The sequence below is a fragment of the Dasypus novemcinctus genome, chromosome 22 (genome assembly GCF_030445035.2).
Source record: "Dasypus novemcinctus isolate mDasNov1 chromosome 22, mDasNov1.1.hap2, whole genome shotgun sequence".
Taxonomy (NCBI): Eukaryota; Metazoa; Chordata; class Mammalia; order Cingulata; family Dasypodidae; genus Dasypus; species Dasypus novemcinctus.
The window spans coordinates 67,064,291-67,136,379 of NC_080694.1; the positions used below are offsets into that span (position 1 = coordinate 67,064,291).

A 72,089-nucleotide genomic window follows, 5' to 3' on the forward strand; every position below is an offset into this window, starting at 1 on the left:
TGGATGGGCGGCGGGGCCGGCGATTGGATTCTCCGGAACCCGGCCCGCAAAGGAGGCAGCCTGGGCCCACCTCACGAGGGTTGGGGCCGAAGGACCTGACTCGGGTTGGGAGACAAGAGAATGAAACTGCGGGGACCCGGGGACTCCTCAGCTCGGCCTCCCCGCCCCCCACGCCAGCCTCAGGGCCAGACCGAGAGCCGAGACCGGGTCCTGGACTGGCCTGACCCCTCCCCTGCACCGAGCACTCTCTCCCCCATCAGTGAGGCCTGGTCCTGACTCTTCACAGCTTCAGGACCCCAAGGAGATTTATGTGACCTCTGTTGGTACTGACCATACTAGAAATTAAAATGGATTTTAAACTACAGATTCCTATACATTAATACTTACACCAAAAACTCATTACACGTTGATAACTATTTCCAAAAGCAAACAATGTAATAAGAAGAGTGGATCAATTTAGATTTTTGCAAATCTTTCTCAGCAGTCTCAATAGAGCACCCCTGGACTTTCATATCACATTCATTCTGTTATTTGGTTTGAATAAAAATTCAGCCTTGGATATACATGTTGGAAAAGAGAGGAGTACTTTAGCCTTTTCAGGTGAGCATTGACATTCACCTTTGTTACTACACGAAAAGCATATGAGTATAGTTTGTAAAAGTGAGTTGCAGTCTGAAATTTTATTGTAGAATATTGTATCTTGTGACATGGAAATCTTCAGTCTGTCTTTGCATAAATAAGCATGAAGATTTTAAAGTAGCACATTGGCCCACTGAGTTATGTAGATCTTCCAGTATGGACACATTTCTTTACATATTTCCCAAAGGTGATGCTTGCTACAATTATCACAGATTCCACCAGAAAATGTGTAATTATTGGAAATCTGTCAAGCTTAGGGTGAAGGATACCAGTTTTTGATCATTGTAATTTTCTCTTGAGATCTTATGTTTTCTCATTGGCTCAAGCCAGAGATAAAATACTTCAAGTCACATTTCTGAAAAGGATTCCTGCCTAGAATATGTAAAGAACTCTTAAAACTCAGCAGTAAGAAGACAATTCAATTTTTAAAATAGACTAACATCTAAACAGATAACTCAGAAAAGAAGATACACAGGTGGCAAATAAGCACCTAAAAATATGCTCAGCGTCATTGTCATTACGGAAGTGCAGATAAAACCACTATGAGATGCCCCTGCACATACCAGTTAGAAGGATAAAATAAACTAAAATAAAATAAACTGATGGGTTGTTTTCTGTTGCCAATGGAACACATTTTCACACCTCTGTTGGCTTTATTTTATTTATTTAGTTCTCCCTCTGTTTGTTGTTTCTGCTTGCTGTCTGTTATGTCTGTTCATTTTGTGCTCATTGTTTTGTTTTGTTTTGTTCTGTTTTTTAGGAGGCTATGGAAACTGAACCCAGGACTTTCCATGTGAGAGGGAAGTGCCCAATGGTTTGAGCCACCTCCACTCCCCATTTGGTGGCTTTAAACAATAGAAACTTATGTTCTCACAATTCTGAAGGCCAAAAACCCAAAGTCAACGTCCCTGGTTGGAATCAAGGTATCAGCCAGGCCTGGCTCCCTCTGGAGGCTTAAGCAGAGAGAACCTGTGTCTTGCCTCTTCCATTTCTGGGGGCAGCTAGCTCTCCTTGTCTTCTGGTTGCATCACTCTAGCCTTCAAGGCCAACATCGTCAAATCTCTGCTCCATCTTCTCGTCACCTTCTCCTGTGGATGTAGTAAAATCTCCCCCTACTTCCCTGTTATGAGATCCATGTGATCACACCTAGGGCCCATGGGGATAATCCTGGCTAATCCCCCATCTCTAGATCAATTACATATACAAATGCTCCTTTTTGCCATATAAGGTAATATTCACAGGTTCCAGGGATTAGAATGCAGAGGTCATTTGTGGGTTGGGAGGGGATTTTCAGTCTGTCACGAGTGGTGACACCTGCACTGGCAAGGACGTGGAGCCCAAGAACCCACACTCCCTGCTGGTAGGAAGGCAAAGGGTGCAGCCACCATGGAAGGCATTTGGCAGGTTCTGAGAAGCTAAGCATGGACTTAACTTCCAACCCAGATATGCCACTTCCAGGTAATTGGTCATCTCATTTAAAGACATATTTAGGTAAAAACCTGCACAGAAATGCTCATAGCAGCTTATGAATTTCCCCAAACCAGAAGCAACTGCATTGTCCTTCTATATGTGAGTGGATAAAGCTATCAATTATAGTCCATTGATGGTCTCTTCTTATTCTGTTGGGATATGGCATCTCCATGGCCTTTTCCCTAAAAACCCACAGCCCTGGTCTAACCATGTGAAAAACATCAACCAAACTCAAATTGAGAGGCAGTCTACACATCCTGACCTAGACTCCTCAAAATTTTCAAGGACACAAAAAACAAGGAAAGTCTGAGAAACTGTCACAGCCAGAGGAGCTGAAGGAGACCCGATGGGACTAAAGGTAATCAGGTGCGATGGATGGGATCCTTAGACAGGGAGAGGACATGGGGTAAAGTTAATGAAATCCACACGAACTTCACATTAGTTATTAATAATGCATCAACATTCCTTCATTAGCAGGTTCAAAGTGCCAGGAATGTGAGATGCTAACAATGTGGGAAGTGGGGATTGTCTGTGAGCTCTCTGAACATCTTCACCATTTTGGTGTAAGTGTAAAACTGTCCTAACACTAAAAGTTTACTTTTAAAAAAAACAGGCCCTTGAAATGGCGTAGGGATTATGTGAAAAAAAATCTACTCTCCAGTGCTCCCAGGTGCTGCCTTCAAGCGGGCTGGGTGGGGGTTCTGGGGAAGAGATGGAAACCTCAAGGACTGCACAAGGGCTGCTGAGCGCCCATCCTCTCCCACTCCGTGTGCCACCCGGAGTCTGACTCCAGTGGACTCCAGGGATGCTCAGAAGGCAAGTTCACCCCCTTTCCCATCAGTGCTGAACCACCAGGTTCCCCAGCTCTGCCCCACTCAAGTCCGACCTCTCCTCACGTCAGAATCCTAGAGAGCGCGGCGGCGCCCCCGCGTGGCCACCGGGCGGAGGACAGAAGACCCGCGCTCCCATTTGCCCTCAGTGGAGCCCTCCCCGGGGTCTCCCTGCGCCCCCAGCATCCGGGCAAGTATCTGCACATCAGGGGGCGCCCGTGATCCAGGGCAGGGTCTGTGCGACCACGCTGACATAGACGTTTCCTCCCTGGGGGTGACCGTGGACTCTGGCCTCAGGGCAGAGCACGATCTCCAGACCATTCCATCTGGTTCCCGGGCCCAAGGTGGATCACAAGCGAGGGTTTCCCCAGCACCAGTCCCCCTGTCTCCTAGGAGAGGTCCTTGGACGCCCATGGCCCTGACGCTTGTTCCTGCTGCTGCTTCCAGGCATGAGGGCGCCTCCTCCAGGAATCCATCCGTGATTCCCCAACTCTAGGATCTGGGGGAGAGGGAGGGTGAGCGCCCCTGGCATTGGCCTAGGAACAAGGGTGGGCTCCTGAGAAGAGAAGAGAGGGGGGAAGTGGGGACGACTGGGAGACAGAGATGGAAACAGTGGCTGGGAAGGAGCCAGAGGGGAGGGGCAGCCTCGTGGACACAGTGAGGGGAGGGATGGGGTCTTCTCAGTGAGAGTCAGAGGGGGCTTCTGGCCAGGGCGGGGTGGAGGTCTCTATTCTCACCTGGATGGTAATTACTCAGGTGTTACCCTGTACTTGGTTATAAGTGTTAAGTGTTGACCATTTTTCTGTTTTGCAGGAATGGTATAATCCAAACACACCCAGGAACAGAAGGAGAAGTCAGGGAGAAGGACGGGAAGTGGTTGAGGGGTCCCCTCACCAGAGCCTTCCTAAGACTGGGTGGGGAAATCAAGGACCCGAGGGAGGGGCGAGCGCGGCTGTGTGGCTCCTGGAGGCCGCGGCCCCTGGTTCCAGGACCCTCAGGGTCTCCCCTCTCATCGCTTTCCCCCCAGCCCTGGGCAGCCTGTGGTCAGAGCCCTTGGCCACCTGCAGGCGCTTCTTCAGCTCCTGATCAGCTGAGCTGGTGCGGCCCGGGCTGGGTGCGGGGAGGCGGCCTCGCAGCTGGAGGCCCCTGAGATGCGGGTCCTGGAGGGCGGAGGGCAGGACGCGGCCTGGGGGCTGGAGACCCTCGTGGACGGCGGGGAGGTGGGCGATAAGACCCGCCCAGCCTCTGCCCACGCGCTCCACGAACCCGAGGGCTGACCCTCCCGCCTCCCCAGACCCCGGACCAGGACCTGCCCACATCCCCCACACCAAGGTGGACCTTCCCCAGGTTGCGCGCAGGAGCCCGGCGTCCCGGGTCGTTTCTCTTTCGGGGGTCTTAGCTGTCCAGGTCCCCTCGGCCTCGGTCCCGCCGCTCCTTGTGTCAAAACCGTTTTTGAAACTTTCAACCATTTCCTGAATACTCTATCCTTTCCCCACTGGATGAGGGGAAGCCGTTTTTAGAGCATATGCACCTGTGGTTCTATTTGTACTCTTATGTTCATTGACCTACCACTGCCCTCACGCTGTTACTGGAGCTCCTAGTAAGTTTTCAGATCTGCTCGGTGGATCCTCCACATTTACTCTTTTCAAAAACGTTTTAAGGCATTTAATCTGTTTCAGCCATGTATCTTTCTGAACACCAGAGGAACACTTGAGTTAGTAGTTGGAATCCAATGAGATAAAAGTGCTTGAACAAAACATTTTAGAAATAATGCTTCCATAACTTGTTGAGCTGCCATTTTTTTGGTATTTTATTTTATTTTTGGAATTTGAAATAGGTATTTAAAAAGTTTTAGCTATTCAAAATCCTTCCTGCTCCCTTACAAATTGTACTATCAGCTTGTCAATTTGTTTTTAAAAGCCTACCATATGTTTGATTGGAATTGTATTTAAACAACCCACTTTGGGGAGAAGTTATAACTTAATAATGAATATTCCAATCCTTGACATGGGCGGGATAGTTCTCCACATTTATTTAGGTTTTTGTTACTTTCCCTCAGCAGTATACTTATAGATTTCAGTGTAGAGATCTTACAAACATTCTTTACATTGATACCTAGTTATTTCATTATCATAGGTGCCCATTCTCACTTTGCAGAAGTTGCCTTCTCTTCCTAGTTTACTGACAAATTTTTATTAGCAAAGGATGTTGCGCTTTTAAATGCTTTTTCTACATGAAGCTGATCTTATTGTTATTCTTCTTTATTTTTTTTTAATTTTTATATTTTATTTTTTGTTCATTTTTAAGTAATGTTTAAATTATAAAAGTAATACATTATCATTGTATAAATGCAAATACAAAAGAGTGAAAGTTCCTCCATTCCCACTTGTTATTATTTATGCTCTGAGATCTTAATATATACATACAAACATACTGTTAGTTTTTCAAAAATATACATATAGTATAATACTGTTTTACAACTTACTTTTTTTCATGCAGTAGTACATTATGGACCTCTTCTGGTACAGTATATATAGATCTGACTCAATATTTTAAAACAGCTGCATGTTCAGTAACAAGGATATACTGTAATTCATTTAATATATAAAATGCAAATTTATTTACAATATACATATTTACTTGTACTTGTACAAATATTCCTGTAGGCCTAATTGCTGAGTGAAAAAGAATGTCCCCACCTGTCTACCTTTTACATTATGACAAATTTCAAACAAATTTCCAGTAGATCAAGGAATGACTTCAGTTTAAAAATATGCTAAATGCATTCCACTTTCAGTAACTCTCAGGACACATTGTATATTAGGACTTGGTGAACTTGAGGACTGAAAGAATTTCTTGGCCTGCTTGCCTAGAAAGTACAGTGGTGCCTTGTAGACCTTTTTTCTTCATTGTTTTGAAAATTTCTTCTGGATTGTTTTCTTTAATTGTAACTAAATAGAATAATCCTCTTGGTGAAAGCAGATCTGAAACTAGCGGAAAGAATCTGTCCATGACTTCTCGACCACTTCTGCCACCAGCCCAAGCTGCTTCTATTCCGTGACTTCCTACCTCTTCAGGTGGAGTCACTACATAGGGGGGATTAAACACTAGAAGGTCAACTTTTTCCTTCAACCTTGGTAGCAAGCCTTTGACCAAATCTGTAATTACTGGCTGTATGTGGACTTTGTTACAGTGTGCTGTCTCCAGGGTACAAGCTGCTGCGTTAGGATTAATATCAGTGCACATGTACAATGCCTGAGGACCTATCATTGAGGCTAGGAATACAGACACCACACCAGACCCTGATCCTACTTCAAGACATATTTCCACTCTAATGTTTGTTTCATCCTGAGAAAACGCAGGTCAAATATCACGGCGCGGTAAGGGGGAATTAAGCTCCTGAGACCAAGGCAACACCTTGGCAAAAGCGTTATTCTTCTTTATTATGTGAAATGATGAATTAGATTAAATTTCTTATATTCATCCCAGCTTGCATTAGGGATAACTCTTTCTTGGTCATGATGTGATATATTTTTAAATTATGTTGGATTCAATTTGCTGTTATTTTGAAAATGATTCCTGAGAGACATTGTTTTAAAGTGTTTGTATTAGTCAGGGTTCTCTAAGGACACAGATTTTTTTAAGAGTTTTCACATGTGACTGTAGGGATGGGCAAATCCAAATTCTGAATTCCAAAGGGCAGGCTGCAAGCTGGGAACTCCAGAGAAGGTTTTCCATGAATTCCCTGGGGAAGCTGGCTGAAGTAGAGACGGAAATTCCCTCTTCTGACTGCTGAAACCATCTCTCCTCCTTTTAAGTCTTCAACTGATTTGGTGAGACGTTTCTCATTATTGAAGGCAAAATCTTCAGTTGATAGTAGATGTCATAGCCATAGATGCCATCAATGTACTGATGATTTAAATCCACGAAATGTCCTCACAGCAACAATCAGGCCAGTGCTTGCTTGACCAAACACATGGACACCACACCACTGCCTGGCCCAGTGGACCCATGAACTTACCCACCACAGTTTCATTTTATTACCTTTCTTGGCTTTGGTAAGGCCTCACAAAATGATTTGAAAGTGTGTTTTCCTCCTCCTTTATTTTCTTTAAGAGTTTCCACAGTAGTGATATAAATTCTTACTTAAATGTATGGTAGAATTCACCAGTGCAGCCACTGAACTTGGAGTTTCCTTTGTGGGATGGTTGCTCATTATGAATTTAATTTCTCTAATTGATACAGGGCTGTTCATATTTCCTATTTCTTCTTGATTCAGTTTTGACAGTTTGTCTCTTTAAAGAAAACTGTCCATTTTGTCTCAGTTATCAAATATATTCGCATAAGTTGTTTCTATTTTTCCTTTACTATACATTTCATGCTATAAATTTACATTTTAATACGTTTTGCCAAATTTAAGTTTATTGCAAAAAATACAAAATGTGTCATTTCAGAGGTCCAAGTGTTTTGGAAACAGTTCCCAGCTCTGCATAATTGCCTGCCCCCACCCCCTCTAAGGCCTGTCACCCCACTCTCACTCCAGCCTCTCCCTGTCCCTGGCCTGATTACACCCCAAGACAATACTGGCTAAGTGAGGGGGTTATTATTTATTGTTACTAGATGGACTCTAAGTAGCAAGAACAACAAAAACAACATGGAGCAAGATTTTCAAAATTAAGTTAAATAATAGCATAAGTTGGGCTGAAGTGAAAATAAGGGCAGGAAAACACAAAGTGAATCCAGGAATACCTACATATGGCTGTAAGCTTTCACCCTCTTACTCCAGGGGGTCCCTGAACTGGGTTCTGAGTTTCCTGGGAGCCAACTCAAAGAGGAAAGTTATTCACAGGACCCAAAACATACACATTAGACAGTTATTCACACGAAACCCGGTAAAGCCTCACTGACACTGGAGAGAGGTTCTTTCATGGAGGTTGCCAAGATCACACTATGGTTGTAGAGAAGTCTCCTCAACATTATCCCTTCCACAGGTACAACAGTCCAGGCCTACCTCAGAGATGATGTGGATTCAATTCCAGACTACAGCAATAAAACAAATATTGCAATAAAATGAATCACCCGAATTTTTGGTTTTGAGTGCATATAAAACTTATGCTTACACTATAGTCTATTAAGTGCAATAAATACTTTTATGCCTCAAAAACAAGATACATACCTTAATTTAAAATACTTTATTGCTAAAATATGCTAACCCTCCCCTGAGCCTTCAGCGAGTCGTAATCTTTTGCTAGTGGAGGGTCCTGCCTCGATGTCGATGGCTGCTGACTGATCAGGTGGAGGTTGCTGAATGGTGGGGGGCTGTGGGGATTTCTTAAAATAAGACAACAAGGAAGTTGGCCATGTCAATTGACTCTTCCTTTCACTAAAGGTATCTCTGTAGCATGTGATGCTGTTTGATAGAACTTTACACAGATTAGAACTTCCTTCAAAATTGGACTAGATTTTCTCAGACCCTGACACTGCTTTATCAACTAAGTCTGTGTAATATTCTAAATCCTTTGTTATCTTTTCAACAATGTTCTCATCATCCTTTTTGAAATTTGTTTATTAACAACTTTAGGGAAGCAGATATGGCTCAACTGATAGAGCATCCACCTACCATATGGGAGGTCCAGGGTTGAAACCCACGGCTTCCTGACCTGTGTGGTGAGCTGGCCCACGTGCAGCACTGCCATGCATAAGGAGTGCCATGCCATGCAGGGGTGTCCCCCATGTAGGGGAGTCCCATGAGCAAGGAATGCACCCCACATTGAGCCGCCCCATGCAAAAAAAGCATAGCCTGCCCAGGAGTGGCACTACACACACAGAGAGCTGACACAGCTAGATGACACAACAAAAAGACACAGATTCCCAGTGCCACCGGGAAAGCAAGAGGAAGTGGACACAGAAGAGCACACAGTGAATGGACACAGCAGACAATGGGGGTACGGGGTAAGGGGAGAGAAATAAATAAAATAAATCTTTAAAAAAATTTAAAAACTTTATTTCAAATTCACAAAAATGAAAGAACAGAAAAAGGCAGCTCAATAAATTATGGAAAAATTACTCCTGAAAAGTTTTTTTTCAGGCACTTTTATCTCATGTAATTGGAACTGTTAATTCAATTGCTCCTCTAGTGTTCAGAAAGACACACAGATGAACACAGATTTGTTAAATGATATAGTCAATTTCTCCTTATTAATGCCAAAAACTGAAGAGAAAAAACACTTTATCATATTAATATCTCACAAACCCAAACCCATATTCTTTTTTACCTTTAAAAAATTAGTATAGTACCAACTCTGCTTTTTTTACAAAACATTGCAATGTTAACTATAGTCCATTTATTACATTAATTACATTTTCCATGTATCCTGTACATACTTAACACCCTGTAATAGAAGAACATTCCTTTACTTATATTATTAACCACAATCTTCATCTATTTCCAAAATCATTGTCATATATTCCCAATATCATCTTCCAGCTGTTTTCCCACTAACATGAATCTTCCTAGACTACTAGTATCAGGCACAATCTGATTTATGGATAAATCAACAGTGTAACATTCACAATAATATCTTACCATCTGGTCCTTCCATTACCAAATACATATATTGGACATTGTTAAACATTCTACATATTTCCAGCATCTTCACCCCCTTCTCATCCCACATTCCATCTCCCACTAATTTACATTTCAAAATCCAAATCCATAATTCTAATCATTATATTTAGTTATTAGTGAGACCATACAATATTTGTCCTTTTGTGTCTGGCTTCTTCACTCAACATAATATCCTCAAGGTTCCTCCCAGATGTCATGTGATTCTCCAGTTGATTCCTTCTTACAGTTGAGAAATATCCATTATATGAATATACAACTTGTTTATCCATTCATTGGTTGATGGACACATAGATTGTATCCATCTTTTAGCAATTGTGAATAAAGTTGCTATGAACATTGGTGTGCAAATAGCTGTTCACGTCCTTGCTTTCAGTCCCTCTAAATATATTCCTAGTAGTGAGATTGCTGGACCATATGGAATTCTATATTTAATTTCCTGAGGAACCGCTAGATCATCTTCCACAGATGTTGCACCTTTTTATGTTCCAACCAACAGTGAAGGAATGTTCCTATCTCTCCACATCCTTTCCAGCACTTGAAATTTTCTGTTCTTTTAAGAGTGGCCACGCAGTATGATGAGAGATGATATCTCATGATGGTTTTGATTTGCATTTCCCTAATAGCTAGTTATGTGATGTATCCTTTGGCCATTTGTATTTCTACTTTGGAAAGACGTCTGTTCCAATCATTTGCCTATTTTTTTAATAGGGTGGCTTTGTCATGTTGTTAAGGTGCATAATCTCTTTATGCAACATGGAGAGCAATCTCTTATCAGATATATGGTCTCCAAAGGTTTTACTCCCATTCATTTAGCTGCCTCTTTACTTTCTTTACGACGTCTTTTGAAGAACAAAAGTATTTAATTTTCAGACAGTTCCATTTATCTATTTTTTCTTTTGTTGCTTGTGTTTGGGGAGCAAGGTGCAAGAAAATACCACCAAGCACAAGATCTTGAAGATGTTTCCCTACATTTTCTTCCAAGAGTTTTATGGTTCTAGTTTTTACATTTAAGTTGTTGATCCATTTTAAACTAATTTTTTAATAAGCTGTGAGATAAGGGTCCTCTTTCTTTCGTTCTTTGAGATATGGATATCTAGTTCTCCCAGCACTGTGTTTGAACAGGCTATTCTGACCCATCTTTGACAGTCTTGTCAAAGATCACTGGACCATAGATGGGAGGGTCTGTTCTGAACTCTAGATTTGGTTCCATTGGTCAATCTCTCTGTGTTTATGCCACTACCATGCTGGTTTATTTATTTATTTATTTTACCTCTGTAGCTAGATAATATGCTGTAAAACCTGGAAGTGAGTGTCCTCCAAATTTGTTCTTCTTTTAAAAAATAGTTTTGGCTATTTGGAGACCCTGATATCATCTGTCACCATACCACATGGCCACTCTTAAAAGAACAGAAAATTTCAAGTGCCACCTGGCCTGAGATGGGCAACCCTCCTGGACGTCCTTGGCTGTGTCTTTCTGGGCAAAGGCTTTTCTTTTTTGCCTCGGGAAGGAAGGTTCCTGGTACCTGAAAGGCTGGGGTGCAGCAGGCCTTGGCACTGGCCCTGGGGTTCGGGGGAGTGGGCGGCCACGCAGGTAGGGCAACCAGTGGTTTTGATTTTATTTTATCCTCCCGTGTGCTCTGTCTGCTCCTCCAGTGGAGAAGCAGAGGCAGGCTTGGCTGGCCTAAGGCAGAACAAAGTTGGGTGCCAGCCAGTTTTGGGGGAAACATCTAAAATAAATACTCTTCAAATAATTGTCATGGGGAAATCAGGTCTCTTGGGCTGGCACTAAGTTTACAGCCTCCCCTGCTGGGGACCCAGGTGCCTTCTGATCTGATTCCTCCAGGTCACTTCTCTAGAGCCACAGAGAGTGTCCTAATAAAGTGAGTGACCAGGATTTGTGCATGTCACGTGTGGAGTGAAAGGCTTGGACTCGTGGCTCTGTGGGACAACTGGGGGGCTGCTGGGGGGGGCATCATTGTGACCAGGACTTCCCTGGTGACAGTGGAGCAAGCACCAGAGCCCGTCATCTTGTGAAGTGAGACTTTTCCTCAGCTCTGGCTAACTCCTAAAATTTATTATTCCTGTTATTATCTGGACACAGGAGCAAGCTGCTGCTAAAACCCTTGACAAAGCACGTTATAATCACTGTTGGGGTGACAGCTCTCTCCCCTGCCCTTATGGTTCTAGGTCTCTCTCCTTTCAAGGTAGATCCTCACACACTCACCCTCCCACCCAGTCCCTAAAGAAACCTGCCTTCACCTGCAGCCCAGGTCCCCACAGAGAAGCCTCTACTCGTCTTGGCTGTGGAGCTCCACTCCTAAAGCCCGGGGTCAAGGCAGCCAAGCCCTCGTCCACGTGAGCTTCCTTACAAAACTGTACTGCGAATGGCTGTGACCTGAGCAATCACCCGAGTGACCTGCTGGCAAGAGGGGGCCTTGCTGTAAAGAAGCCAGAGGCTCTTCTGTCCTCCAGTGAGGTGGGCGGAACCACCGTGTCTGCGCCAGAGGGAAGCCAAGGGGTCTGGTGGTCCCACCAGCAGGAGGAGCAGGAGGGCTGCCTTGTGTTTGTCATAAAGTAGCTTGTGCTCAGGGTTAAAAGTACCAGCATTTTCAGAGGTGAGAAACCCCTCTCCACCCCACTTCCCTTGTCATGCCACATAGTCAACTACGGGTTTCAATTTTTTTGTGAATCCTGCCAGTTTTGTATGCAAGTGTGCAGCTTTATTACTTTTACACAAGTAGAGTTTACAGTTTCGCACATCACATGGTTAAATGGACTTGTCTGTCCAGTTGTCCAGCTGGTCTGTGGCTGCTGGACGTGGTGTCCACAGGTCCCACCTCCGGCCTCAGTCCTGGGCCCTCCCACCATGCTCAGACCTTCCGCACTCGCATCCCCACGGGCTCTGCTTCACTTGCTGCATGTTGAACTAGGGTGTAGACAGACAGGGCTTTCCTGGGTGGGTGTGGAGCAGAACAAACGAACAACTGCACATGCTGCATCTGCACTGTACTCTGTCCAGTTCCCTGAGGGATGTGGATGGCACGTTCGGAAGTACTGAGTCAAAGGGATTGCCCTGCATGAGCAAGGGTAGAGGAAGAGGCTCTGGGCCACAACCCCCAGGGCCAGTTTCACCTCACTGTTGTTTACTTTTGACTTTCTCTGACTACCTGTGAGGTTGAGCATCTCTTCTGGAAGTTTGCGTTTATGCCCTTTGCCCATTTTCAATTTCTGTTCTTTCTTTTGTTGGTTTGCAGGAATTGACTATATGTTCTGGATTTTCATTTCTTTAGACTTGAAAACATCATTCATTGATTTTATGGTGCTGTTCAGGAGACAAAAATCTTGAATTTTTTAAATTAAATTTTATCAAATTTTTACCTGATAGTTTGCGTTTTTAGGGTCCATTTTAAGGATTTTTTTTAACCACTATAAGATCATAAATATACTCATATATTGGTTTGTGTTTTTCATTCATTTTATAATTTTACCATTCACAAAGTCTTTAACTCACCTAGTGTGAAGAAGAGAACCAACTCTAGTTTTCTTTTTACCATGAGCCCATTTTCCCACCTCCATCTAATTACTAGCTCATCATATTTCCACGGATGGGAATCAGTGTTGTCACTTCTGGTAGACCAACTTTCCATGAACTCAGAAGTTGTTTCTGAGGGTCACAATGTGGCAGGAGAGGATCACTGCTGTGGGTGTCAATGGTGGGGGGATATGAGAGGAGGGGAGTACCTGGGGCATGTCTCTACAGCATATGAATATGTTCAAGTGGTCATGGGACATTGTCTCAGTGAGTGGAGACCCACACAATAACTGAAGAATATTGAATTCCCATCCTAGAGATTCATATTACCTTCTCCAATAGAGGATAAGAAATTCCCAAGTACATGGGTAGTGCTTAGTGAAGGAAGACAGATCATTATACCTGGCCCTTAATATTGGCACTTGTACTTATGAAAATTGTTCTTTTGAAATTGAAACTAAGCATTGGATTATATATTGCCCAAGAGTTACCTCCTGAAAGCCTTCTCATTGCTCAAATGTGCTCCCCTCTCTAAGCCAAATTCAACATATAAATGCACTACCTTCCCTCCAATGTGGAACATGACTCCCAGGCACAATCCTCCCTGGCACCATGGGATTATTACCAACTGCTGACTAGCAAGCATCTGGGAAAAGACCTTGACCAAAAGGGGGACTAGTAAAAACAAATGAGTTTTTATGGCTGAGAGATTTCAAAATGAGTCAGGATTGTCGTGGGAAACTGGCTTACCTGTTCCCTATTTGTTGCACTTATCCCCAGTTATAGCAAATGTTGCCATGCTGATGAGGAACAGTTGTTTTGGAGCTCCTAATAAATATGATGTGAAAACTAGGGTTGAGGCTGTCAGTTCCCAAAGCTGTGAACCCCCTGGTTCCATCCTTCATTCCTATCTTGTTTTCTCTATGTCCTTTATTTCTGTAAGTTCTGTGTTGCCTTACCTTTGAACAAACCTGTTGCTGAGCTTGTCTCAGCACAGGATGTCATTCCAGAGGTTATGCTTAAACACATCTCAGCAGGATCTCATTGACTGCCACAGCAAACAGTACTTCAAACAGCAGGGCTCCTGAAGGCCCTAGCGATATCTAGACACTATAGGCAGGGCAGACAATCTTAGGAATTCAGCCCCCATCAGTGGGAATTACTTTGGGATATATGTTCCCCAATGTAACAGACTCACTTATAATTTCTCTACATATGGTCCTTTGCCCCATTTATTTGAACCTATAATTAGCACTACACATAAATTTTCAGTTTATTCATATGCCAGTTGAACCCTGAATTTCAGCAGAGCTGTAACACCTCTTCTTCAGTTCATTGGACTCATCCAGGACAACTAACAAAAGGATGATGATGGACAAATCCCATCCCAAAAACAGAGTATCTACAACTGCAAGCAAGACCAATTCATTCATCTGCCCCATGGGATCTAAGGCCCCTCTCAATCAGAAACAGAGTTGGCATTACCATCCCCAAATCCTCAAGATTGAGGAATCAACAAGCATAAGGGACTAAAGTAGACTTGTTATTATTTTAGCAATGGGAGAACTTGCATCATTGATATAAGGGTGGTGGTCACCAGAGGTTCTGAGGGAAGGGAGAGGGAAGATTAGGTGTAACATGGGAGTATTATCAAGACACTGGGATTGTTCTGCATGACATTGCAATGACAGATACAAGCCATTATAAATTTTATCAAAACCTATAAAATTATGCAGGACAAGTGTAAACTATAATGTAAACTATAAACCATGGCTAATTGCAATGCTTCAGTATGTGCTCATCAAATGTAACAAATGTATCACACTAATAAAAAATGTTAATGTGGAAAAGTGTGGAAGGGGTGGGGTATATAGGAATCCCACATATTTATATATTAGTGTGTGAAAGGTATGGATATATTTTATTTATTACCCTAATCTACAATTGAATTTGAGGGAAAATATGAACAATACACAAAAATGCCTATTTCTGCTATCATGTAATGTAATTCTCCATTGTGGATATTGTGATGAGCTAATGAAAACTCTATGCCACACATACTCTAGGCTTTTCATACAGTGATATTTTAAGATTCTTGTTGCTTGTGAAATCTCAATACACATAAGATTCTCCTACAACTGGTGAAGATCTCAGAGGGTGTATAATTGCCTTAATGGCCCCTTACTCTCCACCCGGGAGCCTCAATGTTACAAGTAGTATATTTAAATTATGGCAGTGGGATCCCCTTGAGCCTGATCCAAGTAGGCAATGTGTTTCCAAGAATTCCATGCCACAATAGGTTACACAATATGAGGCTCTTGTGTCATTTAGCTTGCCCAAATGCCCATACCTGATCTTAAACTTCTGATAAATCACGCATTCTATTTGAATAAAATAAAAGTGGAAGAGGTTCTCTGTAATTCATCTAGGGTCCTCATGCTCACATACTGACCTCTTATTGACTGTTAGGTGATCCAGATTTTTTTTAAAAAATTATGATTAAGAAACATATAACCATGGTAGGTAAGCTTAAAAAATTGTTTAGTTAAATATACAGATACTAATTGTTCACTCAGTCATTAAGGAGAGGTGTGAACAAGGAATCATTTAAATGACTTTTCAAATAGAAAAAACTAAAGAACTAAACTATCATGGGAGTTTTCTTCACTGCAGGAGCTGAGATGTTCTAGTAGGAGATGTCTTTACTTGACAGGAATCTAAACACTATAGCTGAAGGCTCTGCTGAATAAGTAAAAATCTGATGGATTCATCCCTGTCATTTTTTTCTGTTGATTTCTGGCACTGCCATAAAATCCTTATAACACACTCTAAAGTAAACCAGCCATTCCAAACCTACAGTCTCTCTACTCATTAATTTAATTCATAGAACTGCTGAGAAAAAGATGATGTTTCTATCTAATAGTAGAAAAAAAGCCTTGTATAGACGGTATTTCTCTTATGCTAGTATACTACCCAGCTTGGGGAAGTAAAGGTCTGAAAAGCTCCTCTCAGTCACTGATATGTTAAGCCCAGCAGGGCTGAGGGCAACCACATTGGGGCTGGTTCTTGCTTGGTCTGGGGGCTTCCATCAACCTCTGTCATTACTTGTTGCTGGAACCTCCAGCTGGTTTGGCTCCCCTGATTTCCTGCACCACTGCTGGGCCTACTGTCTCCCTCGGGCCACCAGCTGGTGATTAACCCCAAGGCCTGGAAAGTGTCTAATGACTGTGAACTTGATAAACCTGCAGAATCTGAGATTCTTCTTGTGGAGCTGATTCCAAATATCTGGGGACTTTGAATGACACTCTTGGGCCATGCCATGGACCACCACATAGTCAGGGTTAACTGAATTTCCTGTAGGGAACTTTCAGAGGAAACTCACACCAATTGCTTCCCAAACTTTTGACTACAAGGTCATTCTCCTGTTCCCTTGACTGCCTAGATTTTTCATCTTTTGACAGATCCCATCATCATCATCTGGAATGGTCACCTGAGGGATGTTAAGATCTTCAACTCTTGACACAGTGGTATTGACAATGGGTGAAGAATTAATTTTTCCTGGGGGGCTCTTAGAGGAGGTGCTCTCCTTAACAGCTGACTCAAACATTTCAGGCTTTTTAACAATGAATGTAATCTTGACTTTGTTTCTGAGTGTGTTCTCCAGCCTTGGAATTTCAAAAGTAGATGGTGGCGTGTCATTCACTCTGCAGCATGCCAGTGGCCATACCTCAGACCATGTACTTTTACATCTACTTGTTTCTTAATAAGCTCTTTACTCTCGTGCCTAAAAAAAAAAAAAAAAAAAAAAAGTAGGCCTTTGGAATGGCACACTCAGATAAGCCTTCACCATGAAAGCCTTCTAGGAAAGATTCAAATAATGCAAATGGCACTTTTACAGCTTGTTAAAGGCCAAGAGCTTTACTCTATTTTCATTGAAAAGACTTTCAACTTTCTGTTTTAGGTCCATGATTTTGGCATTCCAGGCCTCAGTGTAAAACTCCCCTCCTTAAGGCTTGAGGGGCACATTAAAACCATTAGTCTGGGTGAGGGTCTGAACAGCTGACCTTTGAGGATTGCTGCTAATAGGGTCTGTCAAGGGACCTCATTTTCGGGAACCTTTGAATTGCTCCCAGGGCTTTGTGATCTTTTCAGGGACTGTAATGCTTTAGTGTTTATTTTACTATCCATGGAAGGAGGCAAGTAGGCCACAACTAGTTCAGGTGTTTTAACAGCAATGATTTTATTACTCCCACACACAATTCTTTCAAGTCCTGCAATTCCAAACCCTGTAGGGCTTCAAAAGGGAATTCCTTCTGGCATGCCTTCTGCACAAAGGAACTCAGGGTTTGATTCAAACACAGGGGGGTGGTACTTTAATGCCTCTGTGAGTCCTAGAGCTTGAACACATTTCAAATTAAAAATCTCTTCCACTTTTTTGCATAGCTGGTAATTCTGACACTCTAATATTCTTTGATTAGTATGTTTGTTTTTGGTTGAATCACTGTAATTGCATTGTGAGTCAGAAGTTCTGATCTCTTAATGACAAATTTAATTCAATTGCCCACTTGAATGATTTTTTTCACTCTTAGAATTGCATACCATTAGGGACTTCTAAAAGGAATGTTTTCTGGTAGATCTTCCACATAGAAATCATTAGGATGTGCCTCAAATTTCTGGTAAGGGACAGCCTTGGCTTCAGTACTACCCAAGTCTTCAATAATTTATTATTATTATTTTTTGCAGAAAGCTGATGTACCATCTTTCTTAGTTTAGTGATCCTGGCATACCCTTCTTACTCTACTCCTGAAGCTCATTTATAAGGCTGTAAATCTTTACTTGTTGAATTCAGAAGTTCATGCTTCTTAATATCAAATCAAAGTCTTTCCTTCGCAAGTAATATCCTCTCAAGGTGAGGAATTCTGTAAGCAGATGGCCATCTAAAATGAATACCTTCAAGAAGTCCTTCCACAAAAAGATCTTCAGTGTTTGACTGGAGAAGGACATATGGGACTGTCACAGGAACTTTGTCTTGTATGGCTTGAGCATATTTTCTTTCAAACAAGTCTCCAGTTTGCTTGTGCGGATCAGTAATTTGAGCATTCCATTTCTCAAATTTGAATTCCCTCACTTCCCAATTTCCAGGATTGGCAGGCTCAGTAACTGGGGACTGTGGTGGTTCATTGGTCTTTGTCTCTTGGTAGGTGGAGAATGAGCATCACCTTCAATAGTCACGTCAAGTGCAGGGTCCTCACTTGTTTCTGAAGGGAAGTACTGGGTAGAACCTTTGGCTGCTGCTTCCATTTCTGCTCCATCATTGTCTTCTGAAAAGCGAAGGCTTCCTTGAAAGTTGGAGTGAGAGCAATCAGGGTCTTCAGATTCTTCTTTATGGTCACAGCTGTGATTTTTAGGGGAATTCCAGAATCTTCCATGTGTTCAGTCTTCACTTTGATGGGACCACGACTTCCACGTGGAGACTGTACTGACCTTTCACCAGCTGTTACCACCACATGACCACCTAGGTGTCTCTATGGCTCTAGGAAAGGTCTCTTAAAATCCCTGACTTGCTCTCCAGAATCCATTTCAGGGTTGCAAGATTATAAATCTCAGGGTGTTTAAAGGCAGCTCCTTCAGGAAGACCTGAACTACCATGGCCTACTAGTCTCCTAACATCTTTTTTATGGAACAGGCACCTCTGCTGATTTACCTGAAGCTTTTCCACACCAAAAGCAGAAACAGTCATCAACCGCTGTTCTGAGAGTCTCGATTTCTAAGCATCCACACTCATCTAATTGTCTGTTGTATTTTCATTTTATGCATCTCTGCAGCCCTTCAACAGGTATTTTACAGAATGTTTCTGAAAATCCGTCCTGGTATTGACAGAAGAACGTCCTCTCTCAGTTCCAACCACAAACATGTCTGTGTCAAACTCCACAAGGCTGGCACATGGACTCCAGAGCAGATGTGAGGAAGGCACCACATCCTGCTCTCCCCTGACTCCTCATCATCAACAGTCAGGGGAGACCCTGCTGCTTAGGCCAAGATCCCTGAGAGCAGCTGCCTCCAGGGGAGCCGAAGGGAAGGGAGGGAGAGTAGACAGGAGGTGAGGGGGAGGGCCCGTGCACCTGGGCAGCTCCTGTCACTGCCACATGGCCATGGCACAGCCTCTCAGCACCTTGATCTGGCCACAGGGATGGAGACAGTGGCTGGGCAGGGTAAGCAATAGCCCCTGCTGAAGAGTGCCTATGGGGAGGGGGCGACCAGCAGACCCTTTCCTCTGCTCTCTCCTCCTGGATATTTTTAAAAATTTTTTACTGTATTTTTTTAAAGATCCATAGACTGCACAAAATCCCCCATAATTTTGATGTAACATTTATGTAATCTAAAGCTTCCATTTTTTAAAAAAAGTTGCTTCTGAGCTTTCTATTCTGTTGCATCCATCTTTCTCTCCCTGACCAGGGCATCCTGTTTTGTGGCTGAACATCCAGCAGGCTACGTGTCTCTCTTGGCTTTTCTTTTTCAAATTTATCGTAGCTATTTGTAAACCTTTATGCTTCCACATAAACTTTAGAATTAGTTTGTCAAATTCTTTTTTTTAAAGTCCTGCTGCAGATAACCGAAATTATATTTAGCACTGATTCAAATTTTATTGGATTTGGAGAAAATTGATATTATTATTTTATCCAGTAAGCATATTGTCTCTCTCCATATATTAGATCTAGTTTTATATCTTTAGTAGGATTTTGAAATATTCTCTATAGAAAAAGTTGGCAATATATAGCAACACATATATTGCACAGTAATTCTCCTACTAGAGAAATATTTATGCATTTGTTCAGGGAGATAAATTCAAAATAGTTCAGTACTACAGCATAGTTTAAATTATGGAATGGTTAATAAACTATGTATTCCCATAATATGCCAACCTACAGCAGTTTAAATGAATGAACCACAGGAACATACCACTGTATGGATACATTTCAAAAACACATTGAACATCCAAAAGAGCAAGTTATGAATATGGACAGGTCTTACTGTATAAGTTTGAAAATATGCAGAACAATGCTACATATTGTTTATGGTAAAATAATTAGGTGGTAATAGCATAAAAACAAGCCATAGCAGTTACCTTGGGTGGGGAAGGAAGGAGGGAAATGGGATTGGAAAGACGTAACTACAATGCTCTATCTCCTAGGGAAAGACTAAATCCCATTTGTCAAAAGATACAGATTGGATGTGCTTGGATGTTGGGTACATGATTATTCATTAGGTCCCTTAGCACTTGTTGTAGGTCTGAAATATTTTATAAGGAAAACACTAAAATGGGTTCTTCATAAGGTTTGTGCATTTTTCATAGTCTATAAGATATCTGTATGGTTTTTATTACTATTTCTTTTTTTTTTCATAATTAGTTTTTCTAAGTCAATCTTGGTTTAAGCAATTTTGTCACACTGTCTTATTAATTCTAATAGTGTATTGATACTGTAGGGCTGCAAATTATTTAATTTTTTATTGTTGTAGTTTTAGCATTTGCTTTGAATTTTTTACTTTGATACCTTTTCAAATTGGCATGTCTTTAAATTTTTTTTTGGTTAAAAATGTGTGTATGTGTATAATTTTTTTCCTTAAATCCATTTAATTTTACTAAGTGAAACCAAGACATACAGTCACTGAGCCAATTAAGAAAGCTGCAGTTTTTAAAATGAAGCATTTTGGGGTAGTAAATACACATGAAATGTCTTAGTATATTCCAGAGTACTGAAAGAAAACCACCTTAAGAATTTTGTTTAAAGTTTTAACATCTGAAAAGCAAGAGGGAAGGCAAATTGATGGGCAATGAGCTAAAAAAAAAAAAAAAAAAAAAAAAAAAGGAAAGAAATGGGAGTAACTTTGTCCCAAGGTAAAAATGTCTGGTTTTGCCAGAAGGTGAAAGAAGATAGTAAAAGCTAAACTTGAGAGTATATAGTCAGTTCTAGAAGGCTTCAGGAGAAATGAACTTCATTTGCCTTGGTTTATAATACTTGCAAATGATAAGCTTTAAAGGAAGCAATGGGCAGCGGGCTTGGCCCAGTGGTTAGGGTGTCCATCTTCCACATGGGAGGTCCACGGTTCAAACCCCGGGCCTGCTTGACCCATGTGGAGCTGGCCCATGAGCAGTGCTGATGTGCGCAAGGAGTGCCATGCCATGTAGGGGTGTCCCCGCATAGGGGAGCCCCACGTGCAAGGAGTGTATCCCGTAAGGAGAGCTGCCCAGTACGAAAGAAAATGCAGCCTGCCTAGGAATGGCGCTGCACACAGGGAGAGCTGACACAAGAAGATGACGCAGCAAAAAAAAAAAACACAGATTACTATGCCGCTGACAACAACAGAAGCGAACAAAAAAAGAAGACGAAGCAAATAGACACAAAGAACAGACAACGGGGGGGGGGAGGGGAAGGAGAGAGAAATAAATAAATAAATAGATAGATAAACCTTTAAAAAAAAGAAACAATGAAATGTGTTGAAAATTTCACAATATTAATCCAATTTTGGTGGATGAATTGATTAGATATGAAAAAGACTGGCGAATATTTTACTGTAAAATTTCACATGGGCAATTATAGAAAGTGAATTAGAATTTAATTTCTCTGTTAAACATAACAGCGAGGCCATCCCCCCATCCTGCCCCCAGCACTGCTGCTCTCCAGGCCTCCTGGAGGAGAACTCCCGGGGCTAGTGATTCTCTGCAGGAGGCAGGGTCCCCTGGGCTGGGGAACATGGAGAAACCCCTGGCTTTGCACGATGGGTTGGGCTTTCAGGGGTCTGTGGCTCCAGAGGGGCATGAAGGGCAGGAAAGGGGGTGGCAGGGCCCGTTGCCCACAGGGAGGGGGTGGCCTGGGACCGGTGCCTCGACCTGGAGGCCAGCGTGTTGGTGATCTCTGAAAATGGTTTGCTATTCCCTTAACCCAGAAAAACCCACAATATCATGCAAATCAAGAGGTTCGAATCTTCATGTCACTTTAAGAACACCCAAGAAACTGCCCAGGCCATCAGGGGTGTGCATATTGGAAAAGCCACCAAGTATCTGAAAGATGTCACCTCAGAGAAGCAGGTGCACCATTCCGTCCTCACAAGGGTGGCTTTGGGAGGGGCGCCAGGCCAAACCGTGGGCTGGACACAGCGTCGGTGGCCCCAAAAGAGCACTGAATATTTGCTGCACATGCTTTAAAATGCAGAGAGTAATGCTGAACTTAAGGCCTTGGATGTAGATTCTCTGGTCATTGAGCACTTCCAGATGAACGAGGCCCCCAAGATGTGTCAGCTACAGAGCTCATGGTGGGATTAACCCACACCTGAACTCCCCCCACAGCACAGAGATGATCCTTATTGGAAAAGAACAAATTGTTCTAAACGAGAAGACGAGGTTGCACAGGAGAAAAAGATATCCCAGAAGAAACTGAAGAAACAAAAACTTATGGTTTGGGAATAACTTCAGCATGCAATAAATGCCAATAAGGTTTAAAAAAAAAAAAAGACAGCAAGTTCATGTCTTTAAAAGGCCTGGACAATAAAGTCCTAAGTTCTGGCATGTTTATAATGATGTCAGTTCAAGTGAATGCTGACTGTTATATGAAATACATTCAGCCAGTGGAAATGAAAGCCACAAAGTGGGAAGCTGAGGGCAAGGAAGCCTGGAGGAGCGAGAGCCCAGGAGCCGCCTGTGCCCTGATCGCTGGTAGCTGGTCTTCAGGGAGAAAAGCCTCGCCTGCCAAAGTCTTGGTTTTCATGACCTTGAACTGTAAGCTCTAAGTTAACAGGTGCCCACTGTAAAGTCAACCCATTTCTGCCCTATTGCTTTCAGCAGCTTGTAGAAGACCAAGACAGTCATCATTTCATCACTCAACATTGTTTGTCAGCTGCTCCTGAGCCCTGTAAGATTCTTCCGGAACTTCCAATCCCTGACTTGGGCTGAGCAGCTCCCATCACTTCCACGCCACACATTCAGCAACTCTCCACTCCCATTTTCTCTGCTCTTCATCCTTCCCCCAAGACTGCATGAACTATCACCTTGTTATCTCATCGTAGTTAATGCTGAGGGCTCTGAATTTAATACAAGCCAGGCTTGAAGGACCATCCCTCTTCCTCCTCCTAAAAATGTGTCACGGTGCAGCCCCCTATTTCCACCAACAGCTTCACCTCAGAAGTGTCCCATTTCCCCCTTCCCTCCATCATCTGCCCACAAAAGCTGGTTTGCTGTTTCCATGACTACTCAAAAGGGATCATTTAATGGAGGGACTATGTACAAAGATCTGTGTGGGGTGAAGGCAAAACAAGGGGTGATGAAGCATTCTTGAGTTAGCAAGAGCAATTTCCACCCCCATCCATGAAGGGGTAATGGAGGAAGCAGTACTGGAACCTGGAGAAGTGGTAGCTCTAGAGCAGGGGTTCTTAACCTTTTTTGTTCCACAGACCTCTTTACCAGTCATGTGAAAACCATGTACCCCTTCTGGGAATGTAGCAGCAGATAATTTATGACACTCAACATTGTCATGCCTTTAAATCCAATTTTTGAATTATTCAAACTTAACTCAAGCTCACAGACTCCTGGCTAAGAATCCCTGCCTTACACCATTCAGATATCAGCTTTAATGCCACCTTCTTAGAGAACCGTTCTGATCATCCTCTATAAAGGTGGCACTTAACCACTTTCTGTCATAACCCTATTTTAAATTTCTGCATATTATTCTTCACTTTTTATTTATTGCCTGGCACCCTTTACCAGAATGTAAACACACATGCAGGGACAAAGTTTTTCTTATTACTTGTGTAAAACGAAACATCCTGGTATACCACAGGTATTCAATTAAAGAATTCAGGAGACATATGAAGGCTGGGAATCCTCAGTTTGAGAGGACAGAGAAATGGAGCAAAAAATCAAGATAGAATTCAATAAAATTTCCAGAACCGAAGGTTGTGAATTTCTAGAATGCAAGGGCCTACTGAGTGATCAGCACAGACACATCATTAAGAAATCTCATAGTACAGAACACAGATAAGATCCATAAGTTTCCAGAAAGGAGAAACAGGCCACAAAGGATCAGAACAAGGGCGCCACAATTCTTAACAACGTTGGAAGCCAGAAGGCAGTTGGAGGAATACCTTTGAAATTCTGGAGGAAACTGTTTCCAACCAAGAATTGTACCAAGCGTGAGGGCAGGACAAAGCCATTTCCAGAGAATGTGTCCTCCCAAATGACAGAGAAGAGCAATGAGAAACCTGTGTAGCACTTTGATATTGTTTATATATTCCAAAAAGACACCAGATTATGTTTGTAAAGTAGTCTGTTCCTTTGGGCATGTTACCCTTTGTATTAAATTCAGAGGTTTCACTTTTACTTGATTAAATTATGATGAAGGCTTTGATTCTGCCACATCAGTAGGACATTGAGTCCCTGCCCACCAATGGAGTAGGGACTCAGAGAGAAAACGACATAGCAGAAGAGAGTTTGAGTTTTGATGCTGGAGCCATGGGGAGAGAGCCAAGCCATTCCCCTGATAGTTTGTAGCTGAACAGACCAGAACCCTGAACAGCTGGGAAAGCTCGGAAAGAAACAAGCCCAGGGAGAGATGGGCCTTCTACCAACCTACAGCTGAGGGCAGGAGCTGGGACCACTGAGCCTTAAGAAGAAAGAGGGGAAAGTGGATTTGGCCCAATGGATAGAGCATCCACCTACCACAAGTCTCCTGACCCATGTGATGAGCTGGCCCAGGTGCAGTGCTGATGTGTGCAAGGAGTGTCATGCCACACAGCAGTGTCCCCTGCAGAGAGGAGCCCTATGTGCAAGGAGCACACCCTGTAAGGAGCCACCCAGCACAAAAAAAGTGCAGCCCCTCCAGGAGTGGCGCCGCACACATGGAGAGCTGATGTAGCAAGATGATGCAACAAAGAGAGACACAGATTCCTGGTCCTGCTGACAAGAATACAAGTGGACACAGAACACACAGTAAATGGACACAGACAGCAGACAACTGAGGGGGAGGGAAGAGAAATAAAGACAAAATAAATCTTTAAAAAATAACAAAACAGTCCAATTAAAGAAGAAAAAAGAGGAAGGCTGAACCTTCGTAGACCTTGCCCACCATCTTGAATCAACACTTGGGTGAGACTTTGGGTGAGAAAGTACCTCTCATGGTACCTTCAGTTGGACTCGTTAGGGCCTGGCAACTATAAGCTTCTACCCCAAATAGATACTCATTATAAAAGCCAACAGATTTCTGGTACTTTGCATCAGCACCCCTTTGGCTGACTAATACACCTTTAGTTAGTGCTATCAATGGAAACTGTAGCCCAAACTTTGGAAGGGTTGGTGATATGAGTTATTTTATTATTTTCTACTTTCTTATAATAAAAACATGCAGTGCATTGGTCAACAAGTTTTTATTGAGCACCTCCCCTGCCCGGCACTGCAGTTGGTGCTGTGGAGGATACAGGAGAAATGTAAGATAGGACATCCACCAGCGAGCTGTGGAAAAGGATGTCTGTGTGACCCGGGCAGCAGGTGACATACACAGAGTGGGTGACTCCAGGCTGGAGACTCAGACCACCAAGACCATGGCAGTGTGAAGCCTTAGAGCAGGGGTGGAGGAATTAAAATGTAGGCAATAGGGAACCGGCAAAGCAAAGGGGGCTATCACAGACAGCGGGTGAGGTTGGAGACTTGAGATCTCTGGTGCATGGAGATGAGGACACTGAGCCGCAGGAGTGGGTACCTGGCCTGGGGGCTCGCTGCAGACCTCTCTGCCCTCCTTTCCTCCTCCCACAAGGCCCTGCCTTTCCTCCCCCTTAGGAAGGTGGAACCTGGATGTTGAAATAGCAGCTGAGAGCGGTGGGAAATAGCAACTGAGTGCACTGGAGCCCACCAGAGTTGCTCCGCTCCCTGGGCATTCCCCCTGGGGCTCATGGGCTGGTCCTGGCAGGATGCTCTATTCTCTTAGACTCCCCCTCTAGGAACCACCATGGGATGATGGGTCCATCAGGGCCATGACGCCTTCCCAACATCAGGGGGGCCTAACCCCACCCTCGAGGGCCATAGGCAGCTCAAGAACAGCCTCAGTTACAGAAGCAGCACATGCTCGGTCCTGGCCACGCGGCACAGGCCGCACTGAACATCACGACACCCATGAGCAATGACCCCAGGTGGCCTCTACCTGGACTGGGAAGTCTCAGCGTGTTCTGCTCTGGCTCATTTTAGCATTTCCTGCCTGCTGAGCTGAGCTGAGTGGGGGGGTCTGTAACCGCAATGGAGGTAGAGAGCAAGGCTCACCTGGGCAAGGGGGACCTGCCGGATTTGAAGAGAGCAAAACGGCCTTGGGCGGAGCCAACTAGCCCCCCCAAAGGCAGGCTGGGCAGGACAGAGCAGCCTGGGGTGTTCACTCAACAGGAGACTCAGAGCTCGGTCAGTGGGGTCGGGAGGAGGACGGCACCTTTGTGGACGTCACGTCACAAGGTCCCCCAGAGGCCCGGAGGAGGCAGGGGTGGCAGGACCTGGAGCTACGGCTCAGAGCGACGCCTCCGAGGGGCCATGGTGAGGGGCGCAGTGGACTGGGCCTCTCCTGCCCCTGCTTGGGAGTGGGTGGCAGTGGGCGCAGCATCTCCTCTCCGCTGCCCCTGTTGCCCTGGATAGATGCGCCCTCCCCTCCCCGCCCCCCCTTCCCCAAGTTGCAGGGCCGGGGCGTCCTGGAGGACCGAGGCTTGGGTGCGGTGTCACGGCCGCAGCAGCAGTTGCGTTCCCGGCCACCTGAGCCACAGGAAGGGGACCAGGCGCTGCGTAAAGGTGGCTGAGAAGGGGTAGAGCAGCTCCTGCGACTCCGCGTTGGTGAACGTCACGTGCTGCCCTCGTGGTCCAGCGCCACGCCCACCCACCGCGGCCGCTTTGCGGGGAAGAGCTCGGCCTGGGGCAGGTGTGGGCCCAGACGCCCGCGCGGGACAGGCGCAGCGCCCACACCAGCCACAGGGGGAGCGCCCCTTCCTCTCCACGGAGTCCCTGGCCACGCCCACCAGGCAGCGACCCACCGCCCCCTTCCCTCCCCCTTCCCCTCGTCTTCCTCCCCCAGCGAGTCCTCATCCGTTTCCCACCCGTCATACCCATCATCGTAGCCCACCTCCTTGTCCTCCTCCTCCCCCTCCCCTCTTCTTCCCCCTTTTCCCCCCTCCTCCTCGCCGTCCCCCTCCCCGTCCCAAGAGCAGCCCCCTCTGCACCTCCTCCTCCAGTAGACCCTGCCCAGGTGACGCCCTTGCTGCCCAGCGCCCCGGGCTCGCAGGTGAACTGCTGGGGGTGGGACCCCACGGCGCAGGCTGCGGTACGACACGCACTTCCAGTCCTGCGACAGCAGCAGGTGGCCGCTGGCCGACTGCGGGTCCAGGGTGACGCTCACTGCGGGACAGGGAGGGGCGTGTCAGTGGGGCGGGCGGGGTCCCCAGCCCTGGGAGGTGCCACACAGGCCTGGGGGCCGGGGGCGGAGCGGGGCTGCGGCAGGGCTGTCCGGGCCCTCTAGTGTAATTTAACATGTCCTATATCCATCCTTGCATAACCTTGTGGAACACTTGAATTGCTCACACAGTTACATTGATGCCGTCTATTCAACACCTCTTTCCCCCTCCCCTCAGGGCCCACAGTCACAGTCAATCTTCATTGCTTGAAGGGCCATGTTCAGAGATACTTGCAACAGTGTTGAGGGCTTGTCATGCTCTACTGCCCTAAGGCATTGGGAGCCACCACTTCTCTCGAGAGATACAATTCCCTCTATTTGAGAACATCAGTCCTCCCAAGGATGTGGGTATACCTTCACTCACTTTTTATGGGTCTCTATCCAATGATATAACCCATTAAGACAAAATGAGCACTCACACACTGCCTAGAAGCCTGTCCTGTGTCAGATGATCCCCTTTAAGCACCTTAAACAGGTAACCTTCCTTATTATATTTTTGAAAACATTTTCTCAGCATTATACTCTCAACCAAATACCTGACAATCTCCTATGTTCGTATGTTGCTCCACCCTCCCTCCAATTTCTTGGACAAAATTACCCATCCTCCCATCCCTAACCCCCCTCAAGCCCAAAAAGCCCCACCCAAATGTAACTCTATGCCCCTCTTTTATCCATTCTTTGTACAAATACTTACCTCTAGCTTATAGATTTCACCCACGTAGATGTCATCTTACATCCTTCCTCTGCCTCCCAATTTTCTTTAAGCCTATCATCCAATCTCTAGCTCTCTGAGGCACCTTGGTTTCCTTTCTCATATCATTGAGATCATGTAGTATTTGTCCTTCAATGCCTGGGTTGCTTCACTCAACATAAGGTTCTCAAGATTCATCCATGTTTTCACATGTGTTTGTACTCTTTTCCTTCTTATAGCTGAGTAGTATTCCATTGTATGTATATACCACATTTTATTTATCCATTCATCTGTTGATGGGCATTTGGGTTGATTCCAACTTTTGGCAATAGTCAGCAATGCTGCTATGAACATTGGTGTGCATATATCAATTTGTGTCCTTGTTTTCTGTTCTACTGGGTATATACCCAGCAGTGGAATTGCTGGGTCATATGGCAAATCTATAGCCAGTTTTTTGAGAAACCGCCAAACTGTCCTCCAGAATGGCTGGATCCTTCTGCATTCCCACCAGCAGTGGATGAATGTTCCCATTCCTCCACATCCTCTCCAGCATTTGTAGTCTTCTGTTTTTTTCATAGCTGCCAATCTTATGGGAGTAAAATGGTATCTCATTGTAGTTTTGATTTGCATTTCCCTGATAGCTAGAGATTTGGAGCATTTTTTCACATGCTTTTTAGCCATTTGTATTTCTTCTTTGGAGTAGTGTCTGTTTAAATCTTTTCCCCATTTTTTAAATGGGTTGTTTGTCTTTTAATTTTCAAGATATAGGAGTTTTTATATATGCAAGTTATAAGTCTCCTATCAGATATATGGTTACCAAATATTTTCTCCCATTGTGTAGGTTCTCTTTTCACTTTCTTGACAAACTCCTTTGAGGTGCAGAAGGCTTTAATTTTGAGGAGGTCCCATTTATCTATTTGTTCTTTTGCTGCTCGTGCTTTTGGTGTGAAGTTCATGAAGCCATTTCCTATTACAAGGTCTTGCATATGCTTCCCTACACTGCTTTCCAAAGTTTTTATGGTCTTGGCTCTTATATTAGGTCTTTGATCCATCTTGAGTTGAATTTTGTATAAGGTATGAGATGGTAATCCTCTTTCATTCTTTTCCTATGGACATCCAGTTCTCCAGGGACCATTTGTTGAAGAGGCCATTCTTCCCCAGGTGAAAGGGTTTGGTGGCCCTGTTGAATATTATATGACTGTGTATATGAGGATCTATATCAGAACTCTCAATTCGGTTCCATTGGTCAATGTGTCTATCCTTGTGTGAATATCATGCTTTTTTCACTATTGCACTTTGTAGTATGTTTTGAAGTCTGGTAGTGTGATTCCTCCAATTTCATTTTTCTTTTTCAATATGTCTTTGGCTATTTGGGGCCTCTTTCCTTTCCAAATAAATTTCATAGTTAGTTTTTCTAGGTCCTTAAAGAATGCTGTGTTGATTTTTATTGGGATTGCATTGAAAGTGTAGATCAGTTTTGGTGGGATAGACATCTTAATAAGGCTTAGTCTTCCTATCCATAAACAGGGAATATTCTTCCATTTATTTGGGTCTTCTTTGATTTCCTTTAACAGTCTTGTGTAGTTCTCTGTGTATAAATTTTTTACATCTTTAGTTAAATTTATTCCTAGGTATTTGATTTTTTTATTGACTATTGTAAATGGTATTTCTTTCTTGGTTTCCTCCTGAGCTTGCTCATTATTGGTGTACAGAAATGCTACTGATTTTTGCACATTGATCTTACAACCTGAGACTTTACTGAACTCATTTATGAGTTCTATAAGCTTTCTTGTAAACTTCTCCGGGTTTTCTATGTATAGGATCATGTCATCTGCAAATAATGAAATTTTGATGTCTTCCTTTCCAATTTGAACTCCTTTTATATCTGGTTCTTGTCTCAGGGCTCGAGCAAGTACTTCTAAGACAATATTAAATAGAAGAGGTGATAGTGGGCATCCTTGTCTTGTTCCTGATCTTAGACAGAAAGATTTTAGGATTTCACCATTGTAAACAACGTTGGCTGTGTGTTTTTTAAATATACTCTTTATCATGTTCAGAAAATTTCCTTGTATTCTGATCTTTTGCATTGTTTTTATCAAGAAAGGGTGCTGCATTTTGTCAAATGTTTTTTTTTTTGCATCTATTGATAATCATGTGATTTTTTTCCTTCAATCTGTTTGTATGCTATATTACATTGATTTTCTTATGTTGAACCATCCTTGCATACCAGGAGTGAATCCCACTTGGTCATGGGGTATAATTCAATTAATGTGTTGTTGAAAATGTTTAGCAAGTATTTTATTGAGGATTTTTGCGTCTAGGTTCATGAGAGAAAGTGGTCTGTAATTTTCCTTTCTTGTGGTGTCTTTGTTTGGCTTTGATAATAGGGTAATGATGGCATCATAGAATGAGTTACACAATGTTTCTTCTGTTTCAATTTTTTGGAAGAGTTTCAGCAAGATTGGCATTAGTTCTTTCCAGAACGTTTTGTAGAATTCACCTGTGAAGCTGTCTGACCCAGGGCTCTTCTTAGTTGGGAGGTTTTTAATGACTGATTCTATCTCTTTATTTGTGATTGGTTTGTTGAGATCACCAATTTCTTCTTTCATCAATGTATGCTGCTTCTGTGTTTGTAGGAATTTGTCCATTTCAACATATCCTCTTATGATAGTCTTTATTTCTGTGGGGTCAGTGGTGATATCTCCTTTCTCCTTTCTTATTTTGTGTGTATTTGCATCTTCTCTCTCTTTTTCTTTGTTTGTCTAGTTAAGGGTTTGTCAGTTTTATTGATCTTCTCAGGGAACTAGCTCTTGGTTTTGTTTATCTTTTCAAGTGCTTTCTTATTTTCTCTTTCATTTAGTTCTGATCTTATCTTTTTTCTTCCTTTCTTCTTCCTTTGGGGTTACTTTGTTGTTTTTTTAATAATTCCTCCAAATATGCAGTTAGTTCTTTAATTTTTGCTCTTTCTTCTTTCTTGATGTATGAATTTATGACTGTTAATTTCCCTCTCAGTACTGCTTTTGATGCATCCCATAACTTTTGTATGTTGTGTTATCATTTTCATTAGTTTCGAGATAGTTATTAATTTCTTTTTAGATTTCCTCTTTGACCCAATGTTTTTCTAAGCATGTCCTGTTTATTTCCATATCTTCATTTGAAATCTGGGCCTCTGAACCTTACAGATTTTCAGCTTCACTCCACGGTGGTCAGAGATATTATTTTGTATGAGTTTGATCTTTCTAAATTCATTGAGCCTTTCTTTGTGGCCTAGCATATGGTCTATCTTGGAGAATGATCCACGTGCACTTGAGAAAAATGTATATCCTGCTATATTTTGTGGTATGTTCTGTATATGTCTATTAAGTTCAGCTCCTCTAATATACTGTACAAAGTATTTGTTTCTTTATTGATTCTTTTTTGAGATGTTCTGTCCAAAGTTGATAGTGGTGTATTAAAGTCCCCCACTATAATTGTAGAGGCATCTATTCTTTCAGTTAGTTTTTCCAGTGTTTGCCTCACATATTTGGAGGCATCCTTGTTAGGACCACAAATATTTATGATTGTACATTCTTCTAGAATGATTATCCCTTTCACTAATATATAGTGTCCATCTTTTTCTCTCACAATTGTTTCACATTTAAAGTCTATTTTGTCTGATATTAATATAGCTACTCTTGCCTTTTTTTTGGCTATTGTTTGCTTGTAAAATTGTTTTCCAGCCATTCACTTTCAACCACCTTGAATCCCTGGGTCTAAGATGTGTTTCTTGTAGACAGCATGTAGATGGGTCATATTTGCTTAACCAATATTTGAGTCTGAATCTTTTGACAGGTGAGTTTAATCCATTAACATTCAGTGTTATTACTTTCAAGGAATTATTTATGTTAGCCATATTTTCATTGGACTTGTGTTTCTTATATTTTGTTTGTTTTTTCTTCTCTTTTTGTCTTTTTGTTGCTCTTACACTCTCCTCCAACTCTGCCTCTCTTGTTTTATTTCTTTCTTCCTGCAGAACTACCTTTAGTATTTCTTGAAGGGCAGGGTTCTTGTTGGCATACTCTTTTAATTTATGTTTTTCTGTGAATATTTTGAACTCTCCATCATTTTTGAATGCTAGCTTAGCTGGGTAGAGTATTCTTGGTTGGAAATTTTTTTTCTTTTAGTACCTTGACTATATCATACCACTGCCTTCTTGCCTCCATGGTTTCAGATGAGAAATCAGCACTTAATCTTATGGAACCTCCTTTGTATGTGATGGTTCTCTTTTCTCTTGCTGCTTTTAGAATTTTCTCTTTGTCTTGAGCATTGAATAATTTGACAATGATATGTCTTGTGGTAGGCCTCTTGGGATTTGTGGAGTTTGGGGTGCATTGCACTTCCTGGACCTGTACCTCCATGTCCCTCAGTAGATTTGGGACGTTTTCAGCCATTATTTCCTCCAACACCCCTTCTGTCCTCTTTCTCTTCTCTTCTTCTGGGATGCATATACTACCTATGTTTGTGCATTTTGCATTATCATTCAGGTTCCTAAGTCCCAGCTGGATTTTTTCCATCTTTTTATCGATCAGTTCTACTATCTGTTTGATTTCAGATGTACTGTCTTCCATGTCATTAATTCTCTCCTCTGCCTCTTCGAATCTGCTGCTATTTGCTGAGAGTGTATTTCTGATTTCTTGAACTGTGGTGTTCATCACCATCATTTCTGTTATCTTTTTGTGTATGACTGCAATTTCTTCTGTATTCTCTCTAGGTGTTTTCTTCATATTGTTAATCTCTTCTTTTACTTCATTATGTTGGTCTCTAATATATGTTTTGAGATCGTTAATTACTTGTCTGATGTTCTGCTCCTCTTCCTGGTTTTTGGTTTGTTCATTGGATTTGGCTATGTTTTCCTGATATTAGTGTGGTTTGTAGTTTGTTGTTGCTGTCTGGTCATCATTTTATCTTGACGGGTTTTATCAGTTCCTTAGCTTCTTTGTCTAGTCTTAGGGATTAATTACTTGTTCTTCGTGCATAAGTGTTATGTCTTCTCTTTGTCACTTTGTTCTTCTTACTCCATTTTCTTGTTGCTGGCTAAGTTCACTTTGAAGGAAATTATTAGGGCCAGGGAAAGGAAAATGAGTAAGAAAAGAAAATGTATAAAGTAGTATTGGTAATAAATGTTAACAGAGCAACATTGTGAGATCTAGGAGAATGGATATTAATTTGTGTAGTGTTATAGCAGTAAGTGGAGTATCTATAATGAGACGGTCAACTGAATATGGGGGGTAGTATAGTATGAATTAACAGGCAAGTGTTTTCATGAGAGAGGGAAAGAGAAAAGAAAGACAATAATATTAAGAATGGATAAAAGACAGAAAACAGAACAAAGGTATTAAAAAGGAAAAGTCAGACAATTTGGGGGCCAAAGAAAGGGAGGTGGAATGTAAGAGAAACAGTAGATGATGGAGGATAGCAAGATGTAGAGGAAAGGGGATAGTGTTGGTGGCCAAAATCAATACACACAGAAAAGAGGAAATGCAGGATGAGGAAACACAGCAAATGTGAAGTGCTCCCTGCAGCATCTATTATATAAAGAAAATAAAATAAAAAAGAAGAAAGAGAAAAAAATAGAAAAAAGGGGGGCAATGAAAATTGGGGGAACAAGCAAGAAAAAGAAAAAGAGAAAGAAACTAAATAAATGAAAAGGACCTTGGGGGCTAAAATGGGAGAATAGATCAGGAGATAATGCAACAGTAGCAAACGCAACAAAAACAAAAACAAAAAGTAAAACAAACTTTCAACCTTGGAATTCTTTTTGCAGTTAAATAAAATGCTTAGGGATCTGACATTCCCCATTTCTCCCTTCCTCACTTCTCTCTCTCCCAGGGCAGCAGGAACGTTGCCTGAGAGGTCCAGTAGGAGATTCAAGTGGGTCCTTGCTGAACCAACTCAACACAGAAGACTATGACTCTTTATTTCCAGTGTGAGAGAAGCTACACCTCACCAGAAACCCCAAATATGCTACTGGAAGCTTGGATAGCATGTCCTACAGTCCATCCCCCTAAGGTGTGTTACGGGAGGTCTAATTGATTTTCTGACTCCACCTTATCCCAGACCAAGTTTCCTATCCCAGGATGTTTAGGTAAATTGGGCTTTTTCAGCAGATTCACTGCTCCTTTCTTTCCAGATTCTCCCCAAGTCAGCCAGTACACTCCTCCAAGCTCAAGGAGAATGAAAAAATGAAATATGCAGAGGGCTAGGGTAATCACGGACCTCAGACAGACCTCAGGGCATGGTGGATTTGGGAATGGGAATTCTGTGATATTGAAGACTCAAGGTATGTGATTCTTTGGAGCATGGGCTACCAGGGTTTAGGGGATACAGACCTGGGAACCACGCATTGGGTAAACATGGGTTTTGGGAACACTGCAGCACAGCAAAGTTTTCAGGGATTGCTACAGCCAGGCTGCCAGCCCTAGGGGGAAGGATCCCACCCACAACTTCTGACCTCCATGTCAGAAACCTAAAATTCCACCTCTTGTAAGAAATTCTTCTGTCACTGTCTCAACAAATCAACGTCCAGACACCTCCTGACCTGTAAGCCCCCAAACAGCCCAGTCCAGCAGGACTCTGACCCTACTCAGCTGCTACTTTGCAGGAGAGATTATGAGATGCACTCACTCAGATGCCATCTTGCCCTGCCTCCTGGATGGATACATTTTAAAGACCCAACTTTGAAAGCAATTTCTTGAATAGAAAATAACTTGCTCAGTAGTATCAAAATGTTGACTCATTGATCTTTGTTTTATGATAAAGGAAATAAGTGATTGCTTTCTCTCCTAGAAATAGACTGCTGTTACCATTCACTGTTTTTCCCTTGCTTCTATAGAGTAAGTTTGTCAGAAGGACTGAGTGTTTTTAATATTCATTTTGCTTCAAAGTTGTCATTTTGTTATATGTGGAATCTTTGAAGCTTCAGCAAAAAATGCATATAAATGTGAACATTCTGAAGTTTCTCCTAATTCTGATTTGTGCTTAAGTTTTTTGCTTTAAAGAAGTGATAACAGTGGTAGTTGCTCCTTCATTATTTGTTAGATGTGTGAAGTAGTGATAAATGTAAGAATGGTGGTTTTATTTTTAGACTATTATTGTAGGTAGGTTAGTCTTTACCACAATTGAGTTATTTTTTTTAAATGTGCATTTAAAATTTTATTTTGCTATTATCTTTTTCTTAAAAGATACATAGATCACAAAAACTGTTACATTAAAAAAAGGAAGGTTCCCATATACCCTACTCCCCACACCACTCCTCCCACATCAACAACTTCTTTCATTAGTGTGGCACATTCATTGCATTTGGTGAACACATTTTGGAGCACTGCTACACAGCATGAATTATAGTTTACATTGTAGTTTACACTCTCTCCCAGTTCACTCAGTGGGTTATGGCAGGATATATAATGTCCTGCATCTGTCCCTGCAATATCACTCAGGACAACTCCAAGTTCCAAAAACGCCCCCTCTTCACACCTCTTATTCCCTCTCACTGCCCTCAGCAACTCCCAGGGCCACTGTCACCACATCAATGATATAATTTCCTCCATTGCTAGAGTCACAATAGTTCTATAGTGAATACTAGTAAGTCCACTCTAATCCATATTTTATTCCTTCATCTTGAGAACCCTGGGATGGTGATGCCCATTCCACATATAAATTGAGAGGGGGCTTAGATGCCACATGGCTGATGGATGGGATTCTCCTGTTTGCAGCTGTAGACCCTCTTGGTTCCTTAGAATGATGGTTGACCATCCTTGCCTCCTTGTTTGGTGACCTGGGTAAGTCCAACAAACTGGAGAGGAGGTGCAACTCTGCTGAAGCTGAGGGCTGAGCTGGCACATTAACAATGCAGAGATTCAAGTCTCCTGAGCATACACCAACACAGCACCAACTACAAGTTTAGTAAAAGTGACTGAAGAGGCATGTGTAGAAAAGTCACATCTGAGTCCAACTACATCATACTCAGAAGCACAAATTCCAATGTCAGAAACACTGGCAAGGCACTGAACTCCAGAGTCATCTGCCATGATCTTATGTCCTGGGGATCTCTTTAGCCCTCAGGAGTACCACTACCTGGGGCTGTATCTACTTAGGCTGTCTCTGAGATCCTGCTTAGATGTGCATAACCCTGCTGATAACCTCCCAACTCATTTTGAAGGATCTTAGGCATACATACTCATTTGTCTTTACTATTTCCCCCTTTTATTCAAGGTTTTTTTCTAGTTGCAACACCAGCTGGTGCTTGGTAGTAATCCCTTGAGGCCAGGAAGGCTCATCCCTGGGAGTCATGTCCCACAATGGGGGGAAGGTAATGCACTCACATGCTGAGATTGGCTTCAAGAGTGGCCACATTTGAACAACATGGAGGCTCTCAGAAGGTAACTCTTAGGCACCCTGCAGCTCTAGGCCTAGTTGAAATTTCATGCACACAGTCCCACAAGCATAGTCACCAGTATCAAGGGGCCATCATTGGACAAAGGTGCATTTTATTATTGAGTGGATTTTATGGTCACATCATAATGAATTGTACTGCTACACTTAAAAAAAAATGGGATGATGTGGGAGAGGTAGGAGGGTACACAGGAATCCCTAATAATTTCAATGTAACTTTTCTGTAATCTGAAACATCTTTAAAAATAAAGTTTATTATATAAAAAAAAGCCTGTCACCAGCAACCACTCTGCACTTAGGCAGATGTCCACAACCAAGGTTCCACTTCAAACGACCTTTAAAACCTGCCACCAGCAGTCACCTCCACAATAGAGCAGTTGTCCACATCCCTGGCTCCATGTTAAAGAATCTTTAAAACCTGCCATCAGCAGCCACCTCTGCACTTATAAAAGACGCCCACATCCCAGGCTCCATGCTGGGCTTCAAATGATCTTTAAAATCCCTGAAACTGGATAAAAATGAGTGGATATGGACTAAATAAGTAAAATTGGGGATTAAAGAATGCCAGTTAAGTTTAGAAGGGACAACAGAATTAGCATCACCATTATATTAAGACAAGGACCACAGCAGATGCTAAACCAGTAGGGAAAAGTGCTGGAATGGCCAGGCCCATGATACCAGAGTACCCCACTCCCCCAAGACTACCTCTTGAGCTTTGCAGAGGGAAAGAGCTGGTGGTCTCCAGTTTACAAGGGGCCAAATCCAGCCCCATGAGCAGAGGGGCAAACCAGCACACGCTTCCAGTGTGACACTGCATGAATCACATGCCCTCACCTTTTAAATATTCTTGTCAAAAATGTTTGACCTGATGAATCTATTCAAACCTCTAGACCTGACTTTCAGTTTACAGAAAATACGAATGATAAAGAATGACCTAAACCACACTCTGAAGAAAAGTCAGATAAATTCAGAGTATGGGACATTCCACAAAACAACTTTTGAAAAGTCAGTGTCATGAAAAATAAAAAATGGCTGTTCTTGATTTAAAGACTAAACAGAAATAATAACCAGCTATGATGTGTGAACTTTGGATCCTGGTTTTAAAAAATAAAATCAATAAACATAGTTTTCATCCCAGAGACAGCCAAAGCAGATACAACCCCAGGTACTGGTACTCCTGAGGGCTATGGAAACACACATGTTCTATGGTCATGGCAGTTGGCTCTAGAGTTCAGTGCCTTGTCAATGGGCCCTACTTTAGAATTTGTGTTCCTGAGTGTGATGGAGTTTGACTCAGATGTGACCTTTTTACTCATTTCTTTTGTCACTTTTACTGAATCTGTGTTGGCACTGGGGTTGATGTATACTCAAGAAACTTCAATCTCTGGACTGGCCATGTGCCAGCTGGGTCCTGAGCCTCAGCAGAGTGCAACTCCTACTTTCCAGTTTGTTGAACGTACATAGGTCAGCTAACAGGGAGGTGAAGATGGTCAACCACTACATCAGGGAATCAAGAGTGCCTACAACTCCAAGCAGGAGAATCACAGCCGTCAACCATGTGGGATCTAAGCCACTTCTTGATATAGAGGTGGAGTGGACATCACCAAACCAGAATCCATAGGATGGAGGAATAAAATATGGATTAGAACTAGTGTGACTAGTAATGGAAGAAACTGTAGCATTGATCTGGAGAAAGTTGCCACAGTGGTTGCTGAGGGCAGAGAGATGGAAGAGAAGATGAGATATGGGAGCATTTTGGGGACTTGGAGTTGTCCTAAATGATATTACAGGGACAGATGGTAGACATTATATATCTTGCCATAACCCACTGAATGTACTGGAGGTGAGTTTAAACTACAATGTAAACTGTAATCCACGCGGTGCAGCAATGCTCCAAAATGTATTCACTAAATGCAATGAATGTGCCACAATGATGAAAGACGTTGTTGATGTGGGAGGAGTGGGCGGGTGGGGTGTGGGGTTGTGAAAACCTCTTATATATATTTGTTTTATTTTGTTTTTTTTGGGGGGGAAGTGTGGCGTGGGAGATTACGTATAACATAACCACAGTTATTTAAGAATACACGCGAATATCAAACAGCAAATTTCAACATGCAAAACTGCAATTACTTTTGCACCAACCTAACTGGCTCCTGCCTACCTTTGTTTGTCTTTATTTTTTTTTAATGTTACATTTTAAAAAATGAGGTCCCCATTTACCCCCCATCCCCCTCACCCCACTCCTCCCATATTAGCATCCTCCTCCATCATCATGGGACATTCATTGCACTTGGTGAGTACATCTCTGAGCACTGCTGCTCCATCTGGACAATGGTCCATATTACAGTTTACACTCACCCACAGTCCACACAGTGAGCCATGGAAGAACATACAATTTCCAGTAAATGGCCTTGCAGTACCACCCAGGACATCTCCAAGTCCTGAAAATGCCCCATCACAACTCTTCTTCCCTCTCCCTACACTCAGCATCTACTGTGGCCAATTTCTCCACATCAATGCTATATTTTCTTCCATTACTAATCACAATAGTTCCAGAATAGAATATCAATAAGTCCACTCTAATCCATACTCTATTCCTCCATTCTATGGACCCTGGGATGGTAATGTCCATTCCACCTCTATATAAAGTGGGGGTTCAGGTTCCACTTGGATGATGGAAACAATTCTCCTACTTGCAATTGTCAGCACTCTTGGCTCCCTGGTATGGTGGTTGACCTTCTTCCACTTCCCTGTTAGCTGGCTGGGGTAAGTCTGATAAACCAGAGGGTAGGAGTTGCAAGTCTATTGAAGCTCTGGGCCTGGCTATCACATGGACAGTCCAGAGATTCAGGTCCCCTGAGCATGTACCAAACCCCAGTGCCAACCACAGGTCTGGTAAAAGTAACAAGAGGCTTGTGAACAAAGATCACATCTGAGTGCAACTCCATCACACTCAGGAACACAAACTCCAAAGTAGGGCCAACTGGCATGGCACTGAACTCCATCTGCTATAACATAGAACCTGTGGGCCTCTGTAGTCCTCAGAAGAACCAATACCTGGGCTTGTATTTACTTTAGCTGTCTCTGGGACCCTGCTGAGGTGTGAGCAAGGGCAACCCCTCTGATGACTGCCAGCTCTTTTTTGGAGACCCATAGCCATATAAACACATTTGTCCTTTCCATTTCCCCCTTTTATTCAAGGTCAAAAAGCATTTTTAACACCTGATATTACATGTAAGCTGAGATAGTCTGCTTTTCTGAGTTGACCCTTTTAGTCAAGGTCATTTTCTAGTTACATACAGCTGGTATTAGGTAGTAATCCCTCGGTGCCAGAGAGGCTCATCCCCGGGAGTCATGTCCCATTCTGAGGGGAAGGCAATGCATTTACATGCTGAGATTGGCTGCAAGAGTGGCCACATTTGAGCAACATGGAGGCTCTCAGGAGGTAACTCTTAGGCATCCTGCAGCTCTAGGCCTAGCTATTTTTTCAGGCACACAGGCTCACAAGCATAGTCATTAGTATCAAGGACTCATTGTTGGACCATCCTTCTTTATTGATCTTAGCCATTGCGTCTAGGGGATTGTTGCTGTTCCATTGGGGAATGTGATAGAGTTCCCCTGACTAGGAACTCAGCACTCCCTCAGTTGTCATTTTTAACTGTAACCACTATGAAAATATCCAAACATTTTTATGTTCCCTGTATATATGCCCTGGAGAACTCCCACCCAACCATATGCCCCCTATCAATAACACCCACACCAGTATTCCTCCCCTGCCATTGTTGAACCTATCTGTGGTCCAAAACTTCTTCAAAAATGAAGCCTAATATATAACCAGGTTCCATTAATAGTAAAATAGAATATAGTGATGGATTTAAGTTTAGATATAGAATACATACTAATTTAGAAAAATTAAAGTAAAAATAAATTGGGGTATCAAAAAATGAAAAAATGAAAAAAAATTGTTTCTGATGTTTTGCCTTCCATCACTTCAGTAGTGTTGCCTTATATGCACATTGGCAAGGCAACTTCTACCATCTCTTCCTCAGCATCTATATCCTTTCTTTTCTAATTATTAAGCTTGTCTTCACAAAATCCACATTAATCCATATATACAATATAGGGTACTCCCCAATATCCAACATCAAAAACGTTGTCCCTTCCCCAGCAATGATCTTTTTACATGTTCATACTATAGTTACTGCAACTGATGCACAGATATTGAGACAATAGCTTTGAAACATGGTTACATTTGGGTTTACATTATGGTTTATATATTAGACTACACAATTTTCTAAGTTTTTAGTTATCTTATGTTTTACATTATGATTTACATTTTAGCCTATAGTCCCCTATACATTTTTGGTGTAATTTAACATGTCCTATATCCATCCTTGCATAATCTTGTGGAACACTTCCATTGCCCCACAGTTATACTGATTCCATCTTTCAATATTTCTTTCTCCCTCCCCTCAGGGCCCACAGTGAAAATCAGTCATTACTTGAAGGGTCATATTCAGAGACACTTGCAACAGTGTTAAGGGCTTGACATGCTCCACTACCTTAACCCATTGGGAGCCACCACTTCTCTCAAGAGATACAATTCCCTCTATTTGAGAACATCAGTCCTCCCCAAGATGTGGTTTACATTCACTCTCATTGTATGGATCTCCATCCAATGGTATAATCTACTATGACAAAATGACACTCCCTAGAAGCCTGTTCTGTGTCAGATTCTCCCCTTTAAGCATCTAAAAAATGTAACCTTCTTTATTACATTTTTGAAAAAGTTTTCTCAACATTATTCTTTCAACCACATACCTGAAAATCTCCTATGTTTAAATGACCCCCCATTCTCCCCCCAATTTCTTGGGCCACCTGACCTATTCTCCCATCCCTAGCCCCCCTCAAGCCCACAAAGCCCCACCCAAAGTTATCCCTATGCTCCCATTTTATCCCTTCCCTGTACAAATACTTACCTCCAGCTTATCATAGATTTCACCCAGGTAGGTGTCAGCTTGCATTCTTTCTCTACCCCCAAATTCATTTAAGCCTATCATACAGTCTCTAGCTCTCTGAGATAGCTTGGTTTACTTATTTCATATCATTGGGGCCATGTGGTATTTGTCCTTCAATGCCTAGGCTGCTTCACTCAACATAAGGTTCTCAAGATTCATCCATGTTATCACATGTGTTTGTAGTGTATTCGTTCTTATAGCTGAGTATTACATTGTATGTATATACCACATTTTATTTATCCTTTCATCTGTTGATGGACATTTGGATTGATTCCAACTTTTGGCAATAGTAAATAATGCTATGAACATTGGTGTGCATATATCAGCTTGAGTCATTTTCAGTTCTACTGGATATATACCCAGCAGTGGAATTGCTGGGTCATATGGCAAATCTAAGCTAGTTTTTTGAGAAACTGCCCAACTCTCCTCCAGAATGGCTGGATCCTTCTGCACTCCCACTAGCAGTGGATGAGTGTTCCCATTTCTCCACATTCTCTCCAGCACTTCTAGTCTTCTGTTTTTTTTTTTTCATACTGCCAATCTTATGGGAGTAAGATGGTATCTCATTGTAGTTTTGATTTGCATTTCCCTAATAGCTAGAGATTTGGAGCATTTTTTCATGTGCTTTTAGCCATTTGTATTTCTTCTTTGGAGAAGTGTCTGTTTAAATCTTTTTCCCATTTTTTAAATGGGTTGTTTGTCTTTTTATTTTCAAGATATAGAATTTCTTTATATATGCAGGTTATAAGTCTCCTATCAGATATATGGTTACCAAATATTTTCTCCCATTGTGTAGGTTCTCTTTTCACTTTCTTGACAAACTCCTCTGAGGTGCAGAAGGCTTTAATGTTGAGGAAGTCCGATTTATCTATTTGTTCTTTTGCTGCTCGTGCTTTAGTGTGAAGTTCATGAAGTCATTTCCTATTGCAGGGTCCTGTAGATGCTTCCCTACACTGCTTTCCAAAGTCTTTATGGTCTTGGCTCTTATATTTAGGTCTTTGATCCATCTTGAGTTGAATTTTGTATAAGGTATGAGATGGTAATCCTCTTTCATTCTTTTCCTATGGACATCCAGTTCTCCAGGGACCATTTGTTGAAGAGGCCATTCTCTCCCAGATGAGAGGGTTTGGTGGCCCTGTTGAATATTATATGACTGTGTATATGAGGATCTATATCAGAACTCTCAACTCGGTTCTATTGGTCAGTGTGTCTATCCTTGTGTGAATACCATGCTTTTTTCACTACTGTACTTTGTAGTATGTTTTGAAGTCAGGTAGTGTGATTCCTCCAATTTAGTTTTTCTTTTTCAATATGTCTTTGGCTATTCAGGGCCTCTTTCCTTTCCAAATAAATTTCATAGTTAGTTTTTCTAGTTCATTAAAGCATGCTGTGCTGATATTTATTGGGATTGCTTTGAACGTGTAGATCAGTTTTGGTAGGATAAACATCGTAATAATATTTACTCTTCCTATCCATGAACAGGGAATATTCTTCCATTTATTTAGGTCTTCTTTGATTTACTTGAACAGTATTGTGTAGTTTTCTGTGCATAAGTTTTTTACATCTTTAGTTAAATTTATTCCTATTTATTTCATTTTTAATTTACTATTGTAAATGGTATTTGTTTCTTGATTTCCTCCTGAGATTGCTCATTATTGGTGTACAGAAATGCTACTGATTTTTGCACATTGATCTTATAACCTGCAATTTTACTGAACTCGTTTATGAGTTCTAGAAGCTTTCTTGTAGACTTCTCAGGGTTTTCTATGTATAGGATCATGTCATCTGCAAATAATGAAATTCTGACATCTTCCTTTCCAATTTGGATGCCTTTTATATCTGGTTCTTGCATCAGTGCTCGAGAAAGTACTTCTAAGGCAATGTTAAACAGAAGGTGTGATAGTGGATATCCTTGACTTGTTCCTGATCTTAGAGGGAAAGATTTTAGGATTGCGCCATTGAAAATGATGTTGGCTGTGGGTTTTTGATATATACTCTTTATTATGATCAGAAAACTTCCTTGTATTCCAATCTTTTGCAGTGTTTTTTATCAAGAAAGGGTGCTAAATTTTGTCAAATGCTTTTTCTGCATCTATAGATATAATCATATGATTTTTTTCCTTCAATCTTTTCATATGGTGTATTACATTGATTGATTTTCTTATGTTGAACCATCCTTGCATACACGGAATGAATTTCACTTGATCATGGTGTATAATTCCTTTAATGTGTTGTTGAATATGGTTAGCAAGTATTTTGTTGAGGATTTTTGCATCTAGGTTCATTAGACAGATTGGTCTGTAATTTTCCTTTTTTGAGGTGTATTTGTTTGGCTTTGATAATAGGGCAATGTTGGCATCATAGAATGAGTTAGGCAATGTTCCTTTATTTTGATTTTTTGGAAGCATTTCAGTAAGATTGGTGTTCGTTCTCTGTGGAATGTTTTGTGGAATTCACCTTTGAAGCCATACGGCCCAAGGCTCTACTTAGTTGGGAAGTTTTTAGTGACTGATTCTATCTCTTTTCTTGTGATTGGTTTGTTGAGATCATCAATTTCTTCTTTCATCAATGTAAGATGCTTATGTGTTTCTAGAAATTTGTCATTTCCTCTGAATTGTCCTTCTTATTGGAATATAGCTTTTCAAAGTATCCTCTTATGATATTCTTTATTTCTATGGAGTCAGTGGTGATATCTCCTTTCTCCTTATTTGAAATTGCATCTTCTCTCTTTTTTTCTTTGTTATAATTAAGGGTTTGTCAATTTTATTGATCTTCTCAAAGAACCAGCTCTTGGTTTTGTTTATTTTTTCAAGTGATTTCTAATTTTCTATTTCATTAGTTCTGATCTTATCTTCTTTATTTCTTTCTTCTTCCTTTGGGGTTACTTTGTTGTTTTATTACTAATCCCTCCAAGTGAGCAGTTAGTTCTTCAATTTTAGCTCTTTCTTCTTTTTGATGTATGAATTTATAGCTATAAATTTCACTCAGTACTGCTTTTGCTGCATCCCATAAGTTGCTATGTTGTGTTATCATTTTCATTATTTCAATGTAGTTATTAATTTCTCTTGAGATTTCCTCCTTGACCCACTGTTTTTCTAAATATGTGTTGTTTAATTTCCATATTTTGGTGTGAAATCTGGGCCTCTGGCCTTTATAGATTTTCAGCTTCACTCCACTGTGGTCAGAGAATTTATTTTGTATGATTTCAATCTTTCTGAATTCATTGAGTCTTTCTTTGTGGCCAAGAATATGGTCTATCTTGGTGAATGATCCATGTGCACTTGAGAAAAATGTATATCCTGCTATATTTTTGTGTTATGTTCTGTATATGTCTATTAGGTCTCTCCTCTAATATATTGTTCAAAGTTTTTGTTTCTATATTGATTCTCTTTTGAGATGTTCTGTCCAAAGTTAAAAGTGGGGTATTAAAGTCCCCACTATAATTGTAGAGGCATCTATCCTTTCACTTAGTTTTTCAGTGTTTGCCTCATGTATTTGGAGGCACCCTTGTTAGGAGCATAAATGTTTATGATTGTTCACTCTTCTTGAAAGATCATCCCTTTCACTCATATGTAGTATCCATCTATGTCTCTCACAACAGTTTCGCACTTAAAGTCTATTTTGTCTGATATTAATATAGATACTCCTGCGCTTTTTGGTTATTGTTTGCTTGTAAGGTTGTTTTCCAGCCATTCACTTGCAAAAACCTCCTTGAATCCCTGTCTTGTAGACAACGTATAGATGGGTCATATTTCCTTATCCAATCTTCCAGTCTGAGTCTTTCGACAGGTGAGTTTATTCCTTTGACATTCATTGTTATTACTTTCAAGGAATTATTTATATTAGTCATATTTTCTTTAGATTTGTGTTTGTCATATTTTGTTTGACTTTTTTTTCTCTTTTTTCTTTTTATTTGCTCTTACACTCTCCTTCTTTGCCTCTCTTGTGTTTTTTTTTTTTTCTTCCTACACAAATCCCTTTAGTATTTCTTGAAGGGCAGGATTCTTGTTGGCATACTCTCTTAATTTCTGTTTATCTGTGAATATTTTTGACTCTCCATCATTTTTGAATCCTAGTTTAGCTGGATAGAGTATTCTTGGTTGGAAATATTTTTTCTTTTAGTACTTTGACTATGTCATGCCACTGCCTTCTTGCCTCCATGGTTTCAGATGAGAAATCAGCACTTAATCTTATGGAACCTCCTTTGTATGTGATGGTCCTCTTTTCTCTTACTGTTTTTAGAATTTTCTCTTTGTCTTGAGCATTGTATAATTTGACAAGTATATGTCTTGGGGGAGGCCTGTTGGGATTTATGGTGTTTGGGGTGTGTTGCACTTCTTGGACCTGTACATCCCTCTCCTTTGGTAGATTTTGGACATTTTCAGCCATTATTTCCTCCAACATCCCTTCTATCCCCTTTCCCTTCTCTTCTCCTTCTGGGATGCCTATAATATGTATGTTTGTGTGCTTTGCATTGTCATTCAGGTCCCTAATTTCCAGCTGGATTTTTTATATCTTTTTATAGATCAGTCCTACTATCTGATTTCAGATGTACTGTCTTCCACAATGCTAATTCTCTCCTCTGTATCTTCTCATCTGCTGTATTTGTTAAGAGTGTATTTTTTATTTCTTGAATTGTGCTGTTCATTGCCATCATATCCATTATCTTTTTGTGTATGATTGCAATTTCTACTGTATTCTCTCTATTTTCTTCATATTCTTAATCTCTTCCTTCACTTCATCAAATTGGTCACTAATATATGTTTTCAGAGCTTTAATTACTTGTTCAATGTTCTGCTCCTCTTCCTGGTTTTTAGTTTGTCCATTGGATTGGACCATGCTTTCCTGATTATGGCTTTGGCTTGTAGTTTTTTGTTGCTGTCTGGTCATCATTTTATCTTGATGGGTTTAATCAGTTCCTTAGCTTCTTTGTCTAGTCTTGCTATTTAATTAGTTGTTGTTTTTGTGTATGTGTTATGTCTTCTCTTTGTCACTTTGTTCTTCTTATTCTATTTTCTTCTTGCTGGCTATGTTCACTTGAAAGAAAATATTAGGGCCAGGGAAAGTAAAATGAGTAAGAATAGAACATGTATAATAGTAGTATTGATAGTAAATTTTAGCAGAGGAACCATGTGAGATCTAGAAGAATGGATATTAGACTCACTTAAACTGTGTAGAATTATAACAGTAAGTAATGTAAAGTACCTATAATGAGACAGTCAACTGAATATGGTGAGGAATATAGTATAAATTAAAAGGCCAGTGTTTTCAGGAGAGAGGGAAAGAGAAAAGGAAGACAATAATATAAAGAGTGAATAAAAGAAAACAGAACAAAGGTATTATAAATAAAATCAGAAACAATAAATGATGGAGGACAGAAAGATGTAGAGGAAAGAGGATAGTGTTGGTGGCCAAAATCAATACACACAGAAAAGAGGAAATGGAGGATGAGGAAACATAGCAAATGTGAAGCACTCCCTGCAGCACCTAATATAAATAAATAAATAAATAAATAAATAAATAAATAAGAGAAAGAAGAAAAAGAAAAAATGGGAGGGGACAAAAAGGGGAGGGGAAGCAATCAAGAAAAAGAGGGAAAAAAAGAAAAAGAGAAAGGCCCTTGGGGGGGATAAAGAGGAAGGAAAAACGAGAAGACAATGCAACAACAAAAACAACAAAACAAAGTTTCAAGCTAGGAATACTTTTTGCAGTTAAATAAAATGCTTAGGTATCTGACATTCCCTTTTCTTCCTTCTTCATTTCCCTCTCTCCTGGGGCAGCAGGAAAGCTGCATAAGGGGTCCAGTAGGAGATTCTGGATTCTTTGGTGAACCAACTCAACACAGAAGACAATGATTCTTTATTTCCAGCGAGAGAACCCCTACACCTCACCAGGATTCCCAAATATGCTATTGGAAGCTTGGAGAGCATGCCCTATATCCCTCCCCCTTAGGTGTGCTAGAGGAGGGCTAATTGATTTTCTGACTCCACCTTCTCCCAGACCAAGTTTCCTATCCCAGGATGTTTAGGTTAATTGGGCTTTCTCAGGAGATTCACCTCTCCTTTCTTCCCAGGCTCTCCCCAAGCCAGCTGGTATGCTCCACCAAGCTCAAAAAAATAAAAAATAAAAGGGAGGGGCATACAATTGAACCTGCACTCTCCTGGCCTGTCTGTGTCTCCCACCAAATCTCTCACACTCACAGAGTCACTCCAAAACTGGAGGACTAGGGTAATCACGGACCTCATGGAATGCTGGATTCGGGAATGGGAAATCTGCGGATATTGCGGACTCAAGGTATGTGGGTCTGTGGAGCACGGGCTACAGGGACTTAGGGGACATGGAACTGGGAACCATGGGAAATGGTGTTTGTGAATGCCACCACGCAACCAACTGTTTTCAGAGATTGCCTGGCCGCCAGCCCTAGGGGAAAGTGTCCCACCCACAACTTCCGACCTTCATGTCAGAAACCCAAAATTCTACCTCTTGCAAGCACCACTTTTGTCACTGTCTCTCCAAATCGATGTCCAGACACCTCCTGCCCTGCAAGCCCCTGAAACAGCCTGCTCCAGCAGGACTCCGACCCTACTCAGCCGCTTCTTTGCAGGAAAGATTATGAGGTGCACTTACTTACATCTTGCTCCCAGATCACTCTTATATTTTTTAATGTAACATTTTTGTCATCTATCTTTTTAAAAAAGACAAATAAAAAATAAAAATATTTTTATAATAATTAAGTGAAATTTGGAAATAGACTGGATATTGTGCATATGAAGAAATGATTGATTTCCTCAGGTGTGATAATGGCATTAGGGTTATGTATGAGAGTGCTATAGACTTTAGGGATGTAATACAATGACTATAACTTACTTTCAAGTGGTTCAGCAAAACTTAAACAAAAAGTTAAAATTTTTTTCTGGGGAAAGGAGTTCTACTTTTTGATGATGAGCTTGAAGTTTGTAACCACCCAAGATGGTTAAAAATCACAAAATGGAGGCTCTCATGCTTGATGCCTTGTAGAAGCTCAATACATATGTGTCAAATGATGAAGAGATTACATGGAGTTTAAGACAAGTTTACCTGTCCAGCACAGTTCGCTTTTGACTGGACAAAGAACCATTTTCAAGTCCAACCCCAAGTCCTGGCTGTACAGATCCCATCTGGACTGTATTTCAGCTTGTGTCATTGTGGTATTGCTGCAAACATCCATGGTCCACCATACACGTCCACAGGTGGAACATCTGGCTTCAAGTGTGGTTTTTGTGACTGGCAGCAGGTGATTCTGGGTGATCAAGTGCTGCTCAGGGAGAGGCAGAGGCATACTTGGTGGTGCCCACACCTACCAGTGTCCATACCTGCCAAGTGCCCACACCTGTGCCCACACCTGCCAGTACCCATGCCTGCCAGTGGTCATACCTGTCATGGCCCATACCTGCTAGGTGCCCACACCTGCCATTGCCCACACCTCTGCCCACAGCTATGCCAACACCTGCTGACGCCCACACCTTCCCTCACCTGCTGGGTGCCAACACCTGCTAGGTGCCTCCACGCACACTCAAGACACCCACTGCTCAAGGGCACCTGCTGAGCAATGTGAGTCTGAGGCTGCACCTGAGCCCCTCCACCACACCTCCTCTACCAGGCGGACTGTAAAACAGCACAAGCCCAGGCGATGCATGGCATGGCAGGGCTGGTAAATGAGTGAACACTGCTCACAGGAAAAGGGAACCCGTCTCAGGTGAGGCTGACTGACAGTGCTGCCCTCTGACAGCAAAAGCGGCCATCTGGATAGTTTTTCTTTTCTGTGATGGAGGATCTCAAGGTCTCAGAATCAGAACAAACAGGTGAGCACTGTGCCTCCCCATGGATGGCTTTTGGCCCATCGTCAAATTCACCTGCGCCAGAATCCCCTCCAGCTCCCCAGGCTCTCCCATCACTGCTGACCTTTACGTCTCTAGCACGTTGGATTATCAACAGTTTGCACAATCACTCTTCTTGATTATTCCTGCGTTTTCAGGTCGTTCCTCCCTCTTCCTCACCCGAATGAGAATCCTGAATTCTCCTGAGGACGGGAGTTTCCTGGGTGAGGGGTCACTTCTCAGTCCAGCACAAGGGTCTTCTGCCCCTTGGTAACCCTGAGCCACCTGCGATACTGAAGACTAGGGTGCTCTCCAGGGTCCTGGCGCCTCCACCAGCAGAACCAGGGACACCCCTGAACTTGGTGTTTCCCTGCACCCCCATCCACCCCTGCCTCTACAGGTCAATACAGCAACGTGGGCCACACAAACCCCCAGCCAAGTGGCGATGCTGGCAATGCCCCAATAGCCACAAGTCCCAGGAGGTTCAGGCCAGCCTGGATGTGGCAGCTTGCCCCGTCCTGGAATAGGCCATCTGGACGCCGTGCATGGGAATCTGTAGGCCCTGTCTTGCACCTGGGCCCTGTCCGCTGTGGATCATGGACCAGGCCCTCCTGCCCCTAAGGGCTCCCCAGAGTCGTCCAGCGCTCAGCACAGAGGTGGAAGGAGCCTTGTCACAACCGACCACACAATCACCAGAAGTTTCAGTCACAGCCAGGCTGATGGAGGACATGTTGGGAGGGGGGCAGGCTTGGGCACTCTTAGAACACTTCAGCTACATGCAGAATAGACTTACTCATCCAGTAACCGAAGAACATGCACCTTGACATGAGGGCAGGGGACCCCAGAGGAAAGAAGAAGGGTAACAGGGCATTTGGGGGCACTGGGATTGTCCTGCAGGACCCTGCGATGGCAGATACAGGCCGTTACGCATTTTGTCAAAACTGTAAAAAGCTCCCCAGGCGATTCTGGTGTCTAGTAGGGGCTGAGAATCCTCAGTCCAAGCCTGGCTCGCAGACGAGGAAAATGAGGCCGCGGCTTGGTGTGGTCTGTGCCGTGGCGGCTGCACGATGAGGTGGGGTGCAGCAGCCCCAGCTGCCCACGCCCTCCTAGAGTGTGAAAAGTGACCGCCCTCCCCCCAGGGGCGATGTGGAGGGAGAGGAGGCTCCTGGGGAAGAAAGGGCAGTGGCAGTGAGGGCAGCAGCAGGTCTGAGGAGCTGACACGCAGCTGGAGGTTGGCTGGGCCAGGTGGATAGACAAGCCTGGAGCAGGGGATGGAGAACGGCACAGGTTTGTGAGAGGCTGTCCACCACCCAGACTGCCGAGGATTTTGATTGACCCCACAGCCCTGGGAAGCTGAGGGCTTCCAGCAGCAGGAGGCAGGATCCAGTCCCTGCCAGCAGGTAGGTGGTGAGCACCTGCACGGTGCCAGGTACTGGTGCAGCAGGAAACACGAGCACCTGCATGGTGCCAGGCAGGGGTGCAGCAGAGAATACGAACACCTGCATGGCGCCAGGTAGGGGTGCAGCAGGGAACATGAGCACATGCATGGGACCAGGCAGGGGTGCAGCAGAGAACATGAGCCCCTGCATGGCGCCAGGCAGGGGTGAAGCAGGGAACATGAGCACCTACACGGTGCCAGGCAGGGGTGCAGCAGGGAACACAGATAGCTAAGTCCTTCCTTCACAGACCACGCGGCTCATCCCTAAGAGTCAACCTCAGGGCCTGTGCGCCCTGAGACCCTCCAGGGGGCTCCCAACTACTCAAATCCAAGCACCCCACCACCCTGAGGGCCCCCTGTCTTGTTCTCCATCTCCCTGACCACTTTCAGCCTCACTGACCTCTGTTGGCCTCACTGACCTCTGTCAGCCTCACCGAACCCCTTCAGCCACACTGAATGCCTTTGATCTCACTGACCTTTGGCCTCATTGACCTTTGGCCTCACTGACCTTCGACCTCACTGACCTCCATCAGCCCCTCCCATGCTCAGGTCAAGTGTTAAGATGCAGGCTGCAGCCCCTTGAGGGAGAAAGTCAAGAAGCCTTTCCCTGCTCAGCCCTGGCCAGCCCAGTCCTCTCCCAGCTCTTTTCCCACCACTGCCGGCCTCGACCCCACAGCCAGACTCAACTCTCTCCTGGCCTAGAGAGAGCTACGCGCTTTCGGCCCAAGAACTCTGAAAACGCTGTTCCTCTGCCGAGAACACCCTTCCTGTCCTGCTCAGCAAACTCCTTTTCAGCTGGAAGTCCCAGCTGAAAGCCCCTCCCTCTGCAGGTCTGCCCTAAGCTGTCAGGCTGGGTCCTGCAGAGACACCCTAGGGTGCACCGGGACTTCTCTGCAATCATAACATGCCTGTGTAATTACTTTTTAACATTGCTGTCCCCACTGGACAAGGAGTTCACAGGCCGAGTCTAGCTGACCCCAGAATCAAGTCCGGTGTTCAGTGGTTGAGCACGTGCCTTGCATGTATGAGGTCCAGAGTTTAATCCCCAGCACTGCCTTAAAAAAAAAAAAAAAATATTATGGTACAGGCACAGAGCACCTAACACACAGCAGGTGCTTCCTAAGTTTCTGCTGGAAAGAGGCAAGAATCCTAGCCAATTTCTTCTGAAAGAAGGGGAGTATCAGGGAGAGGCAATTTCTTTGAGTTCCCACAGCAGCACAGCGAGTGCTCACCACCAGCACTCAACTGCAGCTCACAGTGCCTGAGGATTGGCTCCAGGAATGTACAGAAACCAAGATAAATGATGAAAGCCTGTTTCTGAGAAAATAAAATGCTCATGGGAGGAATCATAATGGTGATAATCACTCCCTCTCTGTTCTAAAGCTTTAGACCTAGCTGCAGCCATAAACAATAGTTGATTTTCACTGGTGCTAACTCCATGTAAATGGGGTTTTTAAAAATCAGCATTGCCTGCGTGACTCTGTTTGCAGCTGTATGTTCCCAGGAAAAGGACACAACCCCTCTGGTGGGTGTGGGCCTTTCAGAGGCTGCTTCAGGTAATGGGGCATAGCCCACCAGGATGGGGGAACCCAGTTCCTGGAGTGAAAGCCAAAGAGAGAAAGCCACAGAGGCAAAAAGCAGGTTTTGACAGAACCTGTGGAGAAGGGAGAACTCACGAGATGTCACTGACATGTGACCTGCCATGGCAGTCTGGCCAGACCCGGATGCAATCTCCAAATAGAGCATCACCATGACAACGTCTTGATTTGGACTTTCCTTTTTTTTTTCTTTTAAATGTTACATTAAAAAAATATGAGGTCCCCATATACCCCCCACCCCACCCACACCACCCCTCCCACATCAACAGCCTCTTCCATCATTGTGGCACATCCACTGCACCCGGCGAATACATTCTGGAGAACCACTGCAGCACATGGACAGTGGTCCACATTGTAGTCCACACTCTTGCCCAGTCCACCCAGTCGGCCATGACAGGACACGCAACGTCTAGCATCCATCCCTTCAGCACCACCTAGGACAACTCCAAATCCTGAAAATGCCCCCACACCATATCTCTTCTTCCCTCTCCCAACCATCAGCAGCCACCGTGGCTACCCTTTCCACATCACTACTGCAATTTCTTCCCTTACTAATCACAATAATTCCCCAGTAGAACACCAGTAAGCCCACTCTAATCCATACACTATTCCTCCATCTTCTGGACCTGATATGGCTATGTCCAGTACCCTCCAAATGAAGAGGGGGTTTAGATTCCACATGGATGATGGATGCAATTCTCCTGCTTGAAGCTGTAGGCACTCTTGGCTCCCTGGTGTGGTGGTTGACCCTCTTCACCTCCCTGTCAGCTGGCCAGGGTAAGTCCAAGAAACCAGAGGGTAGGAACTGCAAGTCTGCTGAGGTCCAGGGCCTGAGCGTCACATGGACAGTTCAGAGATTCAGGTCTCCTGAGTATACACCAACCAAAACGCCAACCACAGGTCCAGTAAAAGTAACAGAAGAGGCATGTGTAAAAAGGTTATATCTGAGTCCAACTCCATCATACTCAGGAACACAAAGTCCAAAGTAGGGCTGACTGGCATGCCCCTGAACTCCAGAGCCATCCACCATGACCATAGAACTTGTGGGTCTCTGCAGCCCTCAGGAGAACCAGCATCTGGGTTTCCATCTACTTTGGCTGTTTCAGGTAACCTGCTGAGGCATGCATAAGCATAACCCTCTGACCTCCTGACTCTTTCTTGGAGACTCAGCCATATAAAATCACTAGTCCTTTCCATTTCCCCTTTTATCCAAAGTCAAAAAGTAGTTTTTAACACCTGATATTACATTAGGCTGAGATATTCTGCCGGTCTGAGTTGACCTCTTTGTTCAAGGTCTTTTTGTAGTTACATTATCATCTGGTGCTTGGTAGTAATCCCTTGGTGCCAGGGAGGCTTATCCCTGGGAGTCATGTCCCACACAGGGGGGAAGGCAATGCATATACATGCTGAGTTTGGCTTAGAGAGGGGTCACATTTGAGAAACATGGAGGCTCTCAGGAGGTAACTCTTAGGCACCCCACAGCTATAGGCCTAGTTCCTATTTCAGGCACACAGTCTCATAATTGGAGCCATCAGTGTCAAGGGCTCATTGTTGCACCATCCATATTTATTGGTCTTTGCCATTGCACTTGGGAAATTGTTGTTGTTCCATTGGGGAAAGTGATAGAGCTCCCCTGGTCAGCAACTCAACACTCTCATCTGTCGTTTCCAACTGAAACCACTATGAAAATATCCAGACCTTTCTATGTACCCTCTATACATGCCCTGGAGAAATCCCTCCCAACTGTGTGCCCCCCATTAATGACACCCCACATGAGTGCTCCTCCCCCACCATAGTTGAACCTCTTTGTAGTCCAAAACTTCTTCAAAAAGGAAGCCCAATATATTGCCAGGTTCCATTAATAGAAAAATTAAATATAGTGATGGATTTAAAGGTTAGATATAGAATACATAGAAATTTAGAAAAATTAAATAAAGGAAAAATAAATTGGGGTGTCAAAAAAATGGAAAAAATGAAAAAACTTTGTTTTTGACATTTTGCCTTTCATCACTGTTACAGGTGTTGCCCTGTATGCACAGTGGCAAGGTAATTTCTTCCATTTCTTCCTTAATATCCACCTCCTTTCCATTTTTATTTCCTGGTTATTAAGTTTCACTTGACATAAGTTTTAGGTCACAGTAACTCACATATGCAATATATGGTACTCGCACAAATCAAACATCAAACCCTTTGTCCCTTCCCCAACAGTGATCTTTTTACATGTTCATTGTATATTTGCTTCAGCTAATGTACAGGTATTGAAACGATAGCTTTCAAACATGGTACCATTTGGGTTTATATTATGGTTTATATTTTAGACTATACAATTTTCTAAATTTTTATTTATCTTATGTTTTACATTATGGTTTACATTTTAGCATATAGACTTTTATGCATTTTTGGAGTAATTTAACATGACCTATATCTATCATGGCATGATCTTGTGGAACACTTTCATTACCCCACAGTTACCCTGCTTCCATGTATTCAACACCTCTTTCCCCTTCCCCTCAGGGCCCACCATGGCAATCAATCTTCATTACTTGCGGGACCATATTCAGAGATACTTGCGAAAATGTTCAGGGCTTGACATACTTGACTGCTCTAAACAATTGGGAGTCACCAATTCTCTCAAGAGATACAATTCCCTCTGTTTGAGAACAGCAGTCCTCCCCAGGATGTGGGTATACCTTCACTCTCATTGTATGAGTCTCCACCCAATGATATAATCCACTATGACAAAATGAGCATTCACACACTCCACAGAAGCTTGCCCTGTGTCAGATGCCCCCCTTAAGCATCCCAAACAGGTAATCTTCCATATTACATTCTTTAAAGACTTTTCTCTGCACCACAATTTCAACCACATACCTGACAAGCTCTCACGATCAAATGTTCCCCCCACCCTCTCCCCAATTTCTTGGGCAATCTGACCCATCCTCCCATCCCAGCACCCCTAAAGCCCATGCAGCCCCACCCAAAGTTATCCCTATGCCCCCATTTTATACCTTCCCTGTATAAATACATACCTCAGGCTTATCATAGATTTCACCCAAGTAGCTGTCAGCTTGCAACCTTCCTCTACCCCTCAACTAACTCTAAGTTTATCATTCAGTATCTAGCTCTCTGAGGAAGCTTGGTTTACTTATGTCATATCATTGAGATCATGCAGTATTTGTCCTTCAATGCCTGGGTTGCTTCACTCAACATAAGGTACTCAAGATTCATCCATGTTATCACATGTGTTTGTACTGTATTTGTTCTTATAGCTCAGTAGTCCCATTGTATGAATATACTACATTTTATTTATCCATTCATCTGCTGATGGGCACTTGGGTTGATTTCAGCTTTTGGCAATAGTGAATAGTGGTACTATGAACATTGGTGTGCATATATCAATTTGTGTCCTTGTTTTCAGATCTTCTGGTATATACCCAACAGTGGAATTGCTGGGTCATATGGCAAATCTATAGCTAGTTTTTTGAGAAACAGTCAAAATGTCCTCCAGAATTGCTGGATCCTTCTGCATTCCCACCAGCAGTGAATGAGTGTTCCCATTCCTCCACATCCTCTCCAACAATTGTAGTCTTCTCTTTTTTGATAGCTGCCAGTGTTATGGGAGTAAGATGGTATCTCATTGTAGTTTTGATTTGCATTTCCCTGATAGCTAGAGATTTGGTGCAATTTTTCATGTGCTTTTTAGCCATTTGTATTTCTTCTTTGGAGAAGTGTCTGTTCAAATCTTTTTCCCATTTTTTAAATGGGTTGTTTGTCTTTTTATTTTCAAGATATAGGAGTTCTTTATATATGCAGGTTATAAGTCTCCTATCAGATATATGGTTATCAAATATTTTCTCCCATTGTATACAATGTCACTTTATTGACAAACTCCTTTGAGGTGCAGAAGGCTTTAATTTTGAGGAAGTCCCATTTATCTATTTTTTATTTTGCTGCTCGTGCTTTTGGTGTGAAGATCATGAAGCCATTTCCTATTACAAGGTCTTGTATATGCTTCCCTAGACTGCTTTCCAAAGTCTTTATGGTCTTGGCTCTTATATTTAGGTCTTTGATCCATCTTGAGTTGATTTTTGTATAAGGTGTGAGTTGGTAATCCTCTTTCATTCTTTTACATATGGATATCCAGTTCTCCAGGCACCATTTGTTGAATAGGCCACTCTCTCCCAGTTGAGAGTATTTGGTGGCCTTGTTAAATACCATATGGCTGTATTTATGAAGATCTATATCACAAATCTCAATTCAGTTCCATTGGTCAGTGTGTCTATCCTTGTGCCAATAACATGCCGTTTTCACTACTGTAGCTTTGTCATATGTTTTGAAGTCAGGTAGCATGATTCCTCCAATTTCAATTTTTCTTTTTCAATATGTCTTTGGCTACTCAGGGCCTCTTTTCTTTCCAAATAAATTTCATAGCTAGTTTTTCTATTTCATTAAAGATTGCTGTGTTGATTTTTATTGGGATTGCATTGAATCTGTAGATCAGTTTTGGTAGGATAGACATCTTGATAATATTTAGTCTTCCTATCCATGAACAGGGAATATTCTACCATTTATTTTGGTCATCTTTGATTTCCTTGAAGTGTTGTGTAGTTTTCTGTGTATAAGTCGTTTACCTCTTTAAATTTATTCCTATGTATTTGATTTTTTTACTTACTATTGTGAATGTTATTTGATTCCTGATTTCCTCCTCAGATTGTTCATTATTGGTGTACAGAAATGCCACTGATTTTTGTGCATTTATCTTGTAACCTGTGACTTTACTGAACTCAATGATAAGTTCTAGAAGCTTTGTTTTAGAGTCCTCCACGTTTTCTATGTATAGGATCATATCATCTGCAAATAGTGAAATTTTGACTTCTTCCTTTCCAATTTTATGTCTGGTTCTTGCCTCAGTGTTTGAGCAAGTACTTCTAAGACTATGTTAAATAGGAGGGTCATAGTGGGCATCCTTGTCTTGTTCCTGACCTTAGTAGGAAAGATTTTAGTATTTCACCATTGAAAATGATATTAGCTGTCTGTTTTTCATATATACTCTTTATCATACTCAGAAAGTTTCCTTCTATTCTGATCTTTTTTTTAGTGTTTTTATCAAGAAAGTGTGCTGTATTTTGTCAAATGTGTTTTCTGCATCTATGGATATGATTATGTGATTTTTTTTCCTTCAATCTGTTTATGTGATGTATTACATAAATTGATTTTCTTATGTTGAATCATCCTTGCATACCAGGAATAAATCCCACTTGGTCATGGTGTATAATTTGCTTAATGTGTTGTTTAATATGGTTAGCAAGTATTTTGTTGAGGATTTTCATGTCTAGGTTCATTAGAGAGATTGATCTGTAATTTTCTTTTCTTGTGGTGTCTTTGGTTTTGGTATTAGAGTAATGTTTGCATCATAGAATGAGTTAGGCAATGTTCCTTCTGTTTCAGTTTTTTGGAAGGGTTTAAGCAATATTGGTGTTAGCTCTTTCCAGAATGTTTTATAGAATTCACCTATGAAACCTTCTGGCCCAGGGTTCTTCTTAGTTGGGAGGTTTTTAATGACTGATTCTATCTCTTTACTTGAGATTGGTTTGTTAAGATCATCAACTTCTTTTTTTGTCAGTGTAGGCTGCTTATGTGTTTCTAGGAATTTGTCCATTTCCTCTAAATTGTTGTTTTTGTTGGAATATAGTTTTTCAAAGTATCCTCGTATTATAGTCTTTATTTTTGTGGGATCTGTGGTGATATCTCCTTTCTCATTTCTTATTTTGTGTATTCGCATCTTCTCTTTTTTTCCTTTGTTAATCTATCTAAGGGTTTGTCAATTTTATTGATCTTCTCAAAGAACCCGCTCTTGGTTTTGTTTATTTTTCAAGTGCTTTCTTATTTTCTATTTCATTTAGTTCTGTTCTGATCTTTGTTCTTTCTTTCTTTCTTCTTCCTTTGGGGTTAGTTTGTTGTTTTTTAACTAAGTCCTCCAAGTGTGCATTTAGTTCTTCAATTTTAGCTCTTTCTTTCTTTTTTTTGATATATTAATTGATGGCTATAACTTTCCCTCTCAGTACTGCTTTTGTTGCATCCCACAAGTTTGGATATGTTGTGTTATCATTTTCATTATTTCAACGTAGTTATTAATTTCTTTTGAGATTTCCTCCTTGACCCACTGTTCTTCTAAGAGTGCATTGTTTAACTTCTAAATCTTGGTGCCAAATCTGTGTCTCTCGCCCTTGCAGATTTCCAGCTTCATTCCACTGTGGTCAGAGAAATTATTTTGTATGATTTCTATGAATTCATTTGTATGAATTCATTGAGACTTTTTCTGTGGCCTAGCATGTGGTCTATCTTGGAGAATGATTCATGTGCACTTGAGAAGAATTTATATCCTGCTGTATTTGGGTGTAATGTTCTGTATATGTCTATTAACTCAAGCTCCTCTAATATATTGTACAAAGTCTTTGTTTCTTTATTGATTCTGAGATGTTCTGTCCATAGTTGTTAGTGGTGTATTAAAGTCCCCCACTATAATTGTAAAGGCATGTATTCCTTCACTTATTTTTTCCAGTGTTTCCCTCACATATTTTGAGGCACCCTTGTTAGGAGCATAAATGTTTATGATTGCTCATTCTTCTTGATAGATTGTCCCTTTCACTAATATGTAGTGTCCATCTTTGTCTCTCACAATTGTTTTGCATTTAAAGTCTACTTTTTTTCTGATATTAATATAGATATTCCTGCCCTTTATTGGTTACTATTTGATTGTAAGATTTTTTCCCAGCCATTCACTTTCAACGTCCTTGATTCCCTAGGTCTAAGATGTGTTTCTTGCAGACAGCATATAGATGGGTCATATTTCCTCATCCAATCTTCCAGTCTGAGTCTCTTGACAGGTGAGTTTAACCCATTGACATTCAGTGTTATTACTTTCAAGGAATTACTTATATTAGCAATATTTTCTTTGGATTTGTGTTTGTCATGTTCTGTTTTTCTTTTTCTGTTTTTGTCTTTTTAGTTGCTCTTACACTCTCCTCCAACTCTTTCTCTCTGTTTTTTTCTTTCTTCCTGCAGAACTCCCTTTAGTATTTCTTGAAGGGTAGGATTCTTATTGGCATACTCTCTTAGTTTCTGTTTATCTGTGAATATTTTGAACTCTCCATCATTTTTGAATGCTAACTTTGCTGGATAGAGTATTCTCAGTTGGAAATTTTTTTCTTTTAGTACCTTGATTATGTCATGCCACTGCCTTCTTGCCTCCATGATTTCAGATGAGAAATCAGCACTTAATCTTATGGAACCTCCTTTGTATGTGATGGTTCTCTTTTCTCTTGCTGCTTTTAGTATTTTCTCTTTGTCTTGAGCATTGGATATCTTGACAAGTATATGTCTTGGGGTAGGCCTGTTGGGATTTATTCTTTTGGGGTGTGTTGTGTTTCCTGCACATGTACATCTATCTCCCTCAATAGGTTTCAGAAGTTTTCAGCCATTATTTTCTTCAATACCCCTTTTGTCCCCTTTCCCTTCTCCTTCTGGGATGCCTATAATATGTATGTTTGTGTGTTTTACATTGTCATTCAGGTCCCTAAGTCCCTGCTGAATTTTTTCTATCTTTTTATTGACCAGTTCTACTATCTGTTTGAGTTCACATGTCCTATCTTCCATATCACTTAATCTCTCCTCTGCCTCTTTGAGTCTGTTGTTATTTGCTGAGAGTGTATTTTTGATTTCTTGAATTGTGCTGTTCATCACCATCATATCTGTTATCTTTTTGTGAATGACTGCAATTTCTTCTGTATTCTCTCCAATTGTTTTCTTCTTAATCTCTTCCTTCACCTCATCAAATTGGTCCCCAATATATGTTTTGAGATCTTTAATTACTTGTTCGATGTTCTGCTCCTCTTCTTGATTTTTAGTTTGTTCATTGGATTGGGGCATGTTTTCCTGATTATTGATTTGGTTTGTAGTTTTTCGTTGCTGTCTGGTCATCATTTTATCTTGATGGGCTAGTCAGTTGCTTAGCTTCTTTGTCTAGTTTGCAGTTTAGTTGTTGTTTTTGTGTGTTTGTTAAGTCTTCTCTTTGTCACTTTGTTCTTCTTATTCTATTTCCTTGTTGTTGGCTACGTTCACTTGAAGGAAAATATTAGGGCCAGAGAAAGCAAAGGAGTAAGAAACAAAAATGAATAATAGTAGTATTGACAGGAAATATTAACAGAGGAATTCTGTGAGATATAGAAGAATGGATATGAGACTCATGTAAGGTATGTAGAGTTATAACAGTAAGAAAAGTAGAGTACATATAATGAGACAGTATTCTGAATATAGGGAGGAATACAGTGTGAATTAAAAGGCACGTGTGTTCAGGAAAGAGGGAAAGGGAAAAGAGAGGACAATAATATAAAGAGTGAATATAAGGCAGAAAATAGAACAAAGGTATTAGTAATAAAAATTCAAAAAAATAGGGGGACAAACAAAGAGAGGTGTCAAGTAAGAGCAACAATCAATGATGGAGGATAGAAAGATGTAGAGGAAAGGGAATAGTGTTGGTGGTCAAAATTGATACACATAGAATAGAGTAAATGGAGGATAAGGAAATACAGCAAATGTGGAGCTCTCCCTGCAGCACCTAGTGTAAAAAGAATAGGAAGCAGAGAAAGAAAGAAAGGGGTAGGGAAAGGGACAAAAGCAAGTGGGGAAGTAAGCAGGAAAAAGAAAAAGAGAAAGAAAGAAAACAGAAAGAAAAAAGGGCTTTGGGGGGGGGGGTGGTAAGAGGAAGGAAAAACACGGAAAAACCAACCAAATACTAGGGAAAGTTTCGAGCAAGGAATCCCTCTCTCCCAGGCAGCAGCAAAGCTGCATCAGAGGTCCACTGGGAGATTCGAGTGGGTCCTTGTTGAATCAGCTCCGCACAGAAAACAGTGACTCTTAATGTCCACATCTCACCAGGGACCCCAAGTATGCTACTGGAGGTTTGGAAAGCACCTCCTACAGTCCCTCTCCTTTAGGTGTGCTATGAGAGGGCTAGTTGATTTTCTGACTCCACCTTCTGCCAGGCCATGTTTCCTATCCCAGGGTATTTAGGTGAATTGGGCTTTCTTAGTAGATTCGCCACTCCTCCAGACTTTCCCCAAGTCAGCTAGTATGCTCCTCCAAGCAAAAAAAAAAAAGAAAAAAAGGGAAGGGGGAAACACCAGAAAATCAAACCCACACTAACCAGGCCCCCCTGTTGCACCCCTACCAAATCCTTCCCACCCACGGAGTCAGTCCAAAACCGGAGGGCTAAGGCAATCCCGGACCTCTGGGAGCGCTGGACTCAGGAAAGGGAAGTCCAGGACTCTGCAGACCCAGGACACATAGGTCCGTGGAACACAGGCTATGGGGACTCAGGGGACACGGACCTGGGGACCACGCATCTGGGGACCACAGGGCCCAGGAATGCCACCGCAAAACCAACAGTTCTCAGGAAACACTGCGGCTGCCAGCCCCAGGGGGAAGGGTCCCACCAGCCCACAGCTTCCGACCTCTGTACTTGTAAGCCACAATTCTACCTTTAGCAAGCACCACCTCCACCATTATCTCTCCAAATCGATGTCCACACACCCTCCACCCTGCAAACCTCCAAGACAACCCGCTCTGGCAAGACTCCAACCCCATTCGGCTGTGACTTCGCAGGAGAGACCATAAGGTGCACTCACTCAGATGCCATCTTGCCCCGCTCCCCCCAAACCTCTACTTGTAAGTCTCCAGGACAATCTTCTCTCTTGGAGATATTTTAAGAGTTTGGAGAGGGAATGAGGAAACCCAAAATCAAAAGCATCCCCCAAAACTGCCCCAAGAAGTACCAACCCCAGCCGAACCTCAAACATTTTGTCCAGTTTTTCACTCCAGGTAGGAAGGATTTAATTAACCAAACACTTCAGTTGATAGCACTTCCCTGTTTTTGGTCCACAAAGCCCTTTCTTTTTTAATTTTCTTGTTCAGTTTTATCACCATCTCCCACACCCTTTTCCTCCTCCACCCCATAGACAATCTTTCGAAATTCTTGTTGTATTTTTATTTGTAGATGGTTTGGTAATGTTGTAGAATTTGAGAGAGTTTCCATTATTTGCATATAGAAAGACCAGGACTCAGGAATGATTTTGAGGAGGAAAAATGATTTATTGACGGCCAGCCAGACTTGGGAGATTTCTGCTTCAAACCCGAGCCTCAAGCAAGATTTTTGTGTCCCTTTTATACAGAGAGGAAAGGTCAAATGGTCCTTTTGTTTCAGTTCTCAATAGGCTTGAATTTGCATATATCTTCCACATCCTAGGTAAGCTTTTAGCATGGACTTCATATATTCTAGATAAGCTTTTAGCACATTTGGTTTGCATTTTCCTTGAATATTTGAAGTTTATAGACTTTGCATTGTTAAACTGCTTCCTGGGACTGGAGTCCTTGCCATGGTCACTAGGGCAGGACTGCAGCCTCTTACAGCTCCACACCCACAAGTCAAGACAGACAGTTTAGGTTAAGGTTATCTCTGAAAAGACAAAGAGCCTCCCACCCATAGCCCATATCAGTAAAGTAAATACTGCTGTACTGGGTATATTCTAATTTACAAAATGATCTTACATTATAACCTCCTTCTATTTCTTGACTTCCTACTTTTTACCACCATTGTAAGTCAATCCAATTTTGTATCCTACAGTCCACTGTTTCTGACACTGCACAGCACTCATAGTGGGCTGTGCCTTGATTTACTTATCCATTTCCACTAACAGGACTTGGATGATGCCAACCTCTGCTCCCACAAGCAATGCTGTGGTGTGCAGCACTCCCGAGGACCTCCTGAAGGAATCCCCTGGGGTATTTGTGCAGAAACAGAAACACTGGTCACAGAAAAGGGCATTCAGGGGGTGGACCTAGAAAGGCTGTGCCAGGGACATCTTAACAGTGCCCACTTGCTCCCTTCCACACAACATCACCAGGGACTTCTTATCAGGGCCCACCTGCTCCCCCCACACTGGACATCATCAGTTGTCTGAGTCTTAGCAACTAGATGGGTGTCAAATAATGTTCCATTGCTGTGTAATTTCCATTCCTCTAATCACAAATGTGTTTGGGCATAGATTCAATGCTCTTTAGCCTTCTGTGTTCCCTATTCTCTGAAGTGACTCTTCATAGCCCTTGCAAATATTTCTTTTGGGTTCCTGCTGTACTCTTACTGCTTTGTAGTTTACCTTTTTATATTCTACTTGTCAGTCTGTCGTTGTTTTGGATACTGCAGACATCTACCGATCTGTCATCTCTCTGTTATTTCTGTCCATGGTTTTATCCCTGACCAGAAATTCTTGATTTAGAGGCAATCAAATCAAACAATTCCCTCGTGGTTTGTTTAAGATAGATACCCCTACACCCAGGTTACAAATTTATTCTCTGATGTTGTTTATAGTTTTGCTTTCATGCCCAAATGTGGAGTCTCCCTTCACTATGGCTCCAGATAGGGATCCAGCTTCATTTTTCTCTATCGTTGTAAGCCAGTTTTCTCAACACTATCTTCTTGAGTCGGTTCCTTCCCTGGTTACTTATGGGCTACCTTTTCTTTTTAAATTACATTATAAAGATGTGTCTGCCCTTGAGCTCTTTCTTCTCTCAATTTCAGTTTGTTCTTGCACATGCCATACTGTTTCTTTTTTACTATGGCTTTGCATGACTTTTTTCATGGTAGGCAAGTACATTTTATAATGAATCTACAAGGGATTACAAGAGGTTTCTGGAGTCTATTGTTGACTCCCTGGCCTTCTTTTACTTTGATTCTGGTGATACCATAACCAGCTTTGTTTATTTTTGCTTCTCACGTGGTTTATCAAAAACCTGAAAGCAAATTAGTTAGGAACTGAAATAAGTCAGTAAATCCTTAGCTTCAGGAAGCATGACTCATCCAGATGCTGACCTAAGACTTAGAGCGAGGATGTGCCTGCCTGGCCTGCGGTTGCTGTAAGGAAGTTCTCTGCTTGTCCATCCAGCCAGGCCAGGGAAAGGCCATGACAGAGGCTTGGCACCAGCTCCACGTCAGCTCTCTCCAGACTGGCTGCTTCTGTTCATGTAAAGTGAGGACTGCCGGGACCTCAGCACACGACTCAGGAGCTGGGAGAAAAGTGCCCTGAAATCAGTCTGAAAGAATTCTGTTACTATCTGTTATGTTGTGAAGCCAGAGTTTTATTTTTTGTTGAGTGTATGTAGCTAAAGCTTTTAAAAAATATCACTAATTTCCCCGGATTATGCATTAAATAAATCCTCATACACCTTAGCTCATGCATGATGCTTTAGGGCTGCCTGTTGTTAGACAGTGATACTTCAGCCTCATCCTTGGCTCAGGACCACCATGCTTCATGCACTCCCCCCAGTGACTGCCAGTCTGGCAACCAGCATGTCAGTCCAGGAACACCTCACCAGCTGGAGCAAGAAGCTCAGGAAGGAGCTCAGGGCTCAGGAGGAGGAGAAGCTGCAGGGTGCACAGGTGGGTCTCTGTCCTGGGGTGGACACTGCGGATGAGCCGGGGCCCTCCCTTCCCATCCTTGCACTGCCCATGGAGCAGCCCGATGGGTGGAAACTCCAAGAGGGAGGAGGCTGGGCTCAGGGCTCAGCTCAGAGTTTGCTAATGACCTTGAGTAAGGAAGCCTGCTGATCTTCATATGATTCAGATGTTAAGTGAAAACCACTGGCTCTACCTGGCCTGGGCGGAGGTGGTCCTGCATTTGTGATGTGCACCTGGCCTGGGGTCTGTGGACATTCCCAGAAGGGGAGGGGTCCTGCATTTTTGAGGTGCAACTGCTTCTGCACTGCCTGTGGCTTGCAGAGGTGACACCTCAAGGGAAGGGGGCTGCGGAGCCGTCTTCAGTTCAGAGCATGCAGACACTGAGGGGCCAGGGGGAGCCCTTCCTCTGTGCTTTCAGGGGAAGTGTGGGACCCACAGAGGGGCAGCTGGGTGGACAGCCTGCACCAGGCCCATCGCCTGAAGGACCCGCCCCTTCCACAGCAGCCGGGCCAGTTGGAGGATGTGTTGGCAGAGGACCCGAGAGTCCAGGTCATCTCCAGGGCCGTGGAACAGCACAGCAGATGGGTCGCTGATCTCGAAAGGATGGCCAAGGACATGTTGAAGGTGTGTGCCCCCAGACAGCTCCCAGGAGCAGGCAACCTGCCTGTCACACCCCCAGCTCCTCCCCTTTGACCTGTGGCTGTGCCCTTCCAAGGCCAGGACAGGCTCCTGCAGCAGAGTGGGGTGCATAAGAGGCCTGCTTTCCTTGGGGAGGAAATGTGGAGGTGCCTGGAGCCTGAAAATGGAATGTGACATTCACTCTTCCTCTTCTAGGAGGCCAGTGACTTGCTCAACAGGTAGGATCCCTTCTCCCTCCCCACATGGGCAAATACATGCACCTGTGCATAGCAAGGTCAAGGGAATCCACTGCTCAGCTCTTTTTTATCTTTGAGGAAGACTCAACAGAATGTACTGAGGATTTCTTTATTTCTAGGAGGGCTTGGCACAAATTACAGGCCACTGATCTTGAGGTGTAGAAGAAATTTGTGGGTCACTTGTTCAGCCATCCTTAGCTGCTCTGACCAGTCCATCCTTAACTCAGGCTCACCTCAGCTTCCTCTCTCTCCTTCCTTCAGCTTATCCAGGCCCCCCGGTCTACCTGGTGCATGTCCACCTGCCATCTCATGGACATGTCCACCTCCCTTCTCCTCACAGCTGCTGCCTGATGCCTGCCCCTCTGACACTGGACGATGGCCACAGCATCCTGAAACCAGGCTCATGTGTGGTTCCCACAGCCAAGGCTAGGGTCCCTGATCTCCTGCGCATTTGTGATATGCTCATTTGTCTGTAAACTGCTGGGAGCACACACCTCTCACCATCTCCTATGAAAATGGGAGCTCTCTGGTATCCACCAGGGGTTCATCTGTGGTGATGGTCTATCAGCTCACGGTGGAAGGAAAGTTCCTTCTGAGCACTGCAGCACCCATCACCCGTGTCTCTCAATCAGTACTTATTCATCACTGTGGGGTGGATGGACTCCAGGTGCCCCAGGTCTTCACCTCCAGGCACCCATCACCTTATATCACCTTCTCTCTTCATGTGTGGGAAGGACCTGTGAGATCCTCTAGCCAAGAGAATATGTTAAAGGTGATGGCATGTTATTCCTTTGATTAGGTTATATTAAATGACAAAGGTGATGGCTGTCACTCTGGTGATTGTGTTGCATTACATTAGCCTCCTACTCACTAGCAGACACACTCTGTGACTTAGCAGCTGACAGGAGTCACGGCCCTCAGTCTTGCAGCCAAAAGGGAATGTGAGCTCAGATGCAGATGCTCCAGCTGGACCTCCAGATGAGAACCCCGACAGGCCAGCCTCTTGTCTGCACCAGGGAGAGGACTCGGCTCAGTCATGCCCAGACTGACCAACGACACACTGCTAGACCAGTGTCCAGGCCCTGGGTGAGGAGAAGCCACCCGATCCCTGGAGGCACCAGGTGTCAAGGGTTACTGCACTTCAGGGGCCACAAGGTCCACCCACTTCTTTTACAAACCTGGGGGGTGTGACCTGCACCTGCTGGTGAGAAGTAAAGGCCCACTCCCAGGTCTTGTTTCCTCAGTGCAGAGTGCTGCCCTAAACCACACTGCCCTCCTGGTGCCTTTTTGGATCTCAAAATCTCTCCCACATTGCGAGGAAGCAAAATACACCAAGATGAACTTCCCAGCTGATGGAGGGAACACTGAGGTTATGGAAAACACTTTGCAGTGTAAATACCACCTGCCACTTGTTTGCACAGTACCTGACACTTTCCAAAGTGCTACACTCACTTCCATTATTTCGTTGGAGCCTCACAAAATCTCTGCGTGGTCATTAAGAAAATTATAGTCCCTATCTTAGGAATGGTCGGAAGGAAAGATAGAGGCTAGAGAGGAAAATGGCAGAGGGTTCTTGGGGAAGCATGGACTGGAATTCAACCCTGCCAGCCCTGTGGTCCCTGTTCCCCTCGGGGTGCAGAGGTGTTTGAGTAAAGGAGAGATGGTTTAGGAAAGGAAAACATACAGGAGCTCCTAGAGCAAGAGGACACAGGGAGGAACAGGCTTCCAGGCTGACCGTCAGGAGCTCCACTGCTGGCCTCTCCTTCTTCTCCTCCAGCTCTGCAATCAGGGGCTTAACTGGCAGATCTCGCCAGTGGCCAGGAGGTCAACCTCTTCCCGGTGCTGCAGGATGCCCTGGTCCAGCCCCTCCAGCTGGGCAAGGAGCATGCTCTGCTACGCCTCCAGGAAACGGCTCAGATGAGTGAACTCAGAAACCACCTTCTGTCTCTTGACAGTCACCTGAGTCTGAGGGCAGGGGCGTAGCCAGGAGAAGTCAGCCCTCCTCTTCCTGCCCTCCTTTTCCTTCGTCATTCCTTCACCCCATCTCCCTCCTGCTCAGACCGACACCCCAAGGTTCGGTGGTCAAACCAGACTTGGCACTGCAGCATGCTTTCCTTCTATCTACCCTGTTTCTGGGAGACGCTGCCAGGTGCTGCCTCAGCTCCACCTGCTGGAACTTCCCAAAGGGGCGAGGCTTGAGGAGGGGAGGGGATTCAGGGGGGACAGGCTACATGCCTTTTACAAGTGCACGCAAGGTGCACAGCACTCAGCTCCTCCAAGGCACAGCCTCACACAATCTCTACAGTAGTTGGAGCGCCGTGACTATTTTTAATCTGTTTCACAAATCGGTAAACTGAGGTGAGTGAGTTCCTTGAGGTCATCTGGCTCATTAGGCCTTGAGTCAGGACTCACGCCCAGAATGGCCTCAAGGCCCAGTGTACTTTCCTGCCCAGGTTTCAGGGAGGTCATGGGCCCCATCAGAGGGGAAGGGCAGGGAAGCTGACCCACCAGGAGGACATGGAGTCTCTGACTCTCTCTTGCTCAGATTCCTTGAATCTCCTCTCTCTTTCCTCAGACTCTCAAGACACTTCTGAATTTGTTCCTGGAGAGAAGGAACATGAAATATTTAAGGTATTATCTGTTGAAGGTGTCATCTCACCCCCCCTCTGTATGACCCAGGAAGGGACCACGGCCGTAGCTGACCCTGCCTGGACCTCACTCCTCCTGGACGGCGTGTGCTCTTTGGTCCTGTTCTTCCTGATCTGTGCCCCAAGAATGTCCATCAAGCCTGCCCTGATAAGGGGCCATCAGAGGCCATGACTCAGTTTCCACTCAAGCTTTCCTTTCTTCAGGGGAGCATCCTAATATTTTGTCTTTGATAAGTGTCACCGGGGATCTGTCCTGAGCTTCTGAACCTATGATGTGCCTTCTTTGAAATTATTCCAAGTTTATGCTCATGTCCCAAAGGGAGCGAGTCCAAGTAACAACCCTCCCTTATGAGTGAATCAATCATCTGCATGTGATTCTGGAGTGAGAAGAACTCGGGTAGTGCCACAGCTATCAATGAGACATTTTATCAACTATTAGCTCAAGAAATAGAATTAAGGACATAAAAATGTACACACACTTTAACGCCCATATGTATGTAATTTCAGAACTACACATGGAACTCACAAAGTGCTAGTTAACTATTAACACATCCGCGCATTCCTAGACAACCGTTTGTCCTAAAGCACAACACAGGAGGGGGTGGGGGGTAGATGGGAATCCCCTTTACTTTCCATGTAAAATTTATGTGATCTAAAGGTTCTTTAAAATAAAGAAAAAAAGGAAAAACGAGTAAAAAACGACACAGCACAGCTACAAGCAGCACACACTCACTGGATGTGAATCAACAGCACTTCATAGCTGTCACCGCTCTTCTCTCCCAACAGTAGCCCTCACACAGCTGCCCTCACACTCCCACAAACATGCAAACCCTAATCCAGACCTCCGAGGTCACACCTCCCTGACACTTGCGCACACAACACTCTCATATCGTTCATCCGCTCATTCAACGAGCGCGTATTCAGGTCCTACTGTGTGTCACGCACAAGGAAGCAACACAGAACACCCAGGAAAACCCAAAGCAGATACACAGCCCCACCCAGGGAAGCGGCCCCTGTCCCCCCACCCCACCGCCCCCCCGCCCCGGTAGGGCCCCCCGCGGCCTCCCCGCACGGTGCGCATGGTGCTCCCGCGCCTCCCCGCACAGCTGCGCCGCGTCGTCCTCGCAGAAGTGGAGCTTCTCGCGTGCTCCGGCGCACGGCCTGCTCCTCGGGGCCCGGCGCGGGCAGCAGCCGCAGGCGCTCGAGGCGCCACCACGCCGGGAGCTGCCAGGTGGGCCGGAGGCGCCCGGGGCCGAGGGGCTCCCTGCAGAGCGGGCGGCTGCGGGGCGCGTCGGGGCCGCCCAGGGGCTCGCAGTAGCGGGCAGAGCAGCCGCGGCAGGAGTCGTGGCCGCGGGCGATGGTGACCGGCTCCCCGAGCGCCCTGGCAGATGGGGCAGGGGACCTCCTCGGCCAGGCTGCTCACGGAGGGGCCGCGGCCATGTGGGCGCCGGGGGTCCCGATTCCAGCCGCGTCCCCGGGCTGGCCCTGCACGCTCGACTGTGGGGCGAGGGCCGGGCGGGCTGAGGAGCGGGCCACGCGCTCACATGCTGGGGCCGCGCAGGCAGGGCACACCGCACACAGGGTCGCCTCCGCGCACTGGGCAACTCGCGCACTCACGCACACTCCCACGGGCGCAAACGCACGCCCTCACGCACTCACGCACACACACACGCCCACACTCGCACGCACACACTTGCACAGTCGCACGCCCACGCACTCACGCACTCACACTCGCGCCCAGGGGAGGTTGCTACTTGCATCTTTGAGGGCAGCTGCGCCCTCCCCTGCGTTCTGAATGGAGTCAAACACTTGATAATAGTGGAGACCCAGAGAGAGCAGAGGAGGGTGAGGACGGGGGACCCGCATCCCATGGCGGCGTCAGGCCCTCTGCGCCCCCACCCCTGACAGGTCACCGTTTCCTCCCATTCCCCCACAAACACAGAGAAAGGAAGTGCTGGTCTATCGCTGCCCACGATGGAGGGAACTCGCTCTTCTCTGGGATGCGCAGGGGACGAGGCCACCCCAGCCTCCTGGCAATGCCACCGGCTCTCTCCAGGGAGATTGGCATATCAGCCAGCCCAGGGCCACCAGCCGGTGGGCAGGGGCCCTGGGGACCCAGAGAAAACGCTGTGCCCGGCTGTGCAGGCTCAGATGCCCCCGCGGAGCTGCCCCACCGGCGCCCGCAGCCCCCACACTGGGCCCTCCGTGGGGAGGAGGGAGAAGAGCAGAAACGGCCAGCATTAGTTTACGCTGATTCTGTACCTCACCCGTAGAAGCACTGCGTGCATTTTCTATTAGTTATTCCCCTGCTAGTTTGCAATGTCGGTGCACCTAGCCTCTTTGTTTTATAAATGAGGATTTTTAGCTTGCCCAAGTTTACACACGCGGGAAGGTGGAGGGACCGTAATTGGCAGGGAGGTCTGTGAGTCTCCAGAGCAGGACTGCAGATAAAAATAGGATGCGAGCCTCGGGTGAGATGTAAACTTCTAGTAGCCATGTGTAAAATTAAAGAGAAATGGGTGGATTTAATTTTAATGATGCACTTTATTTAACCCAAAATATCCATAATGTCATTTCAACATGTGATCAGTATAAAATATTAAGGTGACATTTACATTCCTTTTTATTTGTGCTGTCTTTGAATCCAGGACACATCTCAACTTGGACCTGCCAAATTTCCACAATCAAGTATGGGACAGTGAAGCTCCAGAGTCTGCATTTTTTGGGGGTGGGGAGTCAGGGTGGGAGGTGTACTCAGCACTCAGAGTGAAAAAGGGAAAACAGGGCCCTGGGCTGGTCCATGGGAGTGGAGGAGGCTGGTTCTCTCTGCAGATGCAGGCAGGAGACCAGGAACCTGGCATCTGACTGTCCTCCTGGCCTGTCCCAGCCTCGCTGCTCTCTGCTCTGTGGCCTAGAAAAGTTACCTGATCTTTCAGTTTGCATCACCCTCTCCGTAAAATGATGCTAATGACACTTGGCAATGAGTTGTTGCCAGAAAAAGATGTAATATATGAAAATACTAAGCCCTGGATAAATGTGGCCAGATTTGTTTATTCCTTTTTGACTTAGTTTCCTTTCTTTCTTTTTTGATCCACATGAATGAATTGCATGAAAGTTTCTTGCCTTCTCCCACCTGCAGTGAAGTAAAATTGAACCCCAGGGGGTCACTGGTGTGGGACGGTGTCAATGTTGGGAGTCAAGGAAAGACCAGGGAGATGGGGGAGACGTGGGAAGCAGGGTGGGGGGCACGATGCAAAATATCTTATGAGCCAATGCACCCCTGACAGAGCCCCCCACCCCCTCATCCCCAGAAGCCCCTCCCCTGCCACTGTTCCTGGACTCGCCCTGGGTGCCCCATCCTGAAGTCCATGCTCTGCTGCCCACCCAGACAGGAAGGGCAGCCCCTCCCAGCTCTCCTTCCCTTGTGTCCTGGAAGGGATTCTAGGAAGTCCTGCCTCCC

General features: G+C 43.6%; 1 protein-coding gene and 1 pseudogene across 1 annotated transcript; both read right to left on the bottom strand.

The window, feature by feature from the left end:
- Window positions 1-5,475: 5,475 nt before the first annotated feature.
- Window positions 5,476-13,317, bottom strand: LOC105745049 (methyltransferase N6AMT1-like). The gene is made up of 2 exons (XM_023585632.2): window positions 13,309-13,317; window positions 5,476-6,287 (listed from the first exon to the last, which is right to left on the bottom strand). Exons 1-2 carry the CDS (start codon window positions 13,315-13,317, stop codon window positions 5,760-5,762), a joined length of 537 nt encoding a protein of 178 aa, XP_023441400.2. The 3' UTR covers window positions 5,476-5,759.
- Window positions 13,318-16,111: 2,794 nt separating this feature from the next.
- On the bottom strand, window positions 16,112-27,783 carry LOC105745048 (general transcription factor II-I-like; annotated as a pseudogene).
- Window positions 27,784-72,089: the final 44,306 nt, after the last annotated feature.